This window comes from Hippoglossus stenolepis, chromosome 7 (genome assembly GCF_022539355.2).
Source record: "Hippoglossus stenolepis isolate QCI-W04-F060 chromosome 7, HSTE1.2, whole genome shotgun sequence".
NCBI lineage: Eukaryota > Metazoa > Chordata > Actinopteri > Pleuronectiformes > Pleuronectidae > Hippoglossus > Hippoglossus stenolepis.
In genome coordinates, this window is record NC_061489.1 from 1,238,364 (window position 1) to 1,310,452 (window position 72,089).

At 39.9% G+C, this 72,089-nt stretch overlaps 3 protein-coding genes, 1 long non-coding RNA gene and 1 other non-coding gene across 10 annotated transcripts; 1 reads left to right on the forward strand and 4 right to left on the reverse strand.

Moving 5' to 3' along the window:
* The first annotated feature begins 20,493 nt into the window (after window positions 1-20,493).
* Window positions 20,494-41,385, forward strand: tctn1 (tectonic family member 1). Its single transcript, XM_035161888.2, has 14 exons — window positions 20,494-20,768; window positions 21,036-21,153; window positions 21,846-21,979; window positions 22,108-22,244; window positions 22,331-22,433; window positions 24,820-24,932; window positions 25,304-25,324; window positions 29,679-29,813; window positions 30,296-30,421; window positions 32,640-32,728; window positions 32,863-33,000; window positions 33,085-33,235; window positions 40,841-40,972; window positions 41,071-41,385. Exons 1-14 carry the CDS (start codon window positions 20,507-20,509, stop codon window positions 41,215-41,217), a joined length of 1,806 nt encoding a protein of 601 aa, XP_035017779.1. The 5' UTR covers window positions 20,494-20,506; the 3' UTR covers window positions 41,218-41,385.
* On the reverse strand, window positions 41,285-47,184 carry hvcn1 (hydrogen voltage-gated channel 1). 4 transcript variants are annotated; one of them, XM_035161890.2, is made up of 7 exons: window positions 46,835-47,184; window positions 45,742-45,779; window positions 45,422-45,641; window positions 44,287-44,388; window positions 43,968-44,199; window positions 42,184-42,296; window positions 41,285-41,876 (listed from the first exon to the last, which is right to left on the reverse strand). In XM_035161890.2, the coding sequence occupies exons 3-7, from the start codon at window positions 45,590-45,592 to the stop codon at window positions 41,820-41,822; spliced, it is 675 nt and encodes a 224-aa protein (XP_035017781.2). In that variant the 5' UTR covers window positions 45,593-45,641; window positions 45,742-45,779; window positions 46,835-47,184; the 3' UTR covers window positions 41,285-41,819. The 4 variants fall into 4 exon arrangements, with proteins under 4 accessions (XP_035017781.2, XP_035017782.2, XP_035017780.2 ...); XM_035161891.2 differs by lacking the exon at window positions 46,835-47,184 and adding an exon at window positions 46,552-46,811; XM_035161889.2 differs by lacking the exon at window positions 45,742-45,779 and having other exon boundaries at window positions 46,835-47,182.
* A 6,576-nt stretch (window positions 47,185-53,760) lies between these two features.
* On the reverse strand, window positions 53,761-56,142 carry LOC118112565. Its single transcript, XR_004697247.2, has 5 exons — window positions 56,072-56,142; window positions 55,464-55,546; window positions 54,716-54,761; window positions 54,307-54,344; window positions 53,761-54,044 (listed from the first exon to the last, which is right to left on the reverse strand). It is a non-coding gene; the product is annotated as an uncharacterized LOC118112565 (long non-coding RNA).
* Window positions 55,138-55,336, reverse strand: LOC118112863. The gene has a single exon (XR_004697302.1). It is a non-coding gene; the product is annotated as a small nucleolar RNA SNORA74 (small nucleolar RNA).
* A 2,260-nt stretch (window positions 56,143-58,402) lies between the features above and the next one.
* On the reverse strand, window positions 58,403-65,236 carry c7h4orf47 (chromosome 7 C4orf47 homolog). Of its 3 annotated transcripts, XM_035161686.2 has the most exons (9): window positions 65,103-65,225; window positions 64,657-64,922; window positions 64,357-64,465; window positions 63,273-63,492; window positions 62,303-62,440; window positions 61,483-61,558; window positions 60,802-60,987; window positions 60,517-60,680; window positions 58,403-59,626 (listed from the first exon to the last, which is right to left on the reverse strand). In XM_035161686.2, the coding sequence occupies exons 3-9, from the start codon at window positions 64,454-64,456 to the stop codon at window positions 59,572-59,574; spliced, it is 939 nt and encodes a 312-aa protein (XP_035017577.2). In that variant the 5' UTR covers window positions 64,457-64,465; window positions 64,657-64,922; window positions 65,103-65,225; the 3' UTR covers window positions 58,403-59,571. The 3 variants fall into 3 exon arrangements, with proteins under 3 accessions (XP_035017577.2, XP_035017576.2, XP_035017578.2); XM_035161685.2 differs by lacking the exon at window positions 64,657-64,922 and having other exon boundaries at window positions 65,103-65,236; XM_035161687.2 differs by lacking the exon at window positions 64,657-64,922 and having other exon boundaries at window positions 64,357-64,498.
* Window positions 65,237-72,089: the final 6,853 nt, after the last annotated feature.

A 72,089-nucleotide genomic window follows, 5' to 3' on the forward strand; every position in this document is an offset into this window, starting at 1 on the left:
CAGGAAGAAGGGTGTAAGCTCTGCGGCTCTCAGTGTGACATGAGAGGGGGTTGAGAGTAGGACAGAGTGAACTGAAAGAGTGTAAACAACATGACTCATGAGGGGATGATTACGACAACAATAATAACCTATTATGTACAGAAGCAAAACTACTAATTTTGCAGAGGATGGCCTGTGATTGAGATATTAATGAAACCACATTATTATTTATGAGTAAATACATAAGAAACATTATACAGCTGTATCTAGATATAATTGTTTTTACTTTAATATTGTTAATTTAGCTGGTAATATTTTTACGTAAGTATGTTTGAAATACTTAAATATATTATTAAAAAAGTTTTACACTGTGGTGTTGATACTTTTCTTTAATAACAGGATTTGAGTATATTTTTTTCCAAGATTGTGTCACTTGGTTAACAGACCTCTTAAATGGACAACATGAAATGTATAAACAGTCAATAGGCTGTAATTCAAATGTATAAATAAGTCGCACAGATGAACAATAATAAAGCAAATTCAGTTTCATTTTATGAAAACATTGTCTATGAAATTGGTGCATAATAATGGTTAATCCGGTTCATCATAGGTCACTTTTGCAGTTTCAGGGAGAAAGCAAACAGCCCATTCCACACAGGCAGGTTTAGACAGGACACTGCTCCAATCTGTGTAATAATTCCAGAAATCTCTGTCTGTCTGTCTGTGTGTGGGACATCATCTTATTGGCCTCACACTTGGCGTGGGTGTTTTTAAGGGCCCAAGGAAGTGCAGTGTCAAATAAAGCTGGTCTTTACTTGGCTTGGCTCAATTACTACAGGTCACTTTCAGAAAGAAAGCTGCAACCAGCCTTACCACAGGCCAACCAACATTCCGTACCAAACAGGTATGTTTAGAATGGGCACTGCACTAGCACTCACCAGCTGTTTTAGTGTATGCTGCATGATGTTGAGGAATTTTGCAGCAAGTGGCAAAGTTAGTAAAAGTTCTCAACTAATGCCAAACATGACAGTGAAAAAGCTATCTCCAGCAACATCTTAATCCAACAAGCTCATTATTGGCACCACTTGATTTAACATGTGTCAGTATAGTAAGTACAGAGATACCCTACATGCCAAAAGAAGTACACTAGAGTATATAAAGAGAGAGGGGTCCATATACCAGAGAATGTAGTGACTGTAAAGTCTGTTTTAAAATGACATCCTGAGGGCAAACACTACATTATCAATTTTGTATAGCCCATTTTTACAAATCACACTTTGTCTCATAGGGCTTTAACAAGGTGTAACATCCTCTGCCCTTAACCCTCAACAAGAGTAAGGAAAAACTACTAAAAAAAACCTTTTAACAGGGTAAAAAGAAGGTAGAAACCTCAGAGAGAGCCACATGTGAGGGATCCCTCTCCCAGGACGGACAGAAGTGCAATGGATGTCAAGTGTAAAGGAGAACATCAAGATAAAGGTTTTAGCAGCATTGATAAGGGTAAACATTTTGAAGCATAACTGAAGGTCAATGAATTGATGGATTATTGTCAGTAATGGTCGAGTAGCTGAGTAGAAATATTGTATATCAAGCAGTGTTGTTGTAATCATAGTCTATGGTCAGCAGCCACCACGATCATGATCCACCATCAAGATCGGATGCCACTATAGTCCACAGTCATTGTCCACTGCCGCCATTAGGATCCATCATCAGCTGCCACCTCGATCGTGGTCCACCACCATTATCAGATGCCAACACGATAAAGGATCCGCCATTATTATCACAATCAGCCAGCACGATGCAGAATCCACCATTACGATCACGATCTCTGATACGTGATCCACCATCATAATCCACGATGTGGCAGCAGCCGCGATCCTGGATCTGCGGTCGATAAGGCAAAGGGACTCCGGGGAAGAAGTCAAGTCAGTAACATGTATTGATGAGATATTCATTTCTTTAAGACTAAGAACTAAGAGCCGGTCCAAGACAAGCCGGGACCGGCTCTAACTATAAGCTTTATCGTAAAGGAAGGTTTTAAGCCTACTCTTAAACGTACAGATGGTGTCTGCCTCCCGAACTGAAAGTGGGAGATGATTCCACAGGAGAGGAGCTTGATAGCTGAAAGCTCTGGCTCCTACTCTACTTTTAGAGACTTTAGGGACGAGGAGTAAGCCTGAATTCTGGGAGCGCAGTGCTCTAGTGGGTTGACATTAGCCTCACTACTTGTAAGGCTCTGATAATAGTAGTTCCGTCAAGCACTTACATTGTTGCATCCTCTAGAGTCACTAGCAGGGCTTCAGACCTTTAGTTTAAATTTTTATTTTAACACGTTCAAATCCTCCTCTCCTCTCTTCTCGTCTCCTCTCCTCTCCTCCATTAGAGTTGACCCCTAAATAAAACACTCGTCTGTAATGACAAACTAAACTAATGCCATTCATCATCCGCTTGGCTTTGACACTGCTCTCACCTCACTGTTCTTTCACGCACATACACCAGTCAAGCCAGACCTACTGGCTTGTATCATTGAACACACACCATAAAGAGAAATACACACATACTGTCCATGGATACACACATATACACAGCAGTCCCTCCAAACACAGAGGTCCCCCCACAGAGCAGAGAGACCAGAGCAGCAAAGTGGAACTCCAGGAAACGAAGATGTGTGGACGTGTGTGTGTGTGTGTGTGTGTGTGTATATGTGTGTGTGTGTGTGTTAGAGAGAGAGAGAGAGAGAGAGAGAGAGAGAGAGAGAGAGAGAGAGAGAGAGAGAGAGTGTGTGTGTGTAATTGTAAGTGAGAGTAACATGAGTCTGACTCCTGTAAAAGTCACTGGCCACCCCTACTTTATTAAATCTAATTTGCTTCTTGAAGCATTGCAGTTTTAGAGGATTGAGACTAAAAGGTTGCTGGTTCAATTCTTTGGCACAGCTGGAGACGTGTGTATGTCTTAATTTACTGTCTGTGATGACATGCAGACTTGACTTTGTGGCCTTCATGTCACCACAGTTCATTTCTCCCTTGGAGCTATTGACTGGGTGCTTATTGATCTCCACACAATGTATCTCACAAATCATCTGTCTGTCGATCAATAGAGAAATCTCCCGGAAAATTCATATTGAGAAGCTGTGTGTGCGCTCTGCTCGCCTGCTGAATGGGAGATATTGAATGTTTAGTTGATTAATCTGGCTAGTTTAAATCTGACCATGGCTAGCTCTATTAAAACAGTGGCTGGTGTAAATCACAATGCTGCCGTTTGTGATTGAAATGAGCTGAGCTGAGCTCTGCACATACAGCTGCTGAGGATAAATCAGTTGTTGGGATTTCATATTTTCATTGTGTAGTAATAACCAGTAATAACTGGATGGAAATCTGGCAAAACCAAGGTCTTTGTCTTGATTGATAATTCGCATTTGATAGACTGAATATAATATGAATGTCTGTTCCTCTACTGTATGTATATTAAAGTTAGTCCAATACATGGAGCAGAAATTTTCCTGATATTAAAAATAGGATGGACTCAGTCAGCGGTGACCATATCTGATTTGATGGATGTGATTCACTTTGACCGATTATGTCTTTATTGAACTGATCAAATAAATTTGATTGTATATGGGAGACCCTTGACCTGCAGTGATTCTAATCAGACAGTTTGAAAGGATTCCACTAGTATGTGTGTGTTTTAATGTGTGTGTGTGTGTGTGTGTGTGTGTGTGTGTGTGTGTGTGTGTGTGTGTGTGTGTGTGTGTGTGTGTGTGTGTGTGTGTGTGTGTGTGTGTGTTTGTGCACATTGTTTTAGTCTGAAGCTGTACAATTCGTGGTATGCAAAATCCTGGCTATGTTATATAATTTATTTAGTTGTAAATAAGTAGTATTTAGTAAGTAAAATGAAATAATCCCAACAACACCTGGAGCACACACGCATTAAAATTAGCATTTCCTCTAATGATAATTCATTGTTTATTTATATTTATATTTATTATTATATATACTTATATTCTGTTTATATTGTTCTTTAATTTCATCAACTTGAAAAAAAGTTAAGAAATAAGTATTTAAAGTGCTTCTAACTTTCAGAAACGTCATGACCAGTCATACTGGGAAAACTGATAAATAAAAGTTAATTTGGAAGATTATCATCCCTGGCTTGTGACATGAAACAATTCTAGAAGACTAGATAGAAGATGTTTCACTTTATTGGATTTTTCGGAAATGCAGAAACACTCAGTTCCTGGTTTTACAGTGGGTGTTATAGAGGGGTGAATATGTTGTGCAGAAAAAAGACCCCTGACGGTTATATTGTTATATCATTAGATTATAATTAGTCATGCCTTAAAAACCTTGTTGAGATGAAGCACATTTGAACTTTTTTGTATAGGACAGTGACAAATGATTATTTTCACTATGGAAAATCTAAGGAAAAACAGTCTAAAGTGACACAATAACAATACATGTTTTGTCCAACCAATAGTACAAAGCATTATTATCCATTTTCAGTGACATGAACAAGGACACTTTACAATGGTGACTGGAGGAACCACTGATCGCACCATCAAACCACGCGACGTCCTGAGCAACAGCTGCCCCACACAGCTGACGGTGGGGGCGTCATAGGGTTATGCACTCTAACCACAAACACGGTTTGGTTGTGTGTAGGTAATGAGAAGATCATTTTTCCACCCTTCAATAAATAGCTGTAGAAAGGTGCCTAAACCTTTCCATGGGAAGCATTTAGTAGTGTCACCCTTAAGGTGGATAAGACAGTACCTTAGTACCCAAAGTTACAGTTTGATTAAAAACTCCCCTTGGTGAGTTTCATCAGAAGGTTTTCCAAGCTGATCTGCAGTGGAAGGGTAGTAACATAAAAAAGGAATTTCATATTAAAACACTGTAGTGATGGGATATACCCCTTAATTTCAATAACAGACTTCTAAATCCTCCGATTAACTTCTGCTTAATCTAGAAAGGATCACTTCAAGATTACCTAGTTTAATGTTTTCCTGTTGTTAGTTTTCTGTTATTTAGCAGGATTATGCAAAAACTAATATGTTTTTTTGTTGTTTTTTTTACCACAAAGCTTGGTGGAAGGATGCGGTATGGGTCAGATATTATATTTTGTTCTGGATCCAGGAATTTTTTCTCTCTTTATTTAATATTCTGAGCCATTTTCAACAATTTCTCAGAGAGTAATTCTTGGTGTGTATGTGGGTGTGTGTTTGTGTGTCAGTGTGTTTGTGCAATTTGGAGCAGATCCAAATTTAATTTAAATGTGGTTTTACAAGGGGACAGTTGGACATACAGAAGTAGGCTATGCACACTCTGAGTGCCCTTGTAGTTGAGTAAAGGAATGATGAGAGTCACAAGTGACTCTTTGAGTGTACATGGAGTATCGTTTAAATACAGATTCGAGAATATATGAACTTCTTTAATGACGTGAATGTTTCTTGCGGGCTGCAGACTTTTCCATATCTGCATGTCTACCATTTGTCCATTGTTCACGCATTTCTCCATTCATCATACCAATACATTAAACCTTTACCAAGTACTGTCTAAACCTCAAATATATAAATCATCAGATTCTTTTGATTCTTGACAAGTCCATATTTGAAAAGGATGAACATTTTCAACCTACTAAAGACCCCCCCAACCAGCTGACACACACACAAACACATACACTGACCTTTGTTGAGACAAAGGCAAGCCACTTTGATGTACACACACATGCACACAAAGACACACAGCAGGAAAGCGTCAGTGAAGGGCAGTGTTTGAAGGCCAGTGTTTTAATTTAGAGAGTAGATAACATGATGCTATCAGGACAGAGAGATGACAAACTCAAAGACAGACAGAGAGACGAAGAAGAGGGGATGATGGGAGACAAAGATATAGACTAGATATCCAGATAATATTAATATTCTATTAATCACTGTGATCTGTCAGTTTGTTTAAATTACAGACACTCTTGTCATTATTATTTAAATGCAGGGGTGCAAGATTGTTGGAGTATTGTCTCTACCTATAGTTATTGTAGCTGCTGTTAAATGTAAACAAAATGGGACCATCATGGGCTAACATTACATTGGAGTTCTGATGGGTTGGTTTTGGCAAATTAAAACCACTCAATCTCATTGGGCTAATTTACAGTACCAAGCGTGGCATGTTATCACCAAAGTCAATTACTGTGATTGTAACTCTGCTGTAAGAGGCTTTAACATTAAAGGTGGAGTTACTGATTCTGGCAAATGACTGTTGATAATTAAAAAAAAAATACACCCCTCCCTTTACTACTCTTAATCAGTAGTTCCACCGCTCACGTTCATCCACACGCATTACTAAGGTGCACCACTGATCTCAAAAAGTTGGAATTAGCCACCACAAACATTTACATTATCTGCTGACAATTGACCAGAATCAGCCTTGACAGTGAAGGTCTATTTGCTCTTGGAAAGGAGACAGTCAGACACTGATGTACATTCTCTCTACAGTGGCTGGCTTCTGCCTGCTCAGAGAACATTACATACCGGTGTGTGGTCACCACAGCCCACAGTGAAGTCCGGAGGAAACTCCTGGTGATGCCTCCACTGTTGAAATGCCTCATTGATGTTCACTCGGTTCTTAGCCCTGTCATCATTTCATCTTCGTGTTTGGGTTAGCTAAAGTCTGTGGTGCTTCAGAACTTAGCATTTGGAGCACTAGTGTGAAAATGATTGTGGGGTTAAGGGATAGTGTTACATCCTTTGAGACGGTGGTGTTAGCATTTCCAGTGGCTAACAGTAATTAGTTGAGGCCACTTTTCAGGTGGTCTTTCCTCAATAGTATAAGGCAGAGGACTAATTTGATTATCTCATTTGAGATGTAACAGGTGATGTTAACACGTTTTATTAAAAAATGACTACAAGAAAGAGGATTTCCATACCGTAAGCATATACTGCTTATTACCATAGCCCCTTCACCTCCCATGTCCAGTGCGTGAGTATAATTACACTTGTTGCTGAAACACTGTGCTTTTTAGGGCTGTGTATTTAAAAAAAAAAAAATCAGTGCACACAAATAATGTACAGTTCGTGGACTGTGAGTACATTTTAGCAGAATTTGACAAAGTTTATTTTATTTAATTAATATAGCTTACCAAACCCTTTAGGCATGTGTGCAGAAAAAACTGGCCTCTTGGAAACAGCCTACTTCAGTCAATACTCGATTCTCAACCACCCCCACCCTATCCCATCCCTTGGATTAAATATTTAGAAAGGTGCTAAATTTGCATATCTATAAATGCAATTCAATTGTCTTTTAAGGGGACAGTGCAAGTGTATACATTTTGAAATGTGATGATACAGTACAAGACCTATGCACATTGTTTTGATCTGTAAGTGTGTTCTTGTGAAGGACAGTGATTTCAACAGAGGGGGAGGGAGGGATGATGTTTGAGGTGAGACAGTAGAGACGATGACCTGATGAGAGATGGACAGATAAGTAGACAGATAGATGGAGACAGAAACAGAGAGAGACATAGGCTGAGAGGATTAGTGGAGCAGAGGTGGTGCTCTGTAGCACGAGGACATGATACACTACAAACACATACATGCTTTGTATAGTGAGTTATTGCCAGTTGAAGGCAGGAGAGAACATTTCAAGAAATACAGCAGATTTACAGCTAAGGACACTGTTTCCTGGGAAGCTATGGTACATGGTACAGAGCACAGTGAAGGGCACACAGCGTGTGTGAGTCAGTTTTTATCATTTCATGGCAAGCAGTTAAAGAAAGAGTCTGGTTTACTTCAACCCCTTGTGTAATTCCAATAGATGTGGCTATTGTGACAGTATGGGTAATGGTAATGTACTCATGCAACTCAAAACTTAGCAATTCAAAATTGTTACAGAAACAATTGGGGTGATAACATGCCACAGTCTTGGACTTCCCCACAGTCTTTGAGGTTACCCTGTGTTAATCCTCATGGTTGCACTTGTTCTACAGAAATGTCCCTGAATAACATTTGAAGTGTGTGCTTGACTTGACCCACAGGATCTGCTTTAAGTGACTCGTTGGTGGAGGCAATGAAAGGTTTGAGGGAATTATGATGTAGGGTCCTTTCTTTCCCACCCGTCTGGCCTGTGCCCTGTAAATTAGCAGATAGTTAGGTATGTCCCCAATCTACCCAACTATCTCCTGGGGTTCTGGGTTCAATAAATTGTGCAATTTCCCATGCCCCTGCCTGGTTTCACACCCCCACCATTTTCCTGAGCTCTCTTTTTCTGAGAGTTGAAAGTTTCCGATAGAGCGCAGTAACCCACCCAGCTACCTTGTATCAAGCCCAAGTTGCCGATCAAACATGAGTTGGATGGGGCAAACCCTGTCACACTGTGGGTTGTATTGTTATATGGTTGTAACAACTCAGGAAACTACTTTGGCCTCCTACTCTGTTTCTCTGCCTCAAGTGTGGGCATCATGTTCAGCAAAGTTCTTTCGAGTTTTCCATTGCCTGCTAGGTGATACAAAGTGGTATGGATCTAGATGGCACCATACATGCAAATACAAAATTGGGTCTTGGTTAAACACAAGATGGGCAACCAAAGGCTTGAATGTGAGATCAAATACCACAGATATATTTTTCCCCAAGTGGGGACAGCCCACAATTAGCAGGTAAACATATGAGTCACAACTCAAATGTTCTCAAATTAATCCTTTATTACTCAAACAATGGGGACATTTGCAATGTTAAAGCAGTGAAGAGGGCAGTCAAAAATAGACATCAGTAAGGTAATGGTAAGTTAACATGAAATACTTATAAATGCAAGGAAATATAAAAATAAAAATGGAATATAACTAATCTATACAATGTAAACAGAATATGTCTGAGAATATACACACTGATATGGATTGCACATTAGCCATTGAATTTCACAGACAGAAATTGATATCGCACAGTTCAGAGAATTAAACCGAAGTTAATTAAGAAGGGGGAATCCCAGGACTGAGCTGGCCTTTCTTATCAGTTTATCCAGTCTCTTCCTGTCAGCAGTTGAAATCCTGCTGCCCCAGCAATCCACTCCAAACCAGATCGCTGACTCCACTCATAAAAGGTCTTCAGGAGCAACCCCTGCACTCCGAAAGACCTCAGGCTCATCAGCAGATACAGTGTGCTCAAACCCTTCTTGTAAAGTGCAGTGGTATGATCAGTCAAGTCCAATTTATTGTTCAGGTGAACACCCAGGTACTTAAGAGAAGTCACTATCTCATGTCCATTCCCTGGATATTTACCTGTGTCGGGGGAAAATATCGGCGCCTGCAGAAATCCACCACCAGTTCTTTAGCTTTCCCTGCGTTGATCTGGAGACAATTCAGCTTGCACCAGTCCACAAAGTCCTGTGTCAGGTCTCTGTACTCCCTGTCATGCCGCTGGGGGGAACATACACAACTATCACGATAGCATGTGAAAATTCCTGCAGTAAATAGTGTGGTCTCATGCTAACCACTAATGTCCCAACAGCAGTGCTGTTCTTTAAAAACAATGTGCCCAGAGGTACACAATCTATCATTCACAAACACTGCAAGCCCAGCTCCTCCTTTCCTCTTACCGCTCTCTATTGTCCTGTCCGCAGAATCAGCTGCAATCCGTCTAGTGCAGTGACAGTATCTGTGTTTGCTGCGGTTAGCCATTTCTCTGTAAACAGCATGATGCTACACTGCCTGTAGTCCCTCTCATGCCCAGGTCAACGCCACTAACTCTTCTTACATTCTCCATGACGATGGGAGGACGGGTCTGTATTGTCTCCTCCTTGCACGACACTGGGCTCCAGCACGGCTCCCCCGTCTCTCCAAAAGTGAGTGAGAGCTGCTACAAAAGGCTGCCACTCGTGAGGGACCAAGAAGGTCCATCACTATTTACATTCTCCTTTCCTTTTCGAAACATGACAAATCAAAGGAACCCAGCTGTGCCACCCCCCCTCTGCCCCTAGTCTAGCCATCTCCCAAAAGGGCAACAGGGTTGTTAACTGTATACAGATTGAGCTTAGCTAGAGTAAGAGTAAAAATCAACATGCACATCTCTTCCCTGGCACCAACTGGTGCTGCTGCTTCGATAAATCTGAATATATATGAATATTCTGAAAGGCCTGGTGGTGGCATTTACTTTACCTGTAAAGTAAATCAATCCAATTTCTGAGAGAAAACTATTTTGTTTAGGATGGACGAAAATCTCTTAGCCAGGTTTGATAATTGAGCTGCAACTAATTGAATTATTGATTAATTAACAGATTAATCATTTTGTCTAGAAATGCTGCAACATGGTGAAAGATGCATCATCTTCAAAAATTATATTTTCTGTGACCAACAGTCAAAAGACAGACTTTTAAGAAAATTGTATTAAAATGACATACGGTAAGATAGAAAAAAACTAATTTAATAACCGATTTAAAGATTAATCACTCATTAAAATTGTTGCAGATTAATTTTGCATCAATCATTCAATCAACTACTGTTGCCTCACTATTTCCACATCACACAATTCTGAAAATTAGAAGTAACAAGGAACATTTCAAGGATGACCTATATAAATTCAGCTGTTGCAGATCTACTGAGGACTCCAGCTTCCTCCAGCATGTGCAGGGTTTTTTCCGAGAGACTTTCTCAATGTTGTGCTGTCAGGGACAACTTCATGTTGTCAGCATGTAGACCATCTGCTTCCTGCACATCATTTATCCCTGATACGTACATCCGTCTCACTATTGCAGCAGGACTAATAGGGTTTAATTTAATTTCTGTAGACTTGAATTCATCACCATAAACCCTTTTTACCTGTAGATCATTGGTGGACAAAATATGATCGTGCTGGAATACAAGCACAGTGCACATGCAAGCAATCCACTGATACTCACACTATTTTAATTTGCTCATGTAAAGCTGCAGCAAAATGTTTTAGGTGTCTGGTGTCAATGACTATAAAGTGGGCACACAGTCCAACAAGCAAAAACACAAAGTCACAATGGTGTCATTAATGCTGTTTTCAACACCCACAAAGCTGTCATTGTTTGTGTGTGAAAGTCACACTGAACCTGCCTTCTGAAGTCCACGACCATGGCCTCCACCAAATGATTGACTTTTTTGTTGGAACTCAATTAAATTGTAATTTTAGTATAAATAAAAACTAGTTTGTTTAATCCAGGCTCTGCATCCACAATCTGGAAGCACCTGTTTTGAATTGAGGGTTAGATAATGTGATACTGACATATCGTTACTTTTGAAGAGAGTGAGGATGTGGGAGCAGTATCTTTGTTGTTTCTGGCAGGTTTGTAGAAACAGTAAATGTAGAAACTGACAGGATAATATTTTCCTTTAAACAAGTTTTCTGTCTAGTCCTGTAAAAGTCTTTTTACTTTATCTTTTGTAAACCTACATACAACAAAGTCCTTCTGAAAACTGTCCTTTGTGCTTTTGTGGCTCCAATTCAGGCACATGAGTTAACTGCTACTTTATGCCTCATTAGTGCCATTTAACACTTAACACTATAGTTCTGCCTAATACTATAACTTATACACTGGCTAAACTTATTCACAAATGTAATTTTCAACATCTTACTTAAATATTTTCAATACCTCAATCAATCAATCAATCTGACGAGAAATACCTGAAAGTATTTTTCCTCAACTTATTCAGGAGAGTTACTTCACTTTTTATTAGTAGAAAGATTGCTTATTGTGATGTATCAACTTCAACATGTTGTTCATAATAATCAGATATTGTAAATATATTGATGATATTCCATCTTGCTTAGTTTTTGCATTTCTTTCTTTGGAATAAAAACAGCACAAAAGTCTGGTATTTTCCACAGGAAGCAGTCAGAACCACCTACCGACATACCCCCTATGTGTGTATATATATATATATATATATATATATCTACATATTCACAGTAGCTACAATTAAACAGGAAGTGATGTCAGCACTGCCAGTCTTTTAGTGACACTGAGCTGTGAGTAAGTAACTGGTCTATTAGCCCAACGTTACAGCAGCATTGTCACAGTGACATCAGGACAGAGGGAGGAGCTGCTCGCTGAGTGTGCTCTTAATGACCACAGGATTTATTCAATAAGCCCTTTGCTTCTTAATTAATGTTCTAATTAGACTTCTTTCCTCTCACTGCTACCAAACCAACCACACACACACACACACACACACACACACACACACACACACACACACACACACACACACACACACACACACACACACACACACGACATGAACCACATGAACACCTCACATGGCCTCCAACACGTAACACAAGAGAGGTGGTGACCTTGTGATAACCTGTGTGTTCATCGCTCAATGGCCATGCCCAGCATCAGCACTTACAGATCACACACACATACAAAAAGAGTGTGTATGCTGTACACACACATACACACCTTGGCTGTTAGCCTCCATAGTGTATGTGAGCCTCCCCCTGACAGTTGGATAATATCCACAAAGACTCCAATTGAATATATTCATCAGTGTTGCAGCCCCCACTGCCTTAATGGCCATTCGGGATTAATTAATGGCTGTGAGATACTGCAGGGGAACAGAGCTTGGAGTAACGGAGGTCAAAAGAAAGCACAAGCAGCAAAAGCCCAAATACATGTAACCAAGAAACGTGTTTGACTTTCACAGGATCCATCAACTGATGAGAGAGATAGGCGGGGGGTCAGAGGTCAAGGAATCAGATTTGAATCAGGCCTTATAAAGATAAAATGCTATAGAATAAAGATGGGAGAAAACATGAGATTATGGCCTGTGGATGTGGTCAAACCGGGCACCTGCAGTGACATGTTAGTAATTTAATTTTTTAGCTCTACCCAATTTCACTCAATTTGATTCAACTTCTGCTAAGAATTTTCATGTTGACTGGATGCCAGCAGCTGCAGGACAGGGCCTGTCTCAGCAAAAATAGACTAAACCTCCAACACTGTTGGATTTTAAACTTCACAAACAGTTCTCACTATAATATAGCACTAAAATATCAGAAGTTCACTCCTGTGGACATAGAGGTGGCTCAGAGAGAACCTCCACCTGTACCAAGGGAGTAATCGGCGCAGCCAATGGCTGTAAGATGATTACAGCAGAGCTGCCATGGGAAGGAGAGACACATGGCAGAGAGCAAGAGAGAAAGAAACTAATGTAAGTTTGATTTATGTTTGTTCCTGTTTGAATACTAAATATGTTAAAAAGGGAATGGTTCGTCTCTGGCTGCTGTTGGGAGACCCCGGTGGCACAACACTAAAACAAAGCCATTATATGTACTGAATGGTGAAAATGTGCATTGTCAGGGTGGCTTTCTCTTTCACTGACTTGACATGACTTTGAAGCTGCATGTGGCGACAGGGTTATTCTTGGTGATGATGATGTGGCATTGCCACCATAATGGAGGGTCTTTCAGCTCATTGTTTTCGATTTGTGTTTTTGTTTAGTTTCAAAGTCTTCCAAAGTCTTTAGTCTCCCATTTGTGGAGCAGCAAGAAGTTGTGTTATGTCGTGAAAACTCAGATAAACTCACTGTATTCTGACTGCTTAGCATCAAAAAGCTAGAAACTAGTTGAAGCTACCTGCATTCACCAGAGGCCTGCACTACCACACAGCATTTGCTTTGATTATCTGGGTAACTTAAGTTTTTCAGTCCATAACGAATCCTGTTCACTTCTTATGCTTTAACGGCTAACCTGCTCCAGAGCAGGTTAAATTTGAGATAGAGGATCAAACCATATAAAAGAACCGCCCACTTACCAATCAATTCCTTTGAAACATGACATCACTACTCTTAGAGGATCCCGTGGAGCTCGATGTGGATTGTTAGGGGGTCTATGAGGAGGACAAGGGTCTTTAGAGACCAGCAAAACCAGACTCTGATGAGTATCTTTATGAAAGATATAGATCCTCAGTCAGAGGGAATAATAAACATTTGTCAGCTGCTGGAGCCAAACATAACGCACTCAACACATTGGGGGGTAATATGTCTGCGACTGCTGGATGGGTGTCTAAAATGTCTGCTGACAAGTCCACTTAAAATAGTGTACAATGTCTATAATGGCATACTATGTATTATATTATTCCATGTATAATTACATTGCAGACACGTGGACACAAAGGCATGGCGCATCAATGAGTGCTGTATACTTTGACTTTAGAGTCGGTGGTCCTTTTCAGCTTTCTAATACTCATTTTATTTATTTAGATGGTGAATATCCCTTCTAAGTTAGTAGGCCTTTCCACAATTTAGGTTACCAACTACCAGTAAATGTTAGCAGGTGTTAGTGGCCACCAGCAGATGTTAGGGACATAACTGTGCACCTTAGCTTCATCAACTGTTTTGGGCTTGTTATCAGTGATACAGGCCGAACTTGAGGGTAAGCTGAGGCTAAAGGTAAATCTGACTGGCTACTGGCTTGTATGGCAGTACTATGTAAGCCATGTGGCCCACTCAGTAGATCAGACATCATTAGCTCTTTGCCTTTTCAAACTAAACACTGTCCCTTTTTTTAACACAAGACAAGATGGAGAATATCCCTTGTATGTTCTACTGCCCAGTGGATACAGAAGTGTTCTAACACTGAGATGGTCTGTTTCTTGTCATTACGGCACCACAATTTTGAAATGTACCCATCTTGCAAGAAGCTGAGATGAAACATTTTGTCAGGATGCACACTGTCTCCTAATATTCATATTTTAACTGGAATGGCACTCATAGAGCACATACCTCCCCCAAGGCCCAACAGTCCTCTTAAAATCAACCAAGCTGAACCAAATTGCTCACACTTATAGAAATCAGTCCCCTAAAAATGCCAGATTATTTCCATTAAGATCCATGAATCCTGGGGAAATTAGTGAATATGTAACAAAAATAATATATCTCACAATGTTAAAGAAAGTGATAAAATATTCCTGGATCTAGTCTCTAATCTGGATCCGCAAAAATGAATCACATATTCTTCCCTGACCGCATCCCTCCACCAAATGTAATGTTAATCCATTCAGTATTTCTTTTCCAACCAAAAACAAACTCCTCCTTGGCAAAGGTAGTGCTGAAGTGTGACAGAAAGATAATTAAAAGAAACCATAATGACTTAATTGATCATCACACGTTAAGCAATTTATCAAGGAAATAAATACCAAAGACTCTGGTTTCAGCTTCTGCTGGTTAAATTGTGGTTCAGAATGTCACAGCTTTATTTTAGCGGCTGCATGAGCTATACTACATATCACGTTTGTTTAGTTAGTAAGGTCTGTATTTGGTTGTCACCCATGCAGTGCAATTAATTGTTAATTAATTAATCAGAGTGAGTAATAAAACTGGAATTGGAATGTTGCTTGGAGGACAGCTTGTCCCAGCACTCTCATATCTGTTACTCTACCAGAGTTTCTACTGTCAAATTTCTTTGTTGGCACAGCAGGCTTAGCATCTGGAATTTCATCATCTTACCTTTATCGTTTCACCAGCTCCACCATTGAACAAGTAAGGTTGTGACCTTTATATAAAATTATACAATATCATCAGTAGCTCTAACATTTTAGAAATCATGTTCTCAGTTACATGTGGACCAAAAACACAATGTTTCAGTTTGATAAAGTATTTATTAAGATATAACTAAATCACTAAAAATGTTGGGTACTTTTTAGGTGGCAGGATTAAGTATTCTAAAACCAGAGAGAGAAGAGTACAATGACTACAGTAACTTTAAGATAGTCTCTGTAACCATCCTATGCTGCCATCTTGTGGACAAAGACAAACTTTAGCTGTATTTTAAAAAAGGGTGAGCAGCCTAAAATGACTCAAAGAGCAGTTCCAGTTTGAGATGACTGGACAAGGAATTGACAAAGACAAGTATCTTAGTGAAGAAGCGCTGGGTATGATGCACAGTATTACACTGTAGAAAAGAAAGAATGAAAGCCCTATATGCACTTAAACAGTCAACTTACATAACTTCACAAATTAACCTCCCATAGCTCGGCCTTTTGATCCATTCATGATATCAGTTCAGCATGTGGATTTTATGGATATTGACTTGTTTTTAACCTGTTTGGTTAAAAACAGACAAAGTAGACGTCTGGTTCCAAAACTTGAACATTATCATGTTCATGTATTTAAAAACTGAGAAAACTATCTTCTGACAAAGCAAAAAGCTTATCAACGCACTGGAATTACAACCCATGAGTTCTCAGAAGTAAGGCATAGCAGCTGGTGTGAGCACAAATCAATATGGTCTATGGATAATGTCTAGAGAGGTCTGGAGTGATTACAACTGGGATACAGCATGTATGTAGTTTGTATTAAACAAGTGATTCATTTTAAGGCACATGGATCCAACACTTACCTGTTAATCAATCAAATATATCAAGCAGTCTTGTTGTAATCATAGTCCCTGGTCAGCAGCCACCACGATCAGGATCCACCATCAAGATTGGATGCCACCATAGTCCACAGTTATTGTCCACTGCCGCCATTAGGATCCACCATCAGCTGCCACCTCGATCGTGGTCCACCACCACTATCAGATGCCAACACGATACAGAATCCGCCCCATACTGGATCCACCATTACGTACAGATGGTGTCTGCCTCCCGAACTGAAAGTGGTAGATGATTCCACAGGAGAGGAGCTTGATAGCTGAAAGCTCTGGCTCCTACTCTACTTTTAGAGACTTTAGGGACGACAAGTAAGCCTGAATTCTGGGAGCGCAGTGCTCTAGTGGGTTGATAAGGTACTATCAGCTCTTTAAGGTATAATGGTGCCATATTGTTAAGGGCCTTGAAGGTGAGGAGGAGAATTTTAAATTCTATTCTAGATTTAACCGGAAGCCAGTGTAGCGAAGCTAATACAGGAGAAATGTTCTCTTTTCTTGGTTCTTGTCAGGACACGTGCTGCGGCATTTTGGACAAGCTGCAGAGTCTTTAACGACTTACTGCTGGAGCCTGATAATAAGGAATTACAATAATCCAGTCTGGATGTAACAAAGGCGTGGATTAGTTTTTCTGCATCCTTTTGAGAAAGGACATGTCTGATTTTGGAGATATTACGCAAGTGAAAAAAGGCGGTCCTAGAAATTTGTTTTAAGTGAGAATTAAAGGATAAATCAGGATCGAAGATCACTCCCAAGTTCCTGACTGTTTCATTGGAAGCAAAGGCAATGTCATCTAGCGCAGCTATATCATTAGATAATGTATCTCTAAGGTGTTTAGGGCCAAGTATTAGAACCTCTGTTTTATCTGAGTTTAATAAGAGAAAAGTGCGGGTCATCCAGGTTTTTATGTCCTTGAGACATGCTTGGAGTTTAGTTATTTGATTACTTTGTTCAGGTTTTATTGACAAGTATAACTGGGTGTCATCCGCATAGCAGTGGAAATTTACCGAGTGTGTCCTGATAATGTTTCCAAGTGGAAGCATATATAATGAGAATAAAATTGGGCCGAGCACAGAGCCTTGTGGAACACCATGGTTAACTTTGGGTGCACAGATGACTCATCATTAATTTGCACGAATTGGGAGCGGTCTGAAAAATAGGATTTAAACCATTTTAGGGCGGTTCCTTTAATGCTAATTAACTGTTCTAGTCTCTGTAATAAAATATTATGGTCAATTGTGTCAAATGCTGCACTAAGATCTAACAGAACGAGGACAGACACAAATCCCTGATCTGAAGCTATTAGAAGATCATTAGTGACTTTTGCCAAGGCTGTCTCTGTGCTGTGATTGGCTCTAAACCCTGACTGAAAGTCTTCATATATATTATTTTCCTGGAGAAACTCACACAGCTGATTGGCTACAACTTTTTCTAGGATTTTAGACAGGAAGGGGAGGTTAGATATCGGACGATAATTGGCTAAAACCTCTGGGTCTAAGGTGGGTTTTTTGAGAAGGGGTTTGATTACAGCTATTTTAAAAGACTGTGGTACATATCCTGATGATAATGACAGATGTATTGTGTTCAGTAATGAACTGTCAATTAGGGGCAGAATTTCTTTAAGTAATTTTGTAGGAATGGGGTCTGAGATACAAGTTGTTGGTTTAGAAGATGAGATTATTTTGGTCAGCTGATCGAGGCTGATCAGAGAGAAGCTGTCTAAATAATTGGTAAGATTCTTGGCCGTTTCTGAGTTTTCTATTCTTGATGGGTTATTAGTGCCAATTGAGGGCAGGAGATGGTTGATTTGATTTCTAATGGTTAGAATTTTATCATTAAAGAAATTCATAAAGATATTGCTATTTAGGGATCGAGGAATACTGGGTTCGGTGGAGGTGTGACTCTCAGTCAGCCTGGCTACAGTGCTGAAGAGAAACCTGGGGTTGTTTTTATTCTCTTCTATTAGTTTTGAATAGTAGGCAGCTCTTGCTTTGTGGAGGGCCTTCTTATATGCTTTAACACTATTCTTCCAGTCTAGGAGATTTTCAACACGGTTGCTGGAGCGCCACTTCCTTTCTAGTTTTCTTGATACTTGTTTTAACTCATGTGTCTTGGAATTATACCACGGAGCTAATTTACTATGTTTTATATGTTTCTTTTTTAGAGGCGCTATTGAGTCTAATGTTAATCGTAATGACCTTACAGAGCTATCGACGAGATTGTCAATCTCAGTGGAGCTAGGGTTTTTAATTAATTTGTTGTTTATATCGACGGATAGTACGGGTTTAAATGTAATCGGAATTATTTCCTTAAATTTAGCTACAGCACTATCAGGTAAACATCTTGAAAATGAGTTCATTATTAGTGGCATATATTCTGATAGTGAAAAATCGAAGGTTATTAAATTATGGTCTGATAGAATTGGATTGCGCGGAAGTACTGTTAGATTTTCAATTTTGACACCGTATGATAATATAAGGTCAAGTGTGTGGTTACAACAATGAGTAGGTTGGTGTACACACTGACTGAAACCAATTGAGTCTAATTGCGAAATAAATGCTACGCTAAGGCTATCTTTATTATTGTCAACATGAATATTAAAGTCACCAACAATAATAATTTTATCGGTCTTTAGGACTAGGTTTGATAAAAACTCAGGAATTCTGTTAAAAATTCAGTATAAGCCCCAGGGGCACGGTAAACTACAGCAAATATGATTGGCTGTTGGTGTTTCTTGGATTGGCGTGGAAGACTAAGAACAAGACATTCAAATGAGTTGTAGCTTAGTTTAGGTTTAGGATTAATTAATAGACTGGAGTTAAAAATAGCAGCAACTCCACCTCCTCGACCAAATTCTCTGGGAACGTGTGTATTTACATGACTTGGGGGAGTAGATTCATTTAGACTGACATATTCATCAGGATGCAGCCACGTCTCAGTGAGGGACAATAAATCTATTTTATGATCTGAGACTAGTTCATTAACTAAAATAGCCTTTGATGACAATGATCTTATGTTTAACAGACCACATTTAAAAGTCTTTATTTCCTGAGTTGTTGCAGAGGTTGTGTTAATTTGTATTAGATTTTTGTGTGGAATTCTCCCTCTGTATAACCTGTACATTATGTTAGAGTTGACGTTCCGTATTCAATTAAAAATAACAAATAGATTATTCCTTCATATAACTGACTTTTTTTATTGGGGTTACAGTTATGGTAGAATTAACAATTAAATGGTATGATATAACTTCATTCAAGCTTTTGCAGGAAACTATGAAAGGTCTTCACAACTGCCCCAAATAATCCCTTAATGGAAAATATGATGTTTGTGCTCCAGGGTTGGGGAATTTTACAACACTATAATAAATTCATGCTAATGATGGTGAAGATAAGTTGTGAATTTGTGACTTACTGCAAGAATTGTAAAGATTTAGATGAGAGCATTTTGTGTTTAGGTGCTGTCCTGTTCCTGCCATTGGGATACGATCTGCCTTGAGACAGTCTCCATTATCAAGAGGATAACAATCCTGACATGACCTATACTGACCCAGACTTGTTTTCTTTGTTTTGGTGTGGCTGTCTTAATGAGAGATGTCACAAGAATCTTCTTTGTCGAAAGTTCTGTTTTATAATAAACTCACATATTCAAGTTAGAACAACTGGGGCTTTTTAGTATGACCTGTGTATTCACCACTGTGAATGTCACCGAGAGGATCAACCATTCTCATCAAACAACTTAGAAACTTTCTCTTTTAAAAAAATCTAGGTAATTACTAATTTCAACACGTTTGATAATTAATAAATATAAATATTTATCAAGAAAACAAATCCCTTGTTCCTCAAAATGTCTTTGACTATATATAACTATAATAATACAAATAATAATAATACAAATAATAATAATAATACTATTCTACATCATGTTGAGATACCAAGTGTCATGTTTAAATACTTTTGAAATACTGCGTCAGCATTTAGAAAAATAATATTTGACTTGCAGGATTTTAATTTTAACCACAGAGTATCCGTAGGTTTGACCCGTAGCGTTTGACTGGTGGGTGTGTTCTGTTGGCGGTCGGCAGGTGGCGGTAAAGTTTCATGAAATGCAGAAAGCAAATAAAACCAGAAGAAGTACCATAGCAACGGTTAAACAAAGATGGCGGCCTCCAGCGCTGAGCTGTTGTCGTGTATCTTCTGTTTATCTCTCTTGGCCAATGTTGTGACTCCAGACGAAAATGTAACGAGCCACGATTTCAATGCGACTGCGTCTGATGAATTTACTGTCACACCTAACGTCACAGACAGTTACACAACAACCTCGGAGGCCACAGAACCGACACCGAGCTACACCGTTCAGCCCACCGCAGCCGCCCAGCCCCTGCCCGTGTCCGGCCGCCTGCTCCTCCCGGCTACTGACGGTAATCTGTGCTCACAGCTCACTGATACACATACTGTCTCTTCTTATCACTACTGCAGGTAGCGATGTCACTTGGGTGCACTTTCTGTGCTACACAGCTCTTGTGCATGTAAGAGTTTCTTTGTTAATAACTCATATAAACATTAACAATCTCAGCTACAACCATCTGCACTTCATGTTGGTTTATTCAGAGCTCACTGACCCTGATCAGATTAAGTTTCTCAGCAAGATGACGACACTTTATTATCCGTGGTTTGTTGTGTGTCAGTTGACAGGTTGTGTCCCTGTGATGAGCACAGAGGTGCGTGTGACATCAACTGCTGCTGTGACACAGAGTGCGATGAGGAGCTGCCTCTGTTCACCGGCTGCTCAGTGTCCACCGTCAGGCAAGTGTGTCAATGCAACAACACAATCTGTGATATCTACCAATCCGCTGCTCTCATTATAACAGAAATTCTCTTGTTGAGGGTTAAGGGCAGATGATGTCACACCTTGTTAAAGCCCTATGAGACAAATTGTGATTTGTGAATATGGGCTATACAAATAAAATTTGATTGATTGATTGATTTTTAGTTCACCACTTCCATTCCACAGTTTTTCAAGTGTAGTGACGTTACTGTTACTGAAAACTCCCGTCAGACGTTTCATTGAAACGATGACCAGATTGACAAGGGGTTAGCTCTTCAAATACATTTGATGTGGCACTTCCCTGCAGGAAGTGTTTACGCAGTGGTATCTTACCGGCAATTAGAAGCAAAATATGACTGGATGTAATAAGTGTATGAAAGCATTACTGATACAGAGGAGAAAGCTAGAGCAGCAGAGTACTGGGTAAGACACAACTTGTTTTACTGATGAGGTTAGTGTGGAACATTTTATAATTTCAAATTAAGGTCTGGTTTCCTGTGCGGTGTTGCAGTTGAGTAACTTAAAGGCCACTATTTTAAGGTAATACTCACGTTAAATTACATGCTTATTTGTAGATGGATTTTTCATGTGATGTATACGTATGAATATGACTCTTAATGTTTTTTCCAGGTTTACTCATGAAATGTTTTGTTTGTCATTTTGATTGCAGTGGCACCAAGCAGCTTTGCAGCTGTGATGTAGCGTCGTACTCTCTGAGGAGCACCATAGACGGCTACTCAGAGCTTCAGCCATCCGTCAGGAAGGAGACAAATTATGACATTTTTTGCATTCGGTCACAAAATCGTAAGTTATTAAAATTATTTCCTGTTTTTTAGAATATGCAGAATATTATTGCATATATGTATATATATATTATTGTATTTTGATACCAGTTTCTCCATTTTCAAGTCCTTCTGTATTATTCTCTGTAGGTATTGATGGATGGTCTCATCCCTCACCTTCTCTTCCAACCGACAGTAACTTTGATTCGCTGTTTAAACAATTTACCAGCTTCCTTTTCGGCTTGGAGGAAAACACTGCAGAGCTCCAGGCCCCATCTGGATACCAGGTACATCTCTTCTGATGTAGTCACTGCTGCTCCTTTTCTTCATTAACATACCTAACATCAGATTGTGATGTTCTCTTTGTTTTCAGTATGGGGATGTGATGGTGACGGCAGGGGAAGATGGAGGCAGAGGGATGTTCTGGTTGCCAGCTCCTGGTGTCACTGCTGATTGTGTGGACACAAGTCCTGCAGGTAGCTTCTACTCACCTATGTGACACTGTCACCTCAGCTGAACTGTGGCCACTGTGGTGTCTCTCTCCTCTCTCTTCTCTCCCCTCTTTTCCACCAATCTCTCCTCTCCTCCCCATTTTTCTCTGCTCACCCCAACCGGTCGAGGCACATGGCCACCCACATTGAGTCTGGTTCTGCTAGAGGCGACAGTGGCTCAGGGTAGAGTGGGTTGTCGAATAACCAGAGGGTCGGTAGTTCAATCTCAGTCTTCATGTATCCTTGGGCATTGAATTGAGGCCCAAATTGCTCCTGATGGCTCTGCTGGCAGTGTGTGTGATGTGCGACAGAGAAAGTGCTCTACATAGATGCACTGTATGAAGTGTGTGTGTGTGTGAGTAGCAAAACTTTAATGTAAAGCACTTGGAGTGGTCAGCTAGACTAGAAGGCAGACCAGACCATTACAGACCTATTACCTGTCAGCGTCATTGTGTTTGTTGTTTAAAGCTAATCAGTACAAGGAACTCCTGATGTAACAATCACTGGATCCCCCATCAAACAGTCAGCTGTTTTCAGTGTGTTGGAACAGTAATTTATGGTCACCTTAACCTCACAGAGAATGCTGACCGAAAACCTCTGAGGGATTCTGCATCCTCCCATTTTGTATTATTTTTTTGTATTTATTTGCTGAGACTGTGTTTCTGCTATTTGTTGTCATCACTGTGCTGTATTTCTTTTTCTTTTTAGCATTTTTGTGGTAATGCTACACAGTTTTCTAAAATGTTAGCAATTAACTTTCTTATCTAACCAAAGGGTTTTTTAAAGCTCCACTAAATCAGCCCCACCCATCTGAACACATTCCACCACCAAAATAGCTGCAAAGCAGCAATAACTCATGATGTGGAGAATTGGTTTTATTGAATTAGTGGAATAAGTTTTGCATTGAAAACATCAGTGTAGCTTAGAAGCTTGTCCTCCCTGCTGATAAATACACAACATTTCTCAACCTCCAACAGTGTCATTAGAAGTTCTAACAACACAAGTCTGGTAAGAAATGTTCATTTTATTTCTAATAGGACCAAGCCGAAGTTACTCATGGACAATTTGTGGGAGTGTTGTCATAATTCACACAGCCCACAACAAACAAATTGCAACACAAATAAAAGTGAAACACAATTTCATGGATGATAAGTTTGAATGACACCCTGTAGCACCTGAGCCACTCAGCAGATATATACAGCACAGTGGTGTAGTGATGTTTCCTCTGAAACATGAGCATAAAATAAACAAATATATTGTTTAAAACTGCATTAAATAAGCATCTCTCAAATCCACCTCTTGCTATGTCGGGTTATTGTTTGTTAAAGGAATTAAACTTGTAGTCCTACTGTATGCTAGTTTCTTATTTCCAACATGCTCAAGAGAGTTTATTAATGAAGTATTTAAAGGGGACATAGCATGCAAATTCCACTTTGTTAGTGCTTCTACACGTTAATGTGGGTATCTGGCATGTCTACCAACCCAAAAACTCTGGGAAAAAAACACTTGCGCGTTTTGTTATAGTTCCTCTAAGTCAGAAACGTCATGCTTGAGCGACTCGATTGCGCTTCCTGGGTTTTGTGTCGTAACAAGGCACTGGAAGTCTCCCTACATGGTCTTGGCCCACACCCCACCCCACCTCGCCAGCAGTGTGGAAGACTTCCGCAGTGTTCAGCTCTACTGTAACACTGGCACAAACAGAGCCCCCCCACTCGTTACGCCGGGTTTACACCGGACGCGGAAGCGCCGCTGCGAGGCAGCGCAGCGCCGTTCTCAAGCGCGCAGCCGCCTGGCTGTTCACACGGGACGAGCATTTCTCCGCTGGTCAGCCCCATAGACTGTATATATAAGGTCAGCCCGCGATTCTGCTTTCTCCGCTTGTTGTTGTACCTGTTGAATGTCGGGTTCGGGGTAAATGATGGTCTTCATAGCCCCCCCTCTCTTTCTCTCTCTGTCTGTCTGCTTGTGTGCTTGTAGTGGATGGGCAGAGGGGACATTTAATTATCTGATTGGGAAAATTAAAACTCCAGGACAACAGAAGGAATACAAAGTATGGGATGCATATTTGATAATTTATATCATATTAAATATGGAATTTATATCGTTTAAAATCATGGGGGGAGAGGGGGGAGGGGGGAGCTGGCTCATTAGCATTTAAAGGAACAGGCACTCAAAACAGGTCACTCTGTGGAGGGCTGTTTTATACAGGGTAAAAAGGGTGCTGTTTTAAATGATCCTTGTGGTATTTTGACCAAAGTATGTTACAGACATTTCATTAAGACCCCAAGGAACCATATCAACTTGTGGTAAAATGGGCATGCTATGTCCCCTTTAAAAAATTTGCTTTCATTTTGAACCTTTGTCACGACAGCCTTCTTAAAAGATGACAGCAGAGGGTGTTCCCGGCGTGTAAACCTGGATCAGGACTGCAGCTCTCTGCCAGCCCTCAATATGGACACCTACACTGACATCCAGCTCTTAACTGTGAGTCTCACTCTTACTCTTACTGCTCTACCTGCTTGTTCCTGAAAGAAAGTCCACTCTCAAACAACACTCTTACTCTCACATAATATTTGAGTGATGCTGAACGTACTTCAGGACTTTTGCTGTGATTAAGGGGGCACTCCACCAAACTTTCAATACATACAATAGTTCCTTAACTTTTTGGAAGTGCAATGCATAATGACCGACACGGGATGTGTTTTGGGTGGACATTTAATTCCCTCCTTTTTGAAAAAATAAAGTAACGTGAATGTCTGTAAAATAAATTAAACAAGATTAACAATCAATTGTCTTGCTCACTGCACAAAAAAGTTATTTTAAAGATGTTAAAATATTTTTTTCCTACTCTACAGGGGACGAATAACGATGCAGCAGTAAGTATTCAAATTCTTTTATTTGTTTAACCAACAGAAACAAGAATTGATAATGATTCTGAAATCCTGGCTCTAGCTGCTTAAAGCAAATGAACCCAAATCAATAAATTGGAGTTAGTAAATCACATTTTTCTTCACATAATCTACCGACCCATGTCCCAGTTTACAGTTTTCATCACATTTTATTAGTATTTAGTTATTTAGTTAGTTTGTATTTTGTTAGAAAAAAACAATGTAGACAATATAAACAAAATCAACAGTGCATGTATTGAGTAGTGACTGAACACACTCAGTCACTATGAAAGAACAATATCTGTGTGAGTGTGTGTGTGTGTGTGTGTGTATGTGTGTGTGTGTGTGTGTGTGTGTATGTGTTTGTGTGTGTGTGTGTGTTGTTATATTCCTTCTTTTTCGTCCTTTTCACTTTTACTGAATCTAAGCTGTCGTGAAGTATTTTTTCTTTCTGCGAGATCTTAAATCATCCAGGCTTTTACCTGACATTTATTGTGTAAAGTTCAAGTCCAAGTTAACTTTTATTGTCATTCATCCTCATACAAAGTTTACAACTCAGAGAAATGTCTTGCCTCATGGACCAAAGTGCAAAAATGCATAGAACATAACAAGAGAACAAGACTAGGAAAGTGAGTGTTTTGCTGGTGATAAGGCTTTTTACATACGAATGTAAACAGTGAAAAGTTGCCTTGATTGACATAACAAATAATACTCAACACATTATAAACAGCAGAGAAAATAAAGCAGTGTGCTGTAGTAATTGTCATATTGTGAATGTGAATAATTATAGAATATAAGTTAATGAATATAAAAACTATATAGAGTATATTAATAAAAGTAATAGTACACATTGTTTGTATAAGAGAGAGAGAGAGAGAGAGAGAGAGACTAAAGGAGGTAAAAAACACAAAGTTAGTGACATGTAGTAAAATAAATGAATGTGGGGGCAGAGAGACAGAGAAAATGGCAGAAGTGCTCATTGCATGATGGGAGTTCCCCCAGCAGTCTTTACCTATAGCAGCATAACTAAGGGATGGTTAAGGACTCACTTGATCCAGAACTAACTATAGGCTTTATCAAAGACACACATGTTAAGTTTAACCTTAAATGTAGAGATGGTGCCTTCCTCCCGAACCCAGAGTGGGAGCTGGTTCCACAGGAGAGGAGCCTGGTAGCTGAAGGCTCTGCCTCCCATTCTACTCTTACAGATTCTTGTAACCACAAGGGAGCCTGAGTTTTTGGAGCGAAGTGATCTATTTGGACAATATGGTGTTATGAGCTCTTTGAAATATGAAGGGGCTTGATTGTTAAGGCCTTTGTATGTGAGGAGCAGGATCTAGAATTCTATTCAGAATTGTACAAGGAACCAATGCAAAGAAGCTAAAACAGGAGTAATATGATCTCTCCTTCTAGTTCCTGTCAGCACTCGTGCTGCAGCATTTTGGACCAACTGGAGGCTTTTCACAGACTTACTGGGACATCCTGATAATAAAGAATTACAGTAATCCAGTCTGTTTCTGTGCTGTGATGGATTCTGAATCCTGACTGAAAGTCTTACAACAAACCATTACTATCTAAGTAATCACATAGCTGGTTAGCGACAGCTTTTTCAAGGATTTTTGAAATGAAGGGCAGGTTTAATATGTGTCTATAATTAGCTAAAACCTCTGGATCAAGAGTGGGCTTTTTAAGCAGAGGTTTAATTATCGCTACCTTAAAAGCCTATGGTACGTAGCCGCAAAGACATATTAATCTGATTTACTATGGAACTGTCCATTAGGAGGAAAACTTCCTTAAAAGGTCTAGTTGGGACAGAGTCTAATAGACAGGTTAATGGTTTAGATGATGAAAGTAGTGAAGTCAGTTCAGAAAGCTCTATTGAACAAAAGTGGTCCAAATCTAAATCTGGTGCTACAGGTGGTTCTATGGTTTCTGTACTAGACAATGTATCTGTTCTATTCATGGGGAGGAGGTGGTGGATTTTTTTCCCTAATCTTATCATAGTAATAGTATAATAGTATGAGTGATGATGATATTTGTTTATATGGTCTATTGTGGTTTACAGATAATAAAAAAAAATAGAAGCCAAAGAATGAATGAATAATAATAAATATGTGGTCAACGTCTAAATATAATATATAAGTGACAGTGCAAGCTTGTCCACTTGTCCATTTAAAGAATATGGGGGTTTTATGTTATGGATGTTAACATGGTGTTAAGAGTCTAACAACTTGGACGGAGAAGCTGCTCCAGTACCTCATACTGCTGGTATTGATGCTGTGAAACCTGATGGCACAGGCACAGTCTTTGGGAGGGGTTGTTAGTGGTGGAAGAGGAAGAGAGAGACCTCTCTAATCCCCTCAGCTGTCATCACTATGCGTTGCTGGGTCTTGAGTTGTGATGCTTTGTAATTCCTGAATCACGAGATGCAGCTGACAATGTCACTCTCTACACTACCTCTACACAAAGGAGAGAGGATGGGCCATGGGAGACTCGCTCTCTTCAGCCTCCACAGAAAATGGAGATGTCTTTTTTCCTTACTGCAGAGTTAGTGTTGAGGCAGCAGGTGAGGACATCATTGAGGTGCACACCAAAAAACTTGCTGCGACAGCAACTGAGGAGCAGTGGAGTGTGCTCAGCTGACATCTTCCTGATTTTCTACATTAAGAGTAAGGTTGTTTTTGCAACATCTCACCAGTTGCTCCACTTCCTCACTTCCTGATGAGGCCCATTATTGGTACATCATCAGCCAACTTGATGATGGGGTTGGATTCAGACTTGGCTGATCAGTCATGGCTTTGCAGCAACGGGGCTGAGCACACAGCCTTAGGGGGCTGGTGCATGTGCTCAGCATGATGGTGTCTGATGTTCTGCTACTGGTTTGCACTGTCTTTAGTCTCTCTGTCAGAAAGTCTGGAGTCAAGCTACAGAGGGAAGTATCAAAGCCCAGTAGTGATGGTTTCCTCACCAGTTGCTGGGGGATGATTGTGTAGAATCCTGAACTGAGGACAACAAACAGCCTTACACAGCAAGTGTCCTCAGTGTCAAGGTGTGATAGGGCTGAGTGCCGAGTGTACGGAAATACATTGCCAGTGGAGCAGCTGGGGTGGTATGCAAACTGATTGTGAGGTGGGGAGGGCAGATTGAATGTGTCTCATGTAGTCGCAAAAAGCATAATGGGTCAGTGCTATTATGAGTGGTAATCATGAAGATCATAAAGTCACAGTCTACTTCTTTGGCACTGTAGTTATGTGATGTTCCATTTGAACACATTTATACTTAAGTTATTTCCTATCACAAACTTTACCAACAATATCATCTATGCTAATTGATTGTTCATTGCAAACTCTCCATGATACCATCCATTGTATTGTCAGTTATCCTACATTGAAAATATTTCAGAATATACCATCACAGCATCTGCCTAACCAGCAAATTTAGCAAGACACAGACCTTTGTTTTGCACAGCTTGCCACATATTTGCGTAAGCACAGGCGGAACTTTGAGGTTTACTGCTGCAATGCAAGGACAGGAACAATGACACTTTTCTCAACTCTCCACTCTGCTCCAAAGAAGGAGGAAGTTATCAGTTATTTTCACATTGGCAATGACAACACACTTTGTTAACCTTACTGTTTTCTGAGTAGTTTTTCCTGAATTATTTTCTCTATGATACAGAATAGTATGAAACTGAACATACCACGACTTCTTTGAGATATGTACTAAGTACAATATATGAACAATGAACATCATATGTGTTTTTAGTCAAATAACCCATTGTTTCTAAAAACGAGCACTATTAGCTGGGCTCATAGCAGCGAAAAAATTGTTAGAAGCTTAATCCCTCTCTTTTTGTGCTTGGGTTCTGTCGTAGTTGCACATTGTAAACTTACAGTTGTTGACTGTCCAAGTTAACGGAGCAAAGGAATCAGTTACAGAGGCTTACTCCCTCACAATGAACCTCAAGAACTTTGTTTTGTGAAGTTCTGAAGGAATTGGAGGCCTGAATCCGGGAGATGGGATGGTTGGGGTCTCCTTTCTTCCTTAGCAATTTCTTTTCTTATTATTTGAGCTTTTAGTTTTTTATGTATTTGCGTGTATTTTTGTAAATTTTTTAATAAAACTGAAAAAATAAGATTTAAACGTTGACAATATTTAAAACACCTAATATCTAGTCTTATTATTAATATCTATGATATAATACAGGTCCCTTAAAAACCTAAAGATCATTTGTGATACATGGACCGAAACAGTGGTATCAGCTTTTAAAGTAGAAAATGAGTTGGATAGTGTGAACTCAGGCTATAAATGAACTGAAGTGTGTGTTCTTGGTGTCCCCCAGGTTGTTCCTGTGGAGGTCGCTTCAGTCATCCAGCAGTCTGTAGAGGGGACTCAGACTAAGTGGAACGTGAGTGGAGGAGAAAACCTCAGTCCTGTTCTCCTGAACCCAGAACTCTGTGCTAATGTAGTGCTGAAGGTGAGTCCACCACTTGACAGTTTGTGGGGCAGTACACATATTTATGGATACAAAATATTTTTGATACATTTCTACCAAAACATTACAAATATTCAGGGTTAATTCTTCAGCACTTTGATCTTGTCAGAGTGGAAAAACTACATCATAAGACACATACATACATGCAGTTTATCAGGCACACTAGTACAACCAAATGCAGTCCAGTACAACAGCCTCACCTTAAGAGCTATCTTTACAAATTCATTAATGTTAATCGTTGTTGACTGTGTCAGAAATTAGTAAATAAGGTAAGAAGCTCATAGTTAAAGGATTTGTACTGTGTCATACTAAATGGTGTTTTTGTCCTTTTATTGGATTGTTGACAGTACATGGGTACATAATTAAGTGGAGAAAACACTACACCCGGAACTAAATTCATCCACAGAAAATAATTTCACCACAAATAAAAAGTTTGATTGTCTGCTGGCATTTTGTTTCCTCAGGTTGTATACGTCATGAAGTACAACCCAGCCGGTGAGATAGTGTATGTGAGCGTATCTCTGGTACTTGGATTTGTTCGTGAAACAGCACTGCCCCTGAAACAGGAGTTTCAAATCACCTTTGTCCAGGTACTGTCACTCAACCACATATTTTTGCTGTATCACAGGTTGTTATGCAAATTTTTTTGTTGTTTTTGCAATCAGAATCTGCAATTTGAACAAGGTACTGTATTTAGCTGTACTTACTAAGTAGGTTTCCCTTTTAATATTCTATGATTTGAAGAATATAACCTATTGGTTGCTCACTGTTTTTCTTTTTTGCAATGACTGCAGTTAAAGAGCGATTTGAATGTTTTTTTTTAATCTCAGTTTTGCTAAAAGTGAAGCATTGTCAATTTCTATGTAAAGAAATGTAGGTACAGTTCTCAGAAAATGGGAAAAAAATTCAATTTAATTTGAAAAGTTCTGAGACAGGCTGCAGCTGGTTGTTCAGTCCTGTGGTGTGGCATGTCATTGAGCTCAATCAGACCAGCATACATTGTCACCTCTCCTACTACAGTCACTAGGGAGATCATCACCTGACAATAAGCCAGTAAAGATTTTAGCAAGAACTTAAATACCTTAATTATTTTTAATTCATCAATCCAGCCATAATTTTTCTGCCACTTTCTGTCACCTAAGGCCATGAATGAATTATATCACTATAGGAATCATTGCTCCATACAGCTGGACGTACTAAAAAATGGATTATGACTCGCAATAAATGCATGTATTAAATAAGTAATTGTGGGCCCACTGCTTTCCTATCATTCCTAAATATGTATGTGCTACTAAGGATCATTTGATGTAGAAACCCTGTATGTGAATCAACCAATCAACCAATCAATCTAATTTTATTTGTGTAGCCCATATTCACAATCACAATTTGCCTCATAGGGCTGAACAAGATGCAAAATCGTCTACCCTTAACCCTCCGCAAGAGGAAGAACTACCAAAAATCATTTTAACAGGGGTGGGGGAAAACAAATTGAAACCTAAGAGGGAGTCGAGAGTGAGGGATCTCTCAGGATGGACAGAAGTCAATAGATGTCACGTGTAACAGAGCACAACAAAATACCACTAGTTACAACATTCATGAGTAAAGACAGCATCTAACATAAATGGAGATGTGTATTTATGTTTAAGTCTTTATATAAAAGAGAAATGACAATTGTAATGATAGCGGTATTGCAAATTGTGGTATCATGTGAGTAAGCATATTGTTTATTTAAGCAATCTAGTTGTAATCATAATCCACGATCAGTTGCCACCACGATCCACGATGTGGCTGTAGCTGTGATCTTTATCTGCAATGATAAAACAGGACTCCACAGAAAAAGTCAAGTCAGTAACATTTATTAATAAGACATTAATGTGATGAAGTGGGTGAGGAGAAAAGAGAAGCTCTATATGCCATAGCACCATAGCTAAGAGCTGGTCCATGTAGAAAGTCACATATTACTAATAAATGAGCATCAAAGATTTTCACCAAGTGTGATGGGAATATTACTGGGGAGGGTGTCTCCAGATTAATCACTTACGGAGCTGATTTATTAAAAGTCAAGGTCAACAAGAATGTAGTCCAAAAAGCACGTTCTCAAAGACTTCTCCATAAACAAGAGAGACAATCTAAAACTTGATCAGAAAAGTATTCTCCATCATATGATGTCATAAGATAAGTGACCTATTAAGAAGTCAAAGGAAAATAGCGTCATACATAGTTAAAAATTACTTTTAAGGTATCCCTATTCTATAGGGCTCTAGATGCAACCTAAAGTTTATATAGATCAGAAATTAATGTCTGGTCATGTGGGAGGTAGGATGTCATCATGACATCACTTTTGAGTCAGCAAATGACATCATATAGTGTACTATTGCATTATGTTTTGCAACCAATCTACAACTTATTTATATTAACAAACATTCATCATTATATGGTTTAAATTATTTCATGATGACATCATTATGAAATGGCAATATTACAATAAACAGACAATAGCATTGTCTGATTGGGGTATAGTCGGCGGTGCAGGATATGCATTGCACCTCTGATGTTTTGATTGTTCATTTATCTCATCATCATTATCAAAAAACTAAATCAGAGTATTTTTACATCTAAATCTCAGTCTTTTCTCTGCCTGTAAACAATTGACTCATCTTGCACTCAGGGGTATTTACTCATTTTGTGTACACCAGCGGATGTTAGGGACACATCTTCAGTTGTGTACCTTATTGTCATCAGGTGTTTCGGTCTTTAACATGTTATTCTTGACAATAAATATAAATGTGTCTTTTGTCTGTTATACAGCAGGATGTGGAGGAGGTGGCTGTGGACTATAGTGGAAATCCAGGTTATGTGGTTGGACTGCCTCTTGTGTCTGGAACAAGAACACATGAATATCCTTTATCTGAATCATTGACAGTGTCCTTTGACAGCAGTAGTAGGTGGTGCAGTGGTGGCTGAGAAGGGTATGAAAGGATATTATGATGTGCTACAAGGCTCAGGATTTGTCCTTAGCAGTCATCTTCACTGGGATTGTCAGAAGCATAGACTCTAGAGAAACACTGTCTCTTCTGGATGCAGCTGAGGATCAAGACTGTCTGCGTGGTCTACATCAGCGCTCCCCTGTCCTTTTTGGTCTGGATTCTGTGTCTGGCTGCACATTAAGGCAAGGCACACTGACCAAATCCTATTCTTGTGTATAGCTACACTGTCTTTTTTAGAATTGGGATGATTTGTCTTGTTCCTGCAGACTGGAGGATACTGCCAACTGCTCCCTGGTCTCCCAAGTGCTCCTGGATGTTCTGAGAGGACCAAACTATCCCCAGTATGTGGCTTCTTTTGGAAACTCCCCATTAAACAATCCACTGGACTGGGTGCAAATCAGCAGCTTCCGTCCTGGGGTAAGCACAGTTTTGAAAACAGAAAATAGTAAAATCCTGAGTCTGAGATATATGAACTCAGTCCCTCCCATTCCTGTGAACGCAATATCTCAAGAATGCCTTGAGGAAATTTCTTCAACTTTGGTACAAATATGCCCTTGGACAAGGAATAACTGATAAGACTTTGGTGGTCAAAGGTCAAGGTCACTGTGACCTCACAAAGCACCTTTTTGGCCTTGTGAAGGTGATACCTCTCAAACACAGTGAAGGAATTATTTCACATTTGGCACAAATATGCACTTGGACCCAAGGATTAACTGGTAAATGGTTTTGTATTTATATAGCTAGTCTTGATGTCTTGATGACCACTCAAAGCTCTTTACAGTACAGTTTTACATTCACCCATTCACACACACATTCATACAGTGCATCTATTAGCAGCACTTTGTTGTTCTATGAGGGGCAATTCGGGCATTCAGCATCTTGCCCAAGGACACTTCGGCATGCAGATGGGGAAGACTGGGGATCGAACTGCCGACCTTCAGGTTGGAGGACGACCGCTCTTCCCCTCAGCCACAGCCGCCCATATGATTAGACTTTGGTGTTTTTTTGCCTTGTGAATGCAATATCTCCCGAACACCTTGAGGGATTGTCTTCACATTTGGCACAAACATTCACTTGTACTTGGACATCTCGGTGGCTTTAACAAAGTATGTTGATGTTTTTCTTGAAAATTATATCTTAAAATCAGCTCAAGGGAATTTTTTCAAATTTGGTACAAATGTTCACTTGTACTCACTGATTACATTTTGGAAGCCAAAGGTCACAGTCACCTCACGTTCCTGGGAATGTGATATAGTAGGACTGCCCGTAGTAAATTTTATTACATCTGGTACAATTCACTTTGACTCTCTGATTTACTGATTATTTTTGGTGGTCGACGGTCAAGGTCATGGTGCCCTTATATAAATCTGGGAAAATAAGTATGTAGAAATATGTACACTTTTTTTTTTTTGCAAGATGCACTTGATTGAACCCGCATATAGCAGAGATGTTATTGAACTTAACTGCTCCTCTAATAACAAAGCATCCTGGCAGGGTTGTCTACAGACCCCTGCTAGCAGCCGGAAGCTGAGTGATTTTGATTTACACATTAAATAGTGCAGAGCATCCAAGCTTTTCAATTTACATTGGATGAATGGCAAATGTCATTGATTCACCTGCATTAGCACATAGATGCTATGAGGATATTAAAGGTTTGTCACTTTAGTAACTGCAAGCAGTAGCATTGGTTTATTTAAGATCTCAACAATGTTATTACAATGACATCCCCACAAAACTTTTTGTCACGTATGTTTACATCGACGACTAGCGATGACGTGACAGGTTTTCTGAGGACTAATGACGATATATCGGCTTCTTGAAGCGCTGTCCCAATTCGTAGGGGATGATTTCAACCACTAACCCTTGTAACTCTGTGTAAAAGGGTCAAGATAACCCTCGAAAACAAGGAGAAGGGGTAGGGAATAGGGAGAAGGGGTGAAATCAGATATTTTGAGAGTTTAATCCCTCCTAGCTGTGGCACAGGGTAAGGTGCACCTGTTTGATTTGATTTTCCCTGAGATGTGTCTACAACATGACTGAGTCCACCGGTGGCAAGTCAAATTGATTGGACACTCTCTGTAGACCTTTGTCCTAAAATGGTAGAGTCTTAGATCTGGACAAAGCTTATCCATTTTGTATGTATGCCACTTCTCCAGCAAACATGCAGATGTGAGGAGGTAAATTGAAGCCAGATTATTGATCCCCTCCATCATTAACATTAAAACCAACAGCGTTACTTGTGTTTGCGCAACATAATTGTTCCATAAGAACATAACACTGCGCCTGTATCATCAAGTACCACTTGAGTTTTCAAATAATGTGTCCGCACCCACGTGTTTAAAATCACTGCAATGAACGTGTCTTTGCTGTCAACTGCATAGAGTGCACAGAGCGCACTAGAGACCACTTCCAAAAAAAATAAATTTGTGTTCGCCTTTAAACTTTAATTCCAAATGATGTCCCAGAGTGGAGGTTAGGCTCCCACTTACGTACGTGTGATGTAATAGGTCCGATTGCTGTAACCATAAATACTGCGATGACACTTGTGCGTAATGCTGCGTGAAGGGTGCACTGGCACTGATAGAGGAGTGTGTGGATAGAAGGATGAGTGTGTAGAAATGAAGATTTCCTGGCCCATGATTATGACTGACTCAGCTGATATACAATGCCTATAAAAAGTATTCACCCCCCTTGGATGTTTCACCCTTTTGTTGCTTTTATACATGAAATCATGGTCAATATAATTTGGCTTTTTTGACAAGAATTTGCCAAAAAAACCTCTTTAATATCAAAGTGAAAACAGATTTTTACAAAATAATATCAATTAATTAAAACTATATAAGGTAAAGTAAATGATTGCATAAATATTCACCCCCTTCAGGTCAGTATTTGGTAGATGCACCTTTGGCTGCAATCACAGCACTGAGTCTGTGTGGATATGTCTCAATCAGGCTGGCACATCTGGACACTGCAATTTGTCTCCATTCTTCCTTGCAAAACAGCTCAAGCTCTGTCAGGTTGCTCGGGGATCGGGCGTGAACAGCTCTTTTCAAGTCCAGCCACAAATTCTCGATTGGATTGAGATCTGGGCTTTGACTTGGCCACTCCAGAACATTCACCTTGTTGTCTTTGAACCATTTCTGTGTACCTTTTGCTGTATGCTTGGGGTCGTTGTCTTGCTGGAAAATAAATCTTCTCCCACGCCCTAGTTCTCTTGCAGACTGAGTCAGATTATCCTCCAGGATTTGGCAATATTTTTCTGCATTCATGTTCCCCTCTACCTTTACAAGCCTTCCAGGGCCTGCTGCTGAGAAGCATCCCCAGAGCATGATGCTGCCACCACCATGCTTCACGGTGGAGATGGTGTGTTTGTGGTGATGTGCAGTGATTGGTGTTCGCCAAACATAGAGTCTAGTCTGATGGCCAACAAGCTCAATTTTTGTCTCATCAGACCAAAGAACCTTCTTCCAATTGACCTTGAGTCTCCCACATGCCTTTGGGCGAATTCCAGGCGAGATTTCATATGAGCTTTTTCAACAGTGGCTTTTCTTTGCCACTCTCCCACTCTCCCATACAGCTTCGACTGGTGAAGAACCCGGGCAACAGTTGTTGTATGTACAGTCTCTCCCATCTGAGCCACTGAAGCTTTTAACTCCTTCAGAGTGGTCGTAGGTGTCTTGGTGGCCTCCCTCACCAGTCTTCTTCTTGCCCGGTCACTCAGTTTGTGAGGACGGCCAGCTCTAGGCAGATTTAAACAAGTGCCATACTCCTTCCATTTCTTAATGATGGATTTAACTGAACTCTGTGGGACGTCCAGTGAGTTGGAAATCTTTTTGTAGCCATCTCCTGACTTTTCAATGATCTTTTCTCTGAGTTGCTTGGAGTGTTCTTTTGTCTTCATGTTGCAATTGTAGCAGGAATCCTGATGAACCAGAGACTGGACCTCCCAGACACAGGTGTTCTTATACTCCAGTCACTTGACACACATCCACTGCACTCAGGTGATCTCCCTTTCACTAATTGTGACACTGCTGGCATCAACTAGCTGGACCTCTGTTGAATTAGGTCAGTCACTTTAAAGGGGGGTGAATATTTATGCGAACACTTATTTTACACTATATATTTTTAATTAATTGACATTAGTTTGTAAAATTTTTCACATTGACATGAAAGAAGCTTTTTTTGCAAATTCTTGTCAAAAAAGCCAAATTATATTGACCATGATTTCATGTATAAAAGCAACAAAAGGGTGAAACATCCAAGGGGGGTGAATACTTTTTATAGGCATTGTAGATTCCATTGAGCTGTGATCTTAAATCTTTGTGCTGAACTGAGTCCAGTATTACACAGAAGGCTCCAAAGGAAATGAACCATCCCAGCACAAACACAAGTTCTCACTCCTCTGGGTTCATTAGCCGTCAGGTCTGTGTGTGATATGATTAACACTGTATACTTTTCACCGTTCTCCTCAAAGCCCCTTTATAGATTGGGGTTATCACATTTGTCTCTGAATTAAATAATGCCTGCCAGCCCACCCACTGAGGCTCTCCAGAGGTCGAGCAGGTGGTCCCCTCACCTCCACAGTGCGCATGTACTTTTTGTATGAATCCAACGCAATGTTTTATAGACGAGGCCCCTGGTCTCCACTTAGAGTCAGCCGTCTGAACAAACTGAACCCAACAGTGAGTCTGACAGAACAGTCAGGAGCCATGAGAATGACCATTGCAGCAGTCAATCAGGCATTAGAGTGGTAGAGTGGCTAGATGGAAGCTATTGAGTAAAAAGCAAATGGTCTGCTGAATCTCTGGTCTGATGGGACAAAGACGTATCTCTTTTAGAGTCTCATTCAGTGTGCGAATAACCCTGTGGCAATCGGGGGTCCCCCTACCTAGTGCTCCAGTGTTATGCTGAAGTACCCTCTGATCGAAATCTGACCCCCCCCAATAAATACATAAAATAATAACATCAATAGTCATGATTATGTTTTGATTATTTTGATGTTCTCCAAATGAATCCACTAAGGCTTGTGTGGTGAAAAAACTCTATAGCTAACTAAAGCCTTTACAGTGTAAAGTCTTGTCTCGTGTTGTGTGGTATTTGAACTGTGCTGTGCTTTGAAAAAGTGTTGGACTTTTTTTCAATGTGTTTAAATACATGTCTCATAAACTCGAGAGCAAATCAACCAACCAACCAACACAAAGTAAACTTCAAGTCCTGTACGTGTCCTAATAAATTCTGATTAGTGATGGTGGTAATTTTGAACATGTAGAGTGAGCTTAGGTCAGTGGGGAAGTGAGAAGGGGGGACATGTGGTAGGGTAATACAGCATGGTACAGGGATACCGACGCGTGTCTGCCCCAATCCTAAAGGAGCTACAGGCCGCCTCTGCAAAATACATGTACCTACCTAATACTGGACATGGTACGCTTTTAAAAGACATTTTAAGGATATTATAAGTGATAAATAAGTTTTAGCATGTTTTTTCCAGCTACCCCCAATAAGTTTGTTGTTGAGGCTTTCAGGGGGTCTCAAGTGTCAATCAAGGGTTCTCCGACCCCCGAGCCCCCCCGTATTTCGCACCACAGGTCTCATTGCTTATCATCTGGCTAATACCAACCATGGTGAAGCTGGTGGGGCGCCATCATGCATAGGCATGCTATATGATGCTTGACAGAGGGAATCTTGTCAGAAGTGAGGGAAGGATGAATGCATCTGAATACAATGAGGAAGAAAATCTCCTGCAGAATAAACACAACCAGAGACTGGAGCGATTGTTCAGCTTTTAACACAACAATGAACCCAAAGCCAACAAGCAAGACAACACTAGAGCGGCTTCAGGATAAGTCTATGGCTGTCCCTGAGTGGACAAGCCAAAGGTCAGACATAACCCTGGAAATGTAACAGACACTTCTCATCTATAATCTGTCGATTACAAAAATGCTCCTACAAAGTGCTGAATCAGATCTACAATATAATGAAGTTTAATGACTGGAGAGTTGTGAAGCTGAGATTGTGATTATTTAAGATATTTGAACCTTTGATTGTCTGAGGTGGTTTGCATAACTGTATGCCAGTGCTTATCACAGTTGTTAATTGAACTTGACGTTTTCATAACACAATCACTTGTTGTTAGTTTATTACAACTGTGACCTTAAGGTAAGACTAATATCAACTCTGAATTCAAATTCAAATTCAGGTTAGGATGCTGGTATGACGTGCTGATTGGATGACAGCATATAAGGACCAAAATAAATTGCGGACTTGGGGGAGGAGGGGAATTATTTTACGAGAAAGACATTTTAAATGTATGAAAAAAAACAATTAAACAAGAAAAAAAAACTCTTACATTGATGTAAAAATGTATTAAGTATTTTGCATCAAGAATAACAGTGCAAAAAACAGATAAAAGGATGTTGTGATATCTACAGGCAATTCAAATGAGATTTGAAGCTCATGGAAAAAAAGATTTCTCCGAAAATTACAATGGCGTCGCCATCTTCAGCCCATCAGTCTGCCCCCTATATTCTTCTGCCTGCTGGCCAGTCATACAGCCCCAGCTCAGCCTTCTTTGGCTCAGTCCTACAAACCACCATTCTCTGTTTGCCTCATCTCCCCAATACATTTCCACTTCTTCTATCATCTGCGGGCTGCCTTTGTTCTGCACTTGAAATTCACCCCAAATAAAACAGAATCTGGGATAAAATCCCAATTAATTCCAAAGGGTGTTAGTATGTTCTTGTAAATGTAGGACTTTTTTCTCACACATTTGTATCTGTACAAACTCAGATATTGTAATGGAAATTGACTTAATAACTTCTTAGTTTATGTTTACAGCAGACCTTTCAATCTAGGGTCCAGCTCAACATAAACTTTATGGTGCACCCACTGTCTAGCATGTGTGCCCATTGTCTATTCATGTCTTGTAGAAGTTGATCCTGAGATCACCTGAATTCTATAGTGACCTTTTGCTCTACTCTGGTTTAACTGTGTTTGTCCTTTGTTCCAAGAACTCAGCTGACTGACACAACACCCTCACCATACATGATACTATTTCCTCTCCAACACATTTAGGATGCAGCCTATATGTTCCAGACACAGAACAATAGATTCACACACCCCCCTCTGCGTGTTTTGGGGTCAGGAGCTAACCCACACAGAGAGACACTTAAATATGAGCACAGACACTTCACATTTCATCACACTTGCAACATCCACCTCGCCTATGTAATCCTTTCTGCAGAAAGTTTTTACAAATAAATTTCCAAAGACAACTTGTCTCATAACCTCGTTTGTTGACCAAATTTCCACCAAAATATTCTCTAAAAGAAACCTCCCTTCCCCCTAGTTCTGGTAAAATAGTTTTTTTAATAGGTCAGAGATGCTGCATGTTGATAGAAAATGATCAAATTTGTTTTCCTAACAATATTTATCAACCTTTAAAAATGATTTTGTCACAAAATAGTGTAATGAGACTGATATTAGCTTTCTGAAGCTATTTAGTGGTAGATTACAACAAGACTGCTTGATATACAATATTTCTACTCAGATACTCGACCATTACTGACAATAATCCATCAATTCATTGACCTTCAGTTATGCTACAAAGTGTTTATTCTAATCAATGCTGCAAATACCCTTATCTTTCTGATGTTCTCCTTTACACTTGACATCTATTGCACTTCTGTCCGTCCTGGGAGAGGGATCCCTCACATGTGGCTCTCTCTGAGGTTTCTACCTTCTTTTTACCCTGTTAAAAGGGTTTTTAGTAGTTTTTCCTTACTCTTGTTGAGGGTTAAGGGCAGAGGATGTCACACCTTGTTAAAGCCCTATGAGACAAATTGTGATTTGTGAATATGGGCTATACAAATAAAATTTGATTGATTGATAGTTGAACTCAACAGGCTAATTAATCAATTACACAATCTTTCTATTGCCATTAAACCATACTGTATGTTTTCATATTTATGGGGCATGAAGCAGAAAATTGTTTACATTTACATCCAGCTTGTTTGTTGTTTGCAGGAGGCCCAGAGTTGCAGCATCCCCTTGTCACTTCATTTAGAAGTTGAATGGACCAAATATGGATCCTTGGTGAACGCCCAGCCTCAGATTGTGAGCATCAAAGAAGTTGTCCAAACCAACACCACCAGCTTGGTATGAATCACTTTTTCAAAGACTGTCATGTTTTAACAGAGAAATGAACAAGGCAATGGAAAGTTGATCCTCTGTACAACTCCGTTTTTTTCCTACAGGCCCTGTTATCGGGCGGCAGCAGCATCCTGACAATCAGCATGTCAGTGGCCTTCATACCAGTGTCGGCTGCTGCTCTTCCTGGTTACAATGCTATGCCCACCATCGATGCCAAACTACCCTATGACTTCTTCTCCCCTTTTGTCTGATCCAAGAGTTATCAGTTAACAGTTCATACAGGTTCCACATACACTGGTACAGGACATTTTTGAAAAGTTCTGTTTGTACAATCAATTTAATACTGTTAATAATGTACATATAATCTTTGTAAGATTATTTAACATTGTTGAATAAATGAAATCCTTTTTTTTACAAAACATACAGTTCTTCTCAATGTCACTCAGTAGATGTAAATTTTGTTTTATGTGCAAGTTATCAGTATAAAGAAAGTTACAATTATTTACAGGCAAGTTAAGGCTGTGGCCTCATAGCTTTATAGTCATATCCAGTAGCATCAGAATATTTGGCATTCATTAGATAAATGCAGTACTTTCACTGGTTTCCATCACTCCAGGTTTCCATGGACACACTTCGACTGATATTCAAAATGAGAAGATTACACTAAATGTCTACAACCAACTGTACAGTTGATAGTAAAGATTCTGTGAACAGGTAATAGGAATACTGAAATAAGGTCTACAATAAAAGTTTATGAAGGAGTATATAGTTTGAAAATTAAAAACAATGGTGCAGAAAGGAACATAATATAAATGACATTGAACAGTAGGTCCACTGAAGTTACTTTGATGAGTTAGAAGTCTATGCTGTTCTTCTTCAGGAGGTCTTCAAGTTTCTGTTTATCTTGTTCCTATGCCAAAGAGACAGAGGCAGCAGACAGAGAGAAGAGTCAGTCTGATGGTGAACCTCATTAAAGCTTTGACCAAATAATACATATGTTATTTATTATGTGGTCCTCCCACTGGAATTAGCTTGTACAATACCTGACATTTTTTTCAGGACCAAACCTTCACCCAACAAAAACATTTTTTTCTGCTGCCAGCCTCAGCAACATGCTTGCCCAAATATACCACAATAAATTCCATGTATGTGTATATGTATGTTAATGTAAAAAAGTGGCTCTGATGTTTGCATGTATGAAGCAGTTTAGGAATCACCAGTTTATCGGTGCGCTCCTGTAGCTCTGTGATTCTCTGAACGAGGTGGTCGTAGGTTTCCTTCAGCTTGTGGAGCCTCTGGTCTGCACGGGTCTTCACTGACAACAGGATTCCTGCAATACAATCAAATACAAAGGAAAATGTCCAGTATACCAATCTCAACAGTCAAACTGGACTGGGGAGGAGCTAGGCTGTTCGGTAGGCGACATTTGTAGTCTGTGTGCCTGCAGCCTATAGTCTTATTACTGTCTATAATCCTAATGTATCAATAACACTCACCATCATCTTTATTGGTAATTATTATTATATTTTTTCATCTTTGGATGTGAATCTATCAAAATAATGACACATTCTGTAAACTCAGCTGTAAATATTTCATCTATATTTATCCCCAAATCATTTCCTATGACAGTTTATGTTGCGGGTGGTAAAAAGCTATCAGACATGCCAGCTGCTCCCTAAAGCTGTACTTGGATGCAACAGCACTTTGAGCCTAATGCTAACATACTGATGTTTAGCAGGCCGTGTTTATCATCATTGGAACTTTACCTCAGTGATGCTCACATTTAGCTAATTAGCAGCAAAAGCACAAAGGACTCTTCTTAATGGTCTAAGGTTGTGGTGAAATGGAATTTAGTTAGTGTCCAAATCCACTTTTGTTAATTTAACAATGGAACTAAAAGGTCACTGTACCAGGTGTATGGTTCAAAGGGGATGTCCTCAGTCCCTTAATGTAACATGGGTGTGTTTCAATAAACCAATCAGAGTGCCATCTCCCATTCCCTTATGAAGAAAGGTGAGTTGTCACCTTGGTGGATTGATATGATAGTAAAGGTTTTTCCAGGTAGTGAGTAAAAAGCTTCTCTGCACAGACCACGGTGTCACTTTGAACACAAGCAGATCATCTGTGTGTTTCAAGCAGAGTATGTGCTCATTGTGTAGCTTTGTAGGTGCATGGCACTATGTTGATAATGAGTCTGAAAACAGTGAAATACCGCATCACTGATTAAGGACTAAATTTGGTTGCTCGGCCAATTTCCACCACCTCAAGGAAGCAATGTGCGAACACTGCACCTCAGTTAAAGACTTACAGAAGAAGAACTAGATTTAACCCTGTGGTGAACTAGATTCAATGTGAATGTACTACACTGTAAACCTGCTGTTAGTTTGTGTTTGCTCCCCTAAAGGCAGCAGTCGTGAAAACTACAGCAGGTCCACACAATCACAAAATCCTCACTTCACTTCACAGTGACTCAGGGCGGCTCATACAGCAGCTGTTGTCTACTGAACATTTATTTTTTATTTCAGTTTCAATCGGTTTCCACAAAGTAGATATTTTTAAAACTGCAGCTCAAATGGAACCACTTCTGGTTCTACTACTGCACACACACAACATCGCAGATGTGCAGACGTATGATCTGTGATTTTTTTATGCAGACCAAATACTACTTATTAATTTTTAGGTTTTTATGTTACATGGAAAAATACGTAAATTTGAAATGCACCCTGATCTGAGAATGCTGTCTCTAGAGCAACACGACTCACCTGGCTAACAGTTTAAATATGCTTTAGCTACAATGAACTTGATCATGATCATGAATTGAGAAATGGCCGAATTTTTTATTTGCTGTAAAATGTATTTAATATTCTCAAATACTTTACCTGCATATATAGTAATTCAGTTCCAGACTCCGACACTTACAATAGGGTGAGTGAGTGACTGAGTGAGTGAACAAACAGACACAAACAGACACAGACAGACACAGACAGACAGCGTTACTAACCATTGATAATTCTGGCCACCCTCCAGAGTCGCAGTAGGATGAGGAGACCCATCCCATCAAAGGCATCCTCGTGGAAAATGAAGACAATGTCCAACACGAAGGACACCACCACCACCAAACCATCAAATACTTCAAACTTGTGTTGGAGGAACTCCAGGCGGTAAGCAAAAATCTTACCAGCCAGCTCCACCATGAAGAATGTGAGTACAGCCAGACTCAGGTAGTGAAACACCTGCAGCAACAAAAACTTGCTGGTTACTTTTGGTTGTATTTGTAATTGTGGCTTTTCTGTGAGGAAGTGGTCAATTCAGTGTCATACCTCAGCAATGTGTTCATGTTTCAGGTTGATAACAGACAGATCTATAATCAACTCTGCCAGAACAAACATGACATCCAGGATGACCAAACACACCACCAACACCTGAAAGCAACATGAGATAGAGTCAGTAGAATGCATCTCACTCAGTTGTTGGCAGTTCGACTATGGTTTGATTTAAATAACTAAGGCCAGAAGATCCCATATTATATTATATTTTATAAAGTGTAACAATTGAAGTAAATTGTGTCGTCTTCTTCAGATGTAATAAAACAACAGAAAAAATGCCTCCATACTGCTCGTGTGGTGTCATCCAAGTGTCCGCAAGCCCGACATTCAAATTCAAAATTCAAGTTTTTAGCCTAAATGCCCTCTGATAGCCTCGGAGGAGGAGGTGCATTCACATATGGACGGGCACAGGGGAACACCACACACACTCTCGCCCAAAGGCACATGCTGGTGCACATTTATGTGGCTACGTATGCTAGCATTGTCACTTCAAGTAGACTTTTAGGCTAAAAACTTGTAAATGTAAACTTGTAAACAAAGTTTACCCCTGAGACTCCAGAAGTGTTTTGTGGACTCAAACACTTCACCCAACCCCCAATCGGCATAGTGGGGAGAAGAAAATTAGTGAATATTAATTTTTCGGTGAACTATCCCTTTAAATAGCTGCTCAATGTGGAACGAGTTTTGAGTATTTTTCTTTGGGTTTAAATACAATTTGATTGATTGATTGATTTTTTTTTTTTTTATATATATATCTATAAAATATATATATATTGTTTTATTTGGAGAGGACAGAGAGTAAGCTGTGAAGGGGGGCAGATAGAGAGTGGGGGAAGACATGTAGCACAGGGTTTGAATCGAACCCAGGCCTCTTCGGGTGAGGCCTCACCTCAATGGGCAGCAGCTTTACCAGGTGAGCTATATGCCGCCCAACAAAGTTTTTAAGATGTCAATGTGGACAATAATGATGGGCATTATTTCACTATTCAATAATAATAAAATCAAGTCAGCACCCACATCAGTGGATTCTAAGTGGAAAAACCACAAATCTGTCTTTCAAATGTGATGGCTCATTTCCACTGCTCTAACAACAGGTACATGAACAGATGAACAGACATGTATGACAGACCTGGAACCGGTCAGAGCTGTAGAGTCTCTTCAGTGAATCCCTGAAGGTCAGTGTTGTTGGGAACAGTCCTGTGGCCGGGCTCAGCTCCTCACTGACGTCATGCAGCTCTTCTTCCAACTGAGACGGCTGCTCATCACCAACAGTGGTGAAATGCCTCAGGTATTGAGCCATACCAGCAGGAACGTAGAGGACCGCGTCCCACCTCAGCTCACCTCACAGGCTGAATAAAACACAAGGGTGCTCAGTTCAAAGGGGTGTCAGAGGCTGTGCAGTTAGATCACACTCAGTTTATTTATACAGTTTCATTAACTGTAACTTACAAGATGTTGTTACTTCGTAGCTCCTCTGCCTGTGGCACCTGATAACAGCAAAAAGCTAAATATATGAAAGTTTGCCAACACTAACCCTAACCCTATCACTGACTTCTTCAAATTTGCTAAACATGTCAGCATCTGTGCAGATTTCTCCATAAGACAATCTGAGTTGACTTCTCCTTTTTAGGTTGTCGTCAAGTTGTTAATGAGAAAGAAAATCCTCTCAGGCAACGCTGAGAAGGAAGCTGCGTGTCTCTCTGCATGATTCATTACATTACATTACATTACATTACATTTCATTACATTACATTTAGCTGACGCTTTTATCCAAAGCGACTTACAATAAGTGCATTCAACCCTGAGGGTACAAACCCAGAACAACAAGAATCAAGAAAGTACAATTTCTTCAAAAAAGCAAAACTACAAAGTGCTATTTTGATTCACCCCCATAAGAAGTGCTTGTTGGGGGGGACAAGTCAGGAGAGTGTTTACAGTTGAAGACATCCACCAAACATCCTCATAGCCCCCAGCAGCAGCAGCAGCAGCCTGTCAGGTAGATCAGATCTCACTGTGACAGCCTCTCTCTCAGGACATGAGGATTATTGAAGCTTGCAGCTAGACTGAAAAGACTTGAGTCCAACTCACTCATACACATAAAATGAAACTTTCATTGGAGGTTTCAGCTGCAGGGACACAGGCTGAGCAGATCCACGCACTGCTGCATGGACACATGGAGGAAGAGTTTGAGTTTATAATATAAAGCTCCTTCAGCCGACGGGAACAGAGAAAGAAAGGTTCATGCTGCGCGACACTCACCAACAAGTAAACAACAGAGAGGTGCTGGGAGCTGGGGCGCAGATTTAACCAGGCTTTAACCAGGACAATGGTCCGAACTGGTTTTAATGGTGAGCTGAGTTTAGCAGTTAGCCTGAGCTCAGAGCGGCAGCTGCTGGACAGGAGGCTACAACTCGTGATGAAAACATCCGTCCGGACTCCTTTCTGCCCACCCAGCTTTCTGCCTCGCAGTAACGTCACTAGCGGGGTTAGCTCGGCAGACTGTGGCCGTGCAGCCGTGATACCAGATGGGAAAGTGTCTTACCTTAGTCCTCTGAGCTGTGTACGGCTCCTGTCCCTGAAGACTGGGGGTAAGTGGAGTGGAAGCAGAAACACTCCGCCTCTCTCTCCGGTTGTGTCCTCACACCGCTTCAGTCTCTCAGGTCCATGTTGTCTCGCTCAGCTGGACACAGGGACAACCCACACGTCTAAGAAGCGTCACATATATAAACTTAAGATACACATTTTCACACACTAATTCCCCAAAAGACGCCTTGTACAGCGGGAAACGTTTCCATAATAAGCCTTTAATTACAATACTATATTTGCTCTTAGAATCGAGCCGAATAAAACTGTTTCCGACGAGGTCTTGGATAAGAAGCTGCTCATGGATGAAGTTTTCTGTTCAGTTGTATTATCCGCTACTTCCCAGGTAGCTGTTAGACACTAACCACGTGGTGCCTGGTTGTTCTCCTGCAGCCTAACAGTTTGACAGCCTATAATGAGCTCAGGTTTGAATTCACCTCAGTTCTGTGCATCTGAACACGTTCAGCCTTTTATCAGACTGGTTGTAGTTTTACTGGTACTCTACTGCAAAGGCATTAGGGCAATTGTGGATTTAAAAAATCTGAAACAAACCTAAAACCTGGGTATTCTATATGATTATTAAGTGAAAAATATATATGAAATACTGCTTGTGTTTGATCAGGGAACCACCCTCAGAGGATGACTTATTCAGAATATATGGGAGCAATCTGGATATTAACACAGAATCAGTTCTGTTTGAATGTGTGAAGCCATTGCAGAACACAGGCAGCCTCCAGGTGATACAGTGAAGAGAGGTTAGATGTGGAAGATGAGGCCTCCAGCAGGGGGAGGCAGAGAGAACGCAGCAGGGTTCTCAGCCAGGGAACCTAGTGAATTGTGCTGGATGGCTCATAGAGCTGGAGACAAGCAGATGATATAGATAGCAGCCATAATGAGGTGATCCTAAAGCTCAAAGAAATAAAGATGACAAATGACAAATCCTATTTGAATTACCCACCTGTATCCAGCAATATCATTGCATCTGTCCATTAGATTGTTGTTCCTGACAAAATCTCATACATTTGTGACTTTAACCTAATCATCAGCGGTGAATCCGGGGTCATCAGACACCCTCACCCAGGTGACCCACCTGAGGAGGATCAGGGCCCGATTCCTGTCCAGGCGGCGCACAACTCCACTCTCTCCAACCAGAGCCCAGTGGGAAGGCTTCTGAGGCTTCCAAGATGTTCCTCTCTCCTCTCGCTCTCCTCCTTTGCAGCCCACAGATACTGAGAAGCCCCAGGACCCAATGTAGAGACTGGGCCGCAAAGCCCATACATTACAGCAAGCTTTCCACCTGTTCCTCTGGCACTCAGCTACCAGGTCAGCATTCTTTGCTCACCGTCTTCCCAAGGGACAGTCAGCTCAAGCAACACCAAATGCTTGGTATACCCCGACACCAGGACCATGTCTGGCCGAAGTGTGGTAACTGCAATGATCCCCAGGAACTCGTCTTCCCTTGAGATTATAATGTCATGAATTTGCAAGAAGGACATTTTTTTTTGTGATTTCTTTTCCAAAACAACATAGAAAAAGAGTGGAAATTACCATGACAATTGATGTGTTAGGTTTATATTAATGCTAATAGGAGTTTGATTCAATAAATGCACCGACTAGTGCAGTCCCAGGAATAACGATTATTATTACGAGTGTCAGCCATTAGCTTCTCTGTGAGACTGGACTTAGGCACAGCACTGCTTTTAGAAATGTGTTTAAACATAAGAAATGCAATGTGCAGACTACTGGATATATTATTATGTACTAGAAACTGGTCGATGGCCTGATTTAGTTTAGTTTATGAACAGACTAATGACAATTGAACCAAATAATACTAGAAATGCAGAAAAGTCCGAAAAAAAATTCTATTCAAAACTCTATTTTTTACGAGCTGAACTTGCTCAGTCTTGGCAAAATATGTTTAGATCAAAGTGGAGATGCTGGATGGATCCTTTGAAGAAGAAATTAGAGCAGCTATTTAACCTCCTGGATCAGAAGGCTCACCAGTGTAGTACTGTAAAAAGAGACCTCATGGACTGCTGGCACTTTGTTGTGATTATTATACCTTTAGCGTACCATTAAATGGTGTACCTTTGGTTATTCAATAAATTTGGCTATCAGAAGAATATTTAATATTAATATTAACTAATAACTTTAATTTACATTAAAGCTACCTTGGGGCACCACCCTTCAAAGGAAGAGAAAACATAGCCAATTTAGTGATTAAGTCAAATGAAAGTACTTACTACAAATTTGGAACTCTGATTAATAATTAAATGAATAACTATAACCAAAATTACCACATCAGTAGCTAGCAAAGTTGAAGGATATGGAGTTCTTGACAGTGTAGAGGTGATAAGAAAAACAGATACCCACCTCTCCTCCAGGGGAAGTGAGTAGAAAGAGAGAGAAAAGAGAGGGGACTGGGCTTATATTGGCCTGGTGACCTCGTGGGTCATGGGGCTCACAGTGACCAATAGAGGTTGAAAGTTGTGTCCAGGGGCAGTTTTAACACCTAGGTGTGAAGTTGAAGCACCCTGGGGACTGAGTTCTGGAGGCTCTCCTCTGTCTCCAGAACAAAGAAACATGGGGTCAGGATTTGGCTAAACATGTAGGCCAAACTATTGTTCAAAAATACTAGGTCCCAACCACTTATTTGAGCTATTATTTATCCAGTCACCTTTCAAATTTAATTGGGCTCTAATGACATTGAGCCCCAGAAATAACGATCCACTGGACTTTTTCAACCTGTCACTTTAGTCAGTGTGGATGTTTACTGAGGTCCTAAGATTTGTGAGGGGTGGTCATCTTCAGACAACGTCCGATGGTTGGTCCATGAGCTGCCAACTAAACACCCCAGTAGCAGCCTTCTCTGCTCTCTCTTACAGAAAACACATTTGACAAGTTAAATAAGGATTGATGGGGATTTTTAATAAGTCTTGGAAGGTTTGGGGTTTGGGATTTTGAGTTACAAATGATTTCGAGGTTAGTTCATTATTACATTACATTACATTTCATTTAGCTGACGCTTTTATCCAAAGCGACTTACAATAAGTGCATTCAACCATGAGGGTACAAACCCAGAACAACAAGAATCAAGAAAGTACAATTTCTTCAAAAAAGCAAAACTACAAAGTGCTATAAGTAAGTGCCATTTAAGTGCTACTAAATTGTTTGTTTAAAATTGTATTCAAGGTATAGTCGGAAGAGGTGTGTTTTTAGTTTGCGGCAGAAGTTCATCTGTCCACACACATATAAATTTCACCCCTTTTCAACTTTCAAGGGAAAGATGCAAGGAGATCCGCCTTCATTGTTCACTATTTTTTGTTACCCTTGCAGTACAAGTAATGAATTGAAGTGTACAGTAGCTTCAAATGTATTCACATCAAATCAGATTTTGGCATAGTATTTCAATGTAGAACTTGACTGTATGTAAGCAGTTAGACGTGTGCTAGGAAGTGGTGGTGATTGGAGGATGACACCAGATCATGCATCTGGTTTGCTCCTAACAGATGATCCAAGTAAATAGAATGGCTTCATAGTGAGTTGGCATGTATGGATTACACACATAAATATATGTACATATATCATTACAATTCTTAAACCAATGTTTAATACCCCACTGAAAAGGATTCAGAGTATGTAGTCTGTTTTGACCAGACGGCCTTGGTGCTCGTCTTTTAACAGATACACATTCTTCGTGGTTCATAAAACCATCAATAAGTGACTGCAAACTACATCTTCCTGCCGGACTGCAACACCTGCAACAAATTACAGTTCCTCCTGTATGTCACAATCTTCATCCCGCAAACTCCCTGACTCACCAGCTCCCCCGTGTGGTCTGGCTATAACAGATAGGAACCAGCTCCTGAGACTGGACTGAATACTGGCTGATTTGCTCCCAGCTCCTACCTGTGGATAAGATTCCTATCTGCCTAAGACGCAGACAGCTAAGGTTTGTCCAAAAACCATCCTGTTCAGTTTACTATGACAATTAAAAGCACTGTAATGCTGGCTCTACTCCCCTCCAAATGTTGTCTTCTAATTGTAAAATCACTGTCAAACAAACATTTATCTGTCAAGATTTTATATTATGTCCCAAAATCTAAACTGCTTCCTCATCACTGGTGTCTCTCACTTTTAACAGCCAAGGTTACATGGACAAGGAGTTGCTGTAATTCACAAAGATTCCATTAAGTGCCCTAATATTTCCCAAGGTTCTTTTTCATGTTTTAAATTCTTGGCTTTTGTAATAGACAGCACGCCATCAGTTTTCCGCCTCCTAGACCTGAGGGTGGCACCGTGCTAGGTGGCAGCCAGGTTACAGCAGCTCCCGTTGTGTTTTGTTGAATTTGCGTCTTTCTGTCACTTTATTCTTTTGTTTGTGTGTGTCTTTCTCAGTCATGGTCCTAGGGACTTGGTGGCAATGGCAACTTTTTAACAATTATTTCCCAATTTGGGATCAATAAAGTACTATCTCTGTCTATCTGTCAATCCGTCCATCCAGAGCCCATAAAACCAATATTTATTTCATTAATGAATTCTCAGATCTTCTCTCCAACGTCTCTCCAAAATAAGACAGTATTCTCATTCTAGATTTGAAAACATTTGTATTCCCACTGAAGCCATGACCTGTGATATATATATATATATATATATATATATATATATATAAACTTAATTGAATCCTTTGATCTTAAACAATCAGTGAAGCACCTTACCCATGTAAAGTGCTATACCCTAGATTCAGTTCTCAGGTCTCTCCATTTCCAATCCTGTGGAAGAAGATTGTCACCTTTTTAATCTAAACTTGAGTCACTCTTTTCCCGTTGGTCTGCTTTTCTGCATTTCCACGTTTTAAAATCCTCCACTGCCTTTAGGTTTGTAGATGCCCATAGAGAGGATCCCACTACCACCAGCATTGAGGCTACACCATCTTCTGCAACCACAGAAGAATTGACTCTGTTGCTCCACTGAAAATTAAAAAGCATAAGCCATTGTTTAATAACAACACTAAAGAAATAAGAAGAGAAGGCAGAAAGGCAGAGCGAAAATGGAAGCGGGATAGATTGCAAATCTTATTTCAAATTCTGAAGCATTTGTTGGACAAATACCTGCTGGCTGTCAAAAATGCCAGAGCACTTTTCTGATATTAGAAAATCCCATATTTTCACTACTTTTTGTGTTCAAATCTGTCACCACAATCCACTTCCACCCCCTGCTAAGAAGCATCTGTTTCTACATCTAAGAATTTGTTACATTAATACTATCAGAGCTAGTATTATTCCCCACAGCTCTAAGTTCTTTCAGTGCCATTTCTTTACCTTAACTTCATGAAGATGTCCTCCAGTTCTCTTGACATTATCCCTTCTCAACTCTTCAAATAGGTTCTTGGCACTTTCAGCCCCAGTATTCTCTCAATTATCAATAGTTCCCTGGATACCAGCCACGTTACCCCATTTTTGAAAAATGTCAGTGTGGTTTCAGATCTCTCTGCAGTACTGAATCTGCATTACTGAAGATAACTAATGACCTCCATCTAGCTGCCACATCAGGTAACTGCACTGTCCTACTGCTTCTGACTGCAACTTTTGATACTATTGATTACTTTCCATAGACTGAACAAATGGGCGGGGGTCTCCGGTTCTGCTTTAAACTGGTTTTCTTCATATTTACCCAACAGATCCTTTGGTGTCTCCATTAGTAACTCTGATCAAGAGTTGAAGAAATTCCCTCAAGCAGTCTAGAGATATCACATTCAAGAGGCCCAAAACATGTTTTCTGAAGCCACCGTGACCTTTGACCACTGAAATCGAATCAATTTATCAGTGAGTCCAAGTGAATTGTGCCAGTCCTAATTTGTCACATTCACAGCTAAATGAGGTCACTGTGACCTTGACCTCCAGGCACCAAAATCGTATCAGTTAATCTTTTAATCCAAGTGAAAGTTTGTACCAAATTTGAAGACATTCCCTCAAGCTGATCTTAAGATATCATGTTCAAAGCACACCATAAACATACTTTGAGCCCACCGTGTCCTCTGGCTACTAAAATCAAGTGAATGTTTGGGCAAAATATCAAAGGATTCCTTGAAGGCGACCAGAGATATCTTCACAAGGCGAAAATTGTGCTTTGTGAGGTCACAGTGACCAACAAAATCTAATCAGTCTATCCTTGAGTCAAAGTATATATTTGTACCAAATTTGGGGAAATCCCCTAAAGGCATTCTTGAGATATCACGTTCATGGTAATGGGATGGACAGTCGGACAACCCGAAAACATGCCTCTGGCCACTGGCTGTGGCCGGTGAGGTGGCATAAAAACACAATACATCCATTCACTGTTGCGTTGATACACAGATCTACCTCCCCTTGAACCAAATAACTATACAAATCAAACTGATCTCAACTGTCTTCATGACATTAAATCATGGATGGCTGCCAACTTTCAACAATAAAACTTAAGTTTTCATAAGTGGACCACAGCATCTTATATTTCTCATCTTGATCATATGGCATCTTCAGTTAAAACTCATGCAAAAAGCCTTGGAGTCATTCAGACTGGGCAATCTTTGTTGTGGTATGCCTTGAGGTTCTTGCTTTGAATCTAAATGACATTTAATTTTAAATAAAGTGAATATATTATTCCATAAAAAATTTGATATAATAAAAAAGGTGCAGCCCTCTGGATCAACAATGTTGTTTAATAAGTGCTGTATACAGTTGATTAGCATGGCTGTCCAAAAACTTACAGTGTAACCAGACAGTGACATGTTCATAATCAAGATCAGTTTATTTTACCTCAACCCGTGGTACATTAGATTTATCCTCTAAACCTTGGAGAAACATCTAAAGAACTTTTTGCCATCACAATAAAACACAACTGGACTTGAGGTGGAGCAATATCAAATTTTATTCCAACATCCGTACACAATTTATGATGCAGTTGAACAAATACGACAGGTTTTATATTTCAGTATCCTCATATTGGCCTTATTACCTATAAATGTAGATAATGTGGGTTCTGACAATTAACACAACAGAGTCTATCTACAGCTTTAATCCAGTTGAGCAGACATGACTGAATCATTGTGTACTGATGACTGTCGGCAGCCTTGCAGACGATACTTACCCACTCGCCCAGAGCAGCCCAGCAGGTTGTCAATGAGAACACTAGAAACACAGAAAAATAATTACTAAACAACTCATGGACAAGTGAATGCAATAGGTATTTTCACAAAGTATGTATCAGGATCTTTAGTCAGATTCTAGTAAATAGTTTTACTTGCACCTGTGCCAAAATTCTGAGTTTCTCTCCCAATATTACGATTCCACAAGCAAGAATAAAGTCTCAGCCATGGCAGTACACGATTGGGTTCACAGCTTTTCAACACAATAAATACAAAATGGTGCACATCACCAGCATGTCCCATACCTTTGCTGCCCCCTAGAGGCCTGCTGCTCACCATGCTCCTGTAGAGAAATGAAAAGCAGTGGGTGAAACTTGAACTTTGCAGCAGATTATTGCTGACAGCCAGCTATGCTCAGGTCTTACAAGTCACCACGGTTTTGTCAGCATGATGTGTTATAATGTTCTGTCATCACAGCATGGAATATAAATGATTATAATGCAGATGAGACAAATTAAAGGGAAACAAATTGAAGAAAATCTGAATAGTGAGACACGGTCTCAGTTTAGGACACGAGGAGTCACTGAATGATCTGGTTATGAAAATGCCGTGACTGTTGCAGTTACCAGATCTCAACCCTATTAAACACCTCTCAACTTTGGTTTGTCCTTTAAATGTCATCGATCTGTTGATTGAACTGCTTCTGTCACTCACCTCAGTCAGTCTGCAGCATGACTGTCCAGCAGCTCTGGGGCTCTGCCTGAAAGAAAGCAATGGACGTTCAGACACTCACAGCCACATATCTTTGTCCATTTCTATTGTCAAGTCAGAAATGGGCTGTGCACACATCTGATCCTAGTAAACTAAATGAATGCACAATTTAATAAAAATGTTTCAATTCTCTGTTGGGCCATAGCTGACCGTCAACACGATGTAGAGTACATCATGATTTATCAATTGATTAGGTTGGCCAAAAGATCACAACTTGGGTACAAGATAGACCTGTTCACAATGTTAATGGGGCATTTCAAATTCGTGTTAGGAATCAGAAGTTCTGGTCCAAGTAAGGTACTGAGCAACATTGTGCATTGCATGTCTCATGGATCTGAACAGCACCCTGCTGGTGTCAGTATATAAATGTGCGGCCCTACACTAGGCCTGTCCTGCAGGTGAGTCAGAACAGGCCACTCTCGTTGGGCCACGCTCTGCAGCAGCTGAGCAGCAGCAGACTCTAAAACAGAACCTGCCGAGCAAAGACCAAGAACAGAGACTTCCTCTACCAGCACTGTAACACTGGGCCAGACAGATCGCCTGGTCAGCTGACTGAGTGCTGGGGGGGAGAGAGAACACCGCGTGTTCTGCTACAGTAACTGGAAAAGTGGCTAGGGGGAGCCAGGGTACAACCCAAGAAACAAACCCCTCAGTCTCTAAATCATGGTTGCCAATAGTGCCGTATTTTTACCTTGTGCCTCAAAGGGCAAAGCAGGTCAGCAGCGCCATCGTATGGCTGCTAGTGCCACATTTGTCCAAGACAGGACACCATCTCTGCAAACATGAATGTCACATTAGAGCAAAACTCAGGCATTTAAGTTCTGAGCAGTTAGTCATGTAGCAAGAACCAGGCACATAATGTAGTTCTTCACAACTATAAATGTGTGCGTTTGTAAATGTTTAGAGTTTTTGTTTTATACGGTACATATGAGCAAGATATTCCACAACCAGGCAACTCAACCGTTGCTCTTAAGGCTTGGAGTTGATCCTGATAGTTGATCGATGAAGAATCAGAGTAAACCCATTCAATACATCAAATAAACTCGTAGTTAGTCTTAAGAGTGGTTCAAACTACTCAGGCCGACGGCAGCCCTTCACTGAGACCACGTGCTCCACGCTGCGCACGCTCCGTCTGGTCGCTCATTGTTGAGACTTCACAAAAAACTCGCCTGAGCTCAATAACGTTACATGTCTTTACATAACAGCACTAACACATGAGAACACTGCTGCACTACTGGAAAGGTAACAGCATTCACTCCGTGGTGTGCCGCCATGTGCGAAAAGAGCTCGGATACTCACCACAGTGAACCTCAGGACATCTCGGCAGCAGCAGTGAGAGAGAGAGAGCGGAAGTCACGCACAGATTTATAGATGTGCCGCTGAGCATTGTGGGAAGGGAAGCTCAAACAAAGATCGTCCCCTGATGTACAGATGTACCACCACTAATTTTTTCCCCCTGAACAAGAACAACAACACAGATCACAGATCTAAAACTCGTTATCTCCACGTCAATACACACAATATTTGAAATGGCATTCCAAAAATAATCTTCTATAAATACGATAAATTAGTTTTCATCGTGTAGTCATATTAGTTGTACAACTCACTCAACCATACTTTCTAGTGACGCTATTTGATACAGCCCACAGTTCATAGAGTAATATCCCGAATTTGGCTTTTCATGACATCATCTATTTAAGATGTAATTCCTCAGGAAGTACCTTTTTTATTTAATTTTATGAATCAGTTCTTATCTTAATAGTCCTGCTGGCGTTTAAAAGAGAGTAACATGTAGAAGAAAATATGTCTACTTTATTTATTTATTTTGATATTTTCCAAATGCACCTAGATAAAGTTCCATCTTCTCTAGATCAGGGTCTGCATAATCCCTAACTTTGGTTTGAACCAAGATTCAAGATTCATCAACATATTCATATCAAAACAAAGATACATAAAATTCTCATTTGCTGTTGTACGTCATAAAAGGCAGCAATATTAACACAAGGCCGTTTCATAACCGGTTAAAAACTCCTTGTAGGGGCTTTAATCTGAGTTCAGATTTCACGTTTCAGTACCTTTTGTGTTTTCTAATGTGTTAACTGTTTTAGGGACTAGGTGATACAATCCCGTGGTCATCAAATGGCACCCAGCAAAGTGTTATTGTTGCATTGATTTTTTTGCATTCAGTGTCAAATAAATATTAATAAACAGAAATTGAATAATAGGAACCAATGAAACTCTCCTGTAGACTCTGCCCTGGAGGCTAATAATCAGCTCTGACCATTTTGCTGTTATTAAATATATGGCCCAAAAAGCCCATTGCAAGTATGATGATCATTACTGCTGTGTCACACTGTCCGTATGTTGCATAAAACCCAAATTGATATAGTTGTTTTTTTTCCTTGGTTTTTGATGCTGGCAACAAAAACGACTCGGTTTTATCTGTTTTTTTTTTGTTTGTTTTTGTTTTTTATTATTGGTTTATACGTAATTCAGGGATTATGCAATGATACCCTGGTCCTCTACATGATATTAAGCTCTGTGACATTTTACACAAATCACCAGATACCAGTGTAGAACTCCGGATCAACTTTCCCAGGAATATGACCTGTGACAAAGGCTTTCTTACTTACATGTGAATTCAATTTACCAGACTACCAAGATGCTTTGTCGATTCTTTGTTGTCACTCAGACCCCATGATTAGCCCAGCCCACAACCTGTTGTTTCAGACTTGCCTTCATGTAATCTTTAAAAAAGCTCACTCTGAATGGTGACCGTCGCCGAGAATTGTGTAGCCTTGTTGTGATACCGTTTCCAATGCGCAGTGAATAGAACTAATCTGAACCAGCCACATCATTTGCGAATATTTTTTTTTTCTTCCACAAACAACTTGGAACATAAGGAGTATTCTGTAAAACACACCTGTCTGAGTCACGTGCATCAAAGAAACTACTCATATCCAGGGCCTCAGCTGCGGCCACATCGTGGATTGTGATAGTGGATTGTGTATCAGAGATCGTGATCGTAATGGCAGATCCTGTATCCTGCTGGCATCTGATCGAGGTGGCAGCTGATGGTGGATCCGACAAGACTGCTTGATGTACAATATGTCTACTCAGATACTCGACCATTACTGACAATAATCCATCAATTAATTTACCTTCCATTATGCTACACCCTTTTTATTCTAACCAATACTGTAAATACTCTTATCTTTCTGATGTTCTCCTTTACACTTGACATCTATTGCACTTGTGTCCGTCCTGGGAGAGGGATCCCTCACATGTGGCTCTCTCTGAGGTTTCTACCTTCTTTTTACCCTGTTAAAAGGGTTTTTTAGTAGTTTTCCTTACACTTGTTGAGGGTTAAGGGCAGAGGATGTCACACCTTGTTAAAGCCCTATGAGACAAATTGTGATTTGTGAATATGGGCTATACAAATAAACTTTGATTGATTGATTGATTGATACTTTATACTGGTGGATTGTCTCTGTGCTGCCATTTGTTGATTTGTCCTTCAACACTTCCCCCCTTATAATCCAAAGGCTTCTCCCTGATATGCGAAATATAGTCCCTCCACCAAGTCCTGGGTCTACCAATCTTCTGAAGAGATAAATACACACTCGCCAATTAATCTATACACCATTTTATTGATGCAATTATTCAACCATTATTAAACAGTGCAGTATAACATCCTATTGAGACAGGTAGGAAGATGCAGTTAATGTTCACATCAAACATCAGTAAGAAATGTGATCTCACATTTGTGATTGACTGACATGATTGTTGGTGTCAGATGGCCTTGGTTGAGTTTCTGAAACTGCTGATCTCCTGGTATTTTCATACACACTGAGGCTGCAGTGGACACAGCTGAAGACTGAAAAAACGTAGCCTGGTCTGATGAAGCTGGATTTCTGCTGAGGCTGCAGATGGTGGAGTCACAATCTGGAATCAATAGTGTGATTCCATGGATTCAGCCTGTCTTAGTTGAACAGTCCAGGCTGCTGCTGATGGTGTGATGGTGTTAGGAATGTTTTCTTGACACACACATTTGCAGAAATGATGTAATGCAGTCAGGTAAACATGGAACAAATCAAAAAGGAACGTTTCTAACATCTTGTGGGATCCATTAAAAAGGTAAAGGGAGTATGGTGTTCCTAATATAGTGATCAGTTAGTTAAATACTTATCAATGCAATCTTCGGAAATTGTCTTCCATGGTCAGCTATTTACTTAAGGACATTCAATGTGAAAGAGAAAAAATATTTTTATCCTCAATAAATATCAATCTTAAAGTTGTATATCTACTATAGCCAAGGTCCCATATCTCCTGCTGCCGCCTGCTTTCTGAAAGTGGTTTTCACACAAGTTCCATTGTGCATTTGTTGTGATAACCAGAGTTGCCATATGTATGGTCATACTCTGAGTCAGTTCACTTTGCAGCCTGCAAAGCAACATCATGAAGGTCTATTAGAAAACTTAAGACATGCTGTACCGATAAACACTCATCATGGTAAATATTTTTGAACTGAGGACTATAATAATTGTGCTAACCTTTACTTGACCTCTTGTTTATTACTGTATGTGTGACATTCTTTCTGGAATATTACAGTTATACATTATGAAGAAAAGGAAACAGAGAAAGAAAAACAGATTCATGGTTTAAAACACTGAAGATGGTAATGGCTGCATCGCCTTCATTTTGGAATAAAACCATATCTGTGGGACTCTTATGGCCCCTGCTGGTAAAACAAACATAATCAGTACACAGCTAGTGTTGGTGCAGTGTGAGTAATGTAGTCAGAGTGTCATCACAGCTGGGAAGCTGGAGGTGTAGTTTGCAGAGTGTACGGTCCTGAAACAGCAAGAAAACAACATCATAGACAGGAAGAAATTCAAAGACAATCCAAATGTATTCAAAGGACTCATGCTGACAAAACTTGTAACATATTAAGATTATAGACTTTTTGATCAATTTATTGATTTCGATACCCTGTGTCTTAGTATGTTTTTTATCAGTGGTCGCAGCGTCACTGCCCTGTCTCAAACTTGGACTGTTACTAATTAAAACTGCAACAATATTTATTTCTATAAAAGCTGTGTATGTGATATTTGTGGCTCCTGGTGACAAACCCACACAGAATTACCACCAATGTCTTTCAGCTCCTCGTTTTGTTTTTTTCACCTGAAAGTTGCAGTTATGTTTCACTTTTAAAGCTCCTACAACTTACATATCCCGTTCCACAGCAGACAACAGACAGTTAGCAACTTGCTGGTGAACATTTTTCAAATTCAACCAACTGTGCCATTAAATCTGACAGGCCCTAACTAACAGCAAGACGCAGAGACCAAGCTTGTGAACAGGACGACCACTCTGCGTTTCTCTCTACAACAAAGGACAGCCTGTTTACAAATTTCTTTCAGCCTAAGTCCTGCCTGTCCATCTGCCTGAATCTTAGGATATATGAAGCAGTCCGACTGATGTTTCAGCTTCTCTCTTATGTTTCTCTAACTCCCTATTGATTTATTATCTGCATTTAATAGATTTATTTGGTCTGTTCTAGTCCTGTTAGTGTGCAGTTGTCATCAGCCAGGTCCTGCAGCTGCTTGGTCTTCTTGGCCATGAACTGCTCCTTCTCCTGCAGACGTACCCACAGAGCAACTTATATCTGGTGGGGGGTTTTGTCCCCTCATGAACCACAACAGAAGGAGATGCAAGGTTAATGAGAGAGACAGGGATAATACCTGTTAACATTCATGGTGATGATACTCTTCACAGGAGTGCTCTTAGGACCAGGAGCTGGGCGAAAGATTGGCTCTTGATTGGTCTGTTTGGAACGGCGAATGATGAATGGATCAGCAGAATGTGACGGATAAGGGTCAAACGTTCCCGCCTTTGTCCCTCCAATCTAAAAAGACATACGTGAACATACACATGCAGAGGAACTGGTCAATGTGTAAAACTAACTGACTTTAATGAGAAATGTAACATCGTTTACACCTAATGCAGTAAAGCAGACAGACAGTCACCCGTTTGCCAGGGGACGGGGGCTTGAAGGGGACAGGAGACATATTTTGTGCAGGTGGGAGGGGCTTCTGTGCTGGCATCAGTGGCTTGTTACTGTGGTATGGATTCCCTTGGAAATAATCTCTGGGGTGAAGGTTGAGCTTGAAGGGACCATCTCTTAACTTGGAGCGATGGATCGCGGCCTCCCTCTGAATCACACACACAAACACAATAAAACACAATAAAACCATGAAATGATTGTAAAACAATGCAGAAGTTTTAACCAGACAATGTTTTTAATACTTGAAAGGTTTGGACAGACCAGCAAACAATGTATCACATTTAATGTTCCTTCAAATTTGAACTGAACTTTGACACTACATTTGCATAGTTGAAAGATAGCAGGTTGAAAAATGTATTTTAAATACACTGTGTAAATCTATTATCCAGTTAGTGACCAAGCAAAGAAGATCTAATTTCTATGATAAATGTGAGAAGTTTGAAGGGAGATTGTGTCTTATTATTTTGGTTTTGGCACACAAGTGAATTGCTATGACTTGGGAAACAGCAATAAAAACATGGGACAAGAAATTGAAGGGTTAAAGAGCACACAACCTGTCTTATTCTCTCACTGCTCCACCACACTACTTTGGTCAGTTTAATGATGGCCAAAATGATAAACTGGATTTTTCTTTAAGTATTACCTTCAGTACTTCTTTGGCTCTGTCGTAGGGGTCTGAGGCATACAGCTCAAATCTGGACAGCGTTACGTTGGGATAGCTGCAGAAGATAAAATGGTATTTACCATTATCATCATGAGTTAGTAACGGTACCTTTGTACAGAGTAATTTTAATGCTTAAAGTAAATGTTTCATCTAATTAAAATACTATATTCATACTGTCAAATCTCTGTCCAGTGACCTCATTAATGATTCCAAACAGTCAAACTGGTCACATCTGACTAACTGCACATGAAATATGAATCTTAAAGGTTCAATGTGTATAATTTAGTGACTTAAAGTGGTGAAGTGTCATGTTGCAGCTGAATACCCCTCACCTCACCCTCCCCTTCCAAACATGAAAGAGAACCTGTGGTAACCTTCAGTTGTCATAAAAACTCAAAAGGTGTTTAGTTTGTCCAGTCTGGGCTACTGTAAAAAACATTCTAGGGTGAATAAAACAACAATTCATACAATTTAGATGAAACATACTAGTGAAAACATCACCAGAATTATTTTACATTCAATTTCTTCCAATAGATCCCTTTCACCTAAATCTTACACACTGAACCTTTAACTCTTAACAGTGCAACACTGTATTAATGACACATAACATTTATAACAGATTTATCTTTATTATTAAAAGCTGGCCTGAAACATGTTTCAGATGCCTCAGCATATGATTTAGATCTGAATTAGTGTTTGATATGTTTTGTAGAAATGCATTTACACTCAAATGATGACAGGTCAAAATGTGCTTGGTGAGTGATTAGGAACAAGGTTTGTAAGAGTTTAAGTCATGAACCTGTAACCACTGCCTTTCTTGGGAGGTGAGGTGATGATGTTGCGTCCAGGTGAGAGATTGGCTTTCTGGACAACTGTAAAAGGACTCATGGCTTCAACTGGCCCTGATAAAGTCCCATAGTAACTACCTGAGCCACAACTGAGGACAAACAGAGATCATTAATAATGAGAAAAGGAAATACAATACAACACATACCCTAACACTTGTTCTAAACCTGCCTGTTTGAAAGGGGCTGTTTGCTTGATCTGTGGTGATGCTGGTTGTAGTTTTCTGTCTGAAACTGTAAATCTGACCTGCAGTAATTGAGCCGCGGCAGAGTAAAGGCCGTCCACAGAACCCAGTCCACAGAACCATGCAAAAAAGCTACTCAACTGTTTTTTTCAAAGTTCAGTGAAGCTCGACTTAGTATACAGAACCCTGAATACGTTTTCGTTGTTGTTGTCATGAGCGCACTGTTGTACTGATCATAATCGTCCTATATGCATATGAGTCCCAGCCGCCGTTACCACAGAGCGCTGGTCGCCTGTTTGTACAGAGGTATTATTTAATTTAGTTAATATTTAACATAATGCGTGTGTCTAAATCGCACCAGACTTGACACTGCCTTGGGCCTTTAACAATACACAGTCCAAGTGTAAAGGTGACGAGATGAACAGTTCTTGAGATGTGCGCTCCACGTTCAGACAGAGATTAGTGGATTTAGTCGATTTATGTGCTGACATAGACTAATTAGGATGGACCACATTTATAAAGCAGCAGCAGCAAACTTGAACTAGGAAGGACTCTGATTGTGTTTGATTTTAGACCATCTAAATGCCATATTATCACTGTTCCTCCAGCACCACCTGTAGGATCAATTTGTCACTCTCTTATTTTCTCCAAAAGATTAACTCCTGTCTTTATTTGTTTCTGCTGTCAGAGTATATGGTTAAATAAGTGAGTGTGTGTGTGTGTGTGTGTGTTTTCTCACAGCTTCTTGACACCATTATAGGGGACAAAGGCCTTGCCCAGGTTCTTCTTGGCCTGCTGGATGCGGTTCTGCCGGGCCAGTCTCAGCGGGTCACTTAGTGCTTCACGTTCAAAAATCCGTTTGTAGGACTTTTCGAAAAAACCACTTTGCAGAGCACAGTGTTGGATAGCGATGCCCGCCTGAATCTGCCGGCTACGATAGACTGATTCATTGAATGGACCTGGATTTAGAATCACATTTACATAGCTATATTTTTGTTTTGATAATAATGATATTTTTTATCTTCACTATATTAGAAGCAGTCAAACTGTATCACAAGAAACATAATTACCTACGATGGTATCTCGCTCTGCTGATAGTTAAGGTTTTACCTGCTGAGTGCCTTCCTGATGTTATGTGTCACTACTCAAATAAAAGGCATCAGGAAAATATACCAAAAAGCATAAAACAGCATTCACATTTTGGTAATGGTGCCCTGTTCCTTAAAAACAATAGAACCTCACAGCACAGAATGACATTCTGATAAAACTAACGAACTAACTAATTAACCAACTAACTGACTAACTAACTAACTAAAAACAAGACAGTCCATGTCCAAATGGCTAACAGTGAGGTCTGTGATTTATTGATTTTCACTTTGTGGAAAAACACATTTCTTACTTTCAGCAAAAGGCATATTGCTTGTTATTGCACCATAAGGTTTACTAAAACAGCCTGGGGACTCTACCAAGCATTAAAACACATTACTGCTGGAGACTGAAAAAACAAGCTTATAGCTTTCAGAGCCGTTTATGCCAGAAAAGTGTTGGAATAATGAAGTGTCTTATACTGTGTGTCTTGAAAAAGGAATTATACAAGGGACAAAAGTGCATGGTCTATGCTTATCATCTAACCCTATACACGAAACTGTAAATATTCTTAACATTCTTTGGCCCAGCTGGACGTACATTTAATAAACATGTCCTATTTGTCAAGAGCACACCATCAGCCCCCATTGTCATATCAAATAAAGCTACAAGCTGAAATTGCGATTAAAGGCTTTTCTTATGAGATAGTCAGAGAAATAAAAAGAGTTCATGCTTACGGTTGGTGGGTGACGTGTATTTGTCTCCGACAGAGATGTAGCTCATCTCTTTAAAGACCCCCAGACGCTCCATGTCACTCTTTCCCTCACCTGATGGCATCTTTACACACTGCACACACACAGTTGCACACACACATACGCACTTGAGACAGGACAACACATATAATATTTATAATGATGTTTGCATTGAATTGAATTGCTGCTGTAACTCAGCAAAGGATGTAGCACTGGAACATGTTTATGTTTCTTTTGTTCTTGCTAATGACTGACTTGCTAATGACTGTGTTGTGAACCACCAACCTCTTTCTGCCAAAAATGATGTTTTTGCTTTAATCACTGTTGGGGATCACCATGTTTTTACAGTAAACCCAGAACAGTCATCACAAATACTGGCTCTAATGAGGGCTTTTTTCCATTTTTATGTTCCCGAGGGCCACTGTAGCTTCTCCTCTACACACTGGGAAAGGGAGGGATCTACATATTGCTCACTGGTGCTTTTAATGATTTAGTTTAAAGTTGATTGACATGCATTAGATTTACTTATTTTGATGTAACATACAAGCAAACTAACACACACACACACACACACACACACACACACACACACACACACACACACACACACACACACACACACACACACACACACATATAGATATATACACGTATATATAAATAGATATATAGATATATAGATATATAGATATATAGATATATCTATATATAGATACTACGTTTAGGTTTACCTGTGATTGACGTGTTGCAGTCAAGTTGTATCTATCTATCTATCTTTCTTTCTATCTATCTATCTATCTATCTATCAACTATATTCTCATCTATGTCTGTGTATACGGGTTCCGTTACCTTGGAGAAGAGGAAGTAAATAAACTATGTCAAGTTCACCTTCGTTAGACCCTTTCCTGGAAATGAGATGTTTTCCTTCAGAATAAAAGCATACAAATTGTTTGTGACACTTTTGAAACTGCATTGTACACATTTTGCATGACAATTGACAGGGGTATTTTTTTCTCAAGAAAAACATACATTCTACATATTCACAGTATCCTGTGGATATAGGTACATGTAAAATGTCTTAATCAGCAAAGAACTCCTGAAAAATGACATACAACGCAGAGTGGATTGCCAGGAGCTTTTGCGTGGCAATGTTCACCAGCTGGCACAAAGACGGAGAGGGACAAACTGCATCAAAAATGAGGAGGACATGTGTTTAGAATCCAATGGTGAGTTAGCTATCTGCAGTGTTTTGGTATTGGCCTTATTCAGTAAAATAACACTGACATCACTAAAAAATACATTGTTGTCCCATTGAAAACACAAATCCTATGTTAAATGGTTTAGACTTTAAAACATCTTTTAGTGAACTCGTATGCAGTCATCTGTGAAAGCATTTATAAGAAACAATAGCACAAAAGCAGCTTTGTTTACTGCCCCAAAATGCAAAATAAGATAAGCCTCAATCCAGTTCATATTGATTACACACAGGAAAAATAAAATAGTAAATAGTAGTAAAGATAATCATAAACATGATATACCTAATTGCACAACTGATGAAGAATATATCTCCCCACTAATTTACTGTAACAGAAATGGCACCACTGATTGTTTCATCTGCCATCTAACTCCAAACTGTGGTGGTGCAGTGAGCTCAACTGCAGACTTATAATTAATCACCAGAAACCAAAGTTCAGCAGCAGTACAAATTAACATTCATTATATATTTTGTATTATTAGGTACTATGTTGCATCATGGAAGCATAGGTAGGGAGAAAAGACGACGATAGACGATAAATAGATATTTACTATTTGAACAAATTTGAACAAAACGTTTTGCTGCATTTCATTCCAACCCTCAATATGATTCTAAACAGTAATTGTCTAATAATAACATGTAATTATGACATATATTATATTATATTTTATAGATATAGACATAAATATATTATTTCATTTATACTGTTTGACATTTTCATCTAAAATTATGCCTATTTTGATCATTTGTTGTGTATATGTAACAAAGTAAAGTGAAATAGCTGCATCTGAATTGTAATTGATAAAGTGGAAGTATTTAAGTGAAGCATGGCACTACAAAATGAGTGTGAATGGCTTGCATTTAAAGTAACTGAGTACATTTACTCAGTAACTTTAAATGCAAGCCATTCACACTAATTTTGTACTGTGCTGTAACTATTTTGTTTGCAATAGACTTGTCACCAGTGTACAGCTATCACCTCTGTTTTCCCCTCGCTTGATTATATGAATGTATGTATGTTTGCAAGTTTATTTTTATAGAATGAAAGGTAGAAGCAGAGAATTTGTTTTAGAAGTAATTGTGTAATTTATAGATTTTGAGTGGTCTCAATGGCCACAAGGTGGCAGTACAGCTTTATAGATGTGGGAGGTGACTGTTAAAGGGCACTGCTGTAAAATATTTCGTCAGTTAATAAAAAATTGAACAGTGCAGAAACTTAAAAGTAATTGTAACACATACTTCAAGACACAGGCCTTAAATACTTTAGGTAAAGTTCACTGGATCTCTTGTTTTCCACAGAAAGTAGCCTCAGATTGGTTTAAAATGGAACCAATAGAGAGCACTAAGCTACCATGGAAAAAAATCTAAGACACAGAGTGAAGAATACAGCAAAGCAAGAAGAGTGTTAAGAGAAAAGGAGAGATGTGGAGAGAGAGGAATACAGGGATATATAGAGAGGGAGACATATACACAGTGAGAGAGGCAGAGAGACAAAGGAGTTGACTCTGTTGGCCAAATGTCCTTGGAGAATAGAGGGAGGGCAGCTCCGTGGCACAGCACACACACACACACACACACACACACACACACACACACACACACACACACACACACACACACACACAGTCACTGTGAACACTTGACATGTTGCTCTTTTTAATATCAAATGGAATAAATAATGGTAAAATACTTAAATTAAGCTGTTTAAGGTTACTTAGATATAATACCTTTTTAGTATTTATTTCGGTCCATCATATGTTGTAAATTGTAACATCATATCTCAAAATGTGATATGACAGTATTACCATTATGACATTTTACGTATAAAACACTGCTGAAGCCTACAAACAAAGATTCATGATGTACAGGATTGAGGAGCTGAAGTGAAGTTTGCAGATTATATGGCACCAGGGATTTAATGACCTGCAGGAGAGCCCTACAGTTTAAAGCAGCTGTGGAGAACATTTCTTTCCACAATCAGTCATATTAGTGTATAAATCAATGCTTCAACCTTCTGCACCCTTCAACTGCTTCAACCACATTCAACTTGTGTTTCTATGCTGATTTAAATTTATCAGGAGTGATGATGAAACACCACTTACTTAAGCATTATTCTCCTGGGTTGTTTCTGAGCATTTGCTGAAAGAATTGAGTTAGTTGTTTGATAATATCAGTGAAGTGGCAGCAGAGTGAAATAGCTTCAGAAACAGACGAGGTTATGCAGCACAGTGTTGAGGCCTGGGTTGACCAAGAACCCCCCCACCTTCTCCACATGCTCACACACTGCAGGAAGAAGGTCCATTTATGTTGTGGATGTCAATAATCTGCCTAACCCAACTATAAAGTCTAGCTATCACACAAATATCTGCACCCAGACATAGATTGGCCAGGATCAACAAGACAACACAGACCTAAGCATTTCAGCTCTCTCTCTGTTTTTAGTAGTAGTAGTAGTGGTATTTCATTTTTTGTCCCAGAATTGTTTTTATTATCACTTAAAAAAATTGGTGATGTCATTGTTAATGACATTATTACATCAATATTATTGTTTGTATAACGACCAGACTGACAGATCTTAAATACAACAGTTATTCAACTGTTCCTGGTCTTTCTCCTCTTCCTCCTTTTGGAGTTTTCGTCCTGTAAAGAGAGTGAGCAAGCTAATAGCTAAGAAGCTGAAGTGTCATTCGGACAGAGAATTTGAGAAGGAGCCGTGTTGCTGCTGTGGAGCTGAACCAGACCGAGCATTACTGAAGGAGGTCCTGTCTGTGTGTAGCAGCAGCTGTCAGCTCCTCTCCAGTAGCCATAGGACAACAGCAGCAGTCACCCTTCATCAGAAATACACCTCAGAGCAGTCAGGAGAACATCACACTAGCTGCTAATTCAGGACTTTAAACCTACTCTGTCACAGCTACAACCATCTGAGCCTTTTAGCTCAATATTGAACAGCACTGGGCTCTAGCTTTAATACCCAATACAAACATATAACTCTATTGTAATTGGGTGACACACATTAATGACTAACATACATCTAAAACAAGATTTTCCTTTCACATTAAGCATAAAACTACATAAAACATGTGTGTTTACATTCTGAGCAGAGGAAAGTTGCTCCAACTTCTACAAGCAAGCCTAGACCTAATATGTTAGCCATGAACCAATAGTTTAACTTGTGAATAACATGCTAACATTAATTTGGCTATCAAAAGATTACCATGAGACTCAACATGCATTTCCTTAAATATAGATGAATGATTATGTTTCTTTATCACTAAATGATTAAACACATCTTAATTATGACTTGTTTTGTGTCCTCGTTTATTTGTTCTGATATTAACACTGATTGTGATTTTGATCTTTTTTAATAATGTGTTCTAAATGATGTAAAATACTGTGTGATTGTGTATCTGTGACAGGTGCTATACAAATAAACAAATGCATTTGGAACCATTTGACTGGTCTGGTTTTAGCAGCTCCTCAGCACTTACAAGGCTCCTTCACAAATTCTTCTTCTGAATGAAGTTTCAATGTCTTAGCTGAACATATTTTACTTTTATTTCCTTCTCTTTCTATGTTCTTAATAAAGCAAGATCAAGTTCCCTCTTCCTCCACATGGCCCTTACACTTGACATCCATTGCACTTCTGTCCGTCCTGGGAGAGGGATCCCTCACATGTGGCTCTCTCTGAGGTTTCTACCTTCTTTTTTCCCTGCTAAAAGGTTTTTTTTAGTAGTTTTTCCTTTCTCTTGTTGAGGGTTAAGGGCAGAGGATGTCACACCTTGTTAAAGCCCTATGAGACAAATTGTGATTTGTGAATATGGGCTATACAAATAAAATTTGATTGATTGATGGCACTAAGACTGTTTTATGTTAAAATTCTGAATCAACTCTCCCATGAAGCTGAACTGTGAGAAGACTTTCTTAATTACATGTGTATTCAATTTACCCAATAAAGCTCTCTGTCTGCATCGGGGGGCAATGCAGACAGAGAGGTCACATTAGCAGAGGGGATGAAGGGACTGACCACATGGGTTAGTGGCAGATGGAAGCACTTTATTTTGTAAAAGTCTGTCCAGGATTTTCCTCAATTGTGTTTACCTTTTGTACTCACACAGACCCTTTGTTTAGCTCAATCCACAACCGATTGTTTTAAATTATGTAATGATCAATTGCTGTAATAGTATAAAATGTCACCCTGAATGTTGACCAGCAGATATATTTGTGTTGCCTTGCTGTAATGCTGTCTCCACTGCACAGTAAATCAAATTCATCTGAAACAGCCACAGAATTTGGACCAGAAAGAATTTATATTCTTTCACACTATTAACTCATTGACTAACCCAAACCCAAGCCAGAAATTGCCCTCATTGATTGGCCTTTTTTCATAACTGTGACCACTAGTGGGAACTATGAGCACTCTTATACAATGAGCCACAGAAACTTGCATATGAAATTGCAACAGCAATACTGGAGATATTTGTGCTGAGACTAAGCAAATCTAAAGGAAGAAGCAACACGCAGCACCAATCCCAAGTGGCTGGTGGACTGAAGAGCAGACCACAGCCACCTCCTGGAACAAGGAAGACATCTAACAAAAAAGAAGGCACATAGGGGCGGAAAAATCCAGAAAATGAAACCTTCCCCCAAGGGTACAACACTTTCAGCAGCTATGTTGAGTAGACACGTGAGTCAATACATGAGCAAAGCTCACAAGGACATCTGAAACAACACTAGACGGTCAAAGTTTTAGCGACTCTAAGACTGGACAGTCTTAACATGAATACAAGAGGGCTTAGCATTATAGAGCGCTAACAATAACCTCACTGATCTACAGTGAGCTCATTAAGAAGTCATTTGGACTGTATAAGTGTGGCTGCTGTTACGTGTGTGAGTGCTGCTGTCCATCCCTTGTGGGTGCGTGTATTGTGTTTTGCTCTTTCCCCTGGCTTTCTTCCCTCCTGCTGTCTCCTCCCTCTCAGGTACTACAGAACCTGGGGCTCATTTGCCAATCAGAGAGAAGAAGAGAAGAAGCTGGAGGAGCAGAGCCGTGCTTTCTCTTACTTTACTCCATCCACACAGCAGCAGCCTGCAGCATGGGGAAAGCCTCCATTTTTTGCTTTGCCTTGTTTTTGTCTTTTGACCGATACAAAAGATACCGGTACATATGTACATGGGTCTTTTGTTTGTTATTTTAGTTTAAGTGGAGACCACCGGTAGTCCTGTTTCGGATTTTGTTCTAGACTTAGATTCTTTATTTATAATTTAGGGGAAATGCTGGGTGCGACCGTCAACTGCGTGGCTGGCCGAGCATCTTCTTCATCTTTTGTTCTTTTTGGCCGGATCTCCATCTCTTTTTGTTTAATTAAGTACTTTGATGGGTTTTCATTTGACATTAATGAATTCCTAATTTTGTACATTTGACCCTTTCATACTGTATGTGGTGTCCTCCTTATATGCTCTGGCCTTATCTGAACCTTGGTCTATCAGCTAATCTTTATCTTTGTGGGGGACTTAACAGCGGCATGGTGGCAAAGAAATGAAAGGTGTTCAGGACTGAGCAGGTGGAGTCACCAGAAAGCAAAATAACCGACACACAGGATAACTACAGGTACCACAGATGATGGTGTAAGGAGATCAGCCAAAGCCAAATACATCCAGAGGGTGCTGAAAAGCCTTCTCAATGATAGGAATAATACCTAAGTCATCAACATGTCAAAACGAGCAGTCATCAGATACCAAAAAGCAATTGTAAGCTGCCCATAGGAGGTGATAGATGCCCCTGATGTCAAGACACAAAAACTCCACCCAGTCCAGCAGCACCAGCAAGTCCAGCACCCTGAGATTCTACGAGTAAAGATCGTGGATCAGGATCATGGTGGCAGCGGATCATGGATTATAATGGTGGATTGTGGATCATGATGGTGGATCCTGATCATGGATCGTGATGGTGGATCCTGATCATGGATCGTGATGGTGGATCCTGATCATGGATCGTGATGGTGGCAGCTGATCATGGATTATAATGGTGGATTGTGGATCCTGATGGTGGATCATAATGGTGAATGCTGATGGTGGATCCTGATCATCGATTGTAATGGTTGCAGCTGATCATAGATTGGGATGGTGGATCATGATCATGGATTGTGATGGTGGATCATGATCATGGATTGTGATGGTGGATCATGATCATGGATTGTGATGGTGGCAGCTGATCATGGTTGTGATGGTGGATCATGATCATGGATTGTGATGGTGCGAGAAGTTTGGTGATCTGACTGATTGTGATGGTGGCAGCTGATCATAGTTTGTGATGGTGGATCCTGATCATGGATTGTGATGGTGGCAGCTGATCGTGGATTATGTCCCAGTTTGTATCTGTAATTATTGTCCCATTATAGAGTCATACGGTGCATGTACTTCAACATCACGTCAGTGCAGTTTTATCCTTAAGAGGGATAAAAAG

Bases quoted from the DNA above. Each gene is read 5' to 3' on its own strand.
- tctn1 (XM_035161888.2), top strand. From the start codon at position 20,507: ATGGCGGCCTCCAGCGCTGAGCTGTTGTCGTGTATCTTCTGTTTATCT. The intron at 21,154-21,845 runs GCAAGTGTGTCA...TTTTGATTGCAG, and splicing joins TGCTCAGTGTCCACCGTCAG to TGGCACCAAGCAGCTTTGCA. The intron at 22,434-24,819 runs GTAGCTTCTACT...TTGTCACGACAG, and splicing joins TGTGGACACAAGTCCTGCAG to CCTTCTTAAAAGATGACAGC.
- hvcn1 (XM_035161890.2), bottom strand. From the start codon at position 45,592: ATGGCTCAATACCTGAGGCATTTCACCACTGTTGGTGATGAGCAGCCG. The intron at 44,200-44,286 runs GTATGACACTGA...TTGTTGCTGCAG, and splicing joins AACATGAACACATTGCTGAG to GTGTTTCACTACCTGAGTCT. The intron at 42,297-43,967 runs GTTAGTAACGCT...ATTGTATTGCAG, and splicing joins GGTGGCCAGAATTATCAATG to GAATCCTGTTGTCAGTGAAG.
- c7h4orf47 (XM_035161685.2), bottom strand. From the start codon at position 64,456: ATGCCATCAGGTGAGGGAAAGAGTGACATGGAGCGTCTGGGGGTCTTT. The intron at 60,681-60,801 runs GTGACTGTCTGT...ATGTCTTTTTAG, and splicing joins CCCCGTCCCCTGGCAAACGG to ATTGGAGGGACAAAGGCGGG. The intron at 59,627-60,516 runs GTATTATCCCTG...TTGCTGTTTCAG, and splicing joins ATCACCATGAATGTTAACAG to GACCGTACACTCTGCAAACT.